The 72,089-nt window shown below is 43.1% G+C and overlaps 1 protein-coding gene and 3 pseudogenes across 2 annotated transcripts; 1 reads left to right on the top strand and 3 right to left on the bottom strand.

The window, feature by feature from the left end:
* Nucleotides 1-6,377: 6,377 nt before the first annotated feature.
* On the bottom strand, nucleotides 6,378-7,265 carry LOC101426270 (homeobox protein NANOG pseudogene; annotated as a pseudogene).
* Nucleotides 7,266-29,070: 21,805 nt separating this feature from the next.
* On the bottom strand, nucleotides 29,071-57,642 carry LOC101424930 (cancer/testis antigen 55-like). Of its 2 annotated transcripts, none has more exons than XM_071213000.1 (5): nucleotides 57,421-57,642; nucleotides 46,208-46,392; nucleotides 36,042-36,186; nucleotides 30,241-30,353; nucleotides 29,071-29,463 (listed from the first exon to the last, which is right to left on the bottom strand). In XM_071213000.1, exons 1-5 carry the CDS (start codon nucleotides 57,482-57,484, stop codon nucleotides 29,269-29,271), a joined length of 702 nt encoding a protein of 233 aa, XP_071069101.1. In that variant the 5' UTR covers nucleotides 57,485-57,642; the 3' UTR covers nucleotides 29,071-29,268. The 2 variants fall into 2 exon arrangements, with proteins under 2 accessions (XP_071069101.1, XP_012375417.1); XM_012519963.4 differs by lacking the exon at nucleotides 57,421-57,642 and adding an exon at nucleotides 49,056-49,200.
* Nucleotides 49,424-51,363, top strand: LOC105744786 (E3 ubiquitin-protein ligase makorin-2-like; annotated as a pseudogene).
* A 5,247-nt stretch (nucleotides 57,643-62,889) lies between the features above and the next one.
* On the bottom strand, nucleotides 62,890-66,598 carry LOC101425833 (transmembrane protein 47 pseudogene; annotated as a pseudogene).
* Between the last annotated feature and the right edge of the window lie 5,491 nt (nucleotides 66,599-72,089).

Here is a 72,089-nt window from a genome sequence, read left to right as displayed (position 1 = left end):
ACAAACCCTTAGTTAGAGCAACAAAGATAAAAAGAGAGAAGATGCAAATATATAAATTAAGAGATGAGGGGGAAACGGACTTGGCCCAGTGGTTAGGGCGTCCGTCTACCACATGGGAGGTCCGCGGTTCAAACCCCGGGCCTCCTTGACTGGTGTGGAGCTGGCCCATGCTCAGTGCTGATGCGCGCAAGGAGTGCTGCCCCATGCAAGGGTGTTCCCCGCGTAGGGGAGCCCCACGTGCAAGGAGTGGACCCATAAGGAGAGCCGCCCAGCGCGAAAGAAAGTGCAGCCTGCCCAGGAATGGTGCCGCCCATGGTGCCGCCCACACTTCCCATGTCGCTGACGACAACAGAAGTGGACAAAGAAACAAGACGCAGCAAATAGACACAGAGAACAGACAACCGGGGGGGGGGGGGATTAAATTAAATAAAATAAATCTTAAAAAAAAAAGAGAGATGAGGAAGGGGATATCACTACTGACCCCACAGAAATAAATAGTATCATAAGAGGATACTTTGAAAAATTGTATGCCAACAAGATGGATAATTTAGAGGAAATGGACAAATTCCTAGAAACACAAAGCAGCCTAATTTAATGAAAGAAGAAATTGATGAACTCAACAGACCAATCACAAATAAGTTTGAATTAGTAATCAATAACCTCCCACCTAGGAAGAACTCAGGACCAGATGGCTTCACAGGTGAATTCTACCAAACATTCTGGAAAGAACTAACACCAATCCTGCTTAAAGTCATCCAAAAAATAGAAGTGGAGGGAACATTGCCTAACTCATTCTATGATGCCAACATCATCCTAATACCAAAGCCAAACAGATGCCACAAGAAAGGAAAACTATAGACCAATCTCTTTAATGAACCTGGATACATTGGCTTTTGTGTGCATTGGGCAAGAACTCACTTAAATGGTATCATGAGTGTTTTGAGTTAGTACAGGTCCTAATTCAGCACCCCGAGGATCATCAAGAATCATGGGGCAGAGAGAAAAACACAAAAAGGATATTTTGAAATGGAATAAATAACATCAGGAGAAAGCTAGAATAGTGAGGTGTAATAAAAACCAACAGAGGTTCATTTAAATAGGATAAGAGAGGGGAAGATTGTTTGCTAAAAGTAAAAACTAAACCAAACTAAAGCTGCCAAAAGCAATATACCATAAATGGGTTGGCTTTTATAATGGGGATTTATTAGCTTACAAGCTTACAGTTCTGAGGCTGTGAAAATGTCAAATCAAGGCATCATCAGGTAATACTTTCTCCCTGAAAACTGGCTATCAGAGATCCTGGACTCCTCTATTACATGGGGAGGCATATGGTGGTGTCTCCTAGTCTCTCCCTTCTCTCCCAGGTTTCATTGCTTTCAGCTTCTTACTTATGTGGCTTTCCCTCTCTCCTCATCTGAATTTCATTCTCTTATAAAGGATTAAGGCCCACCCTGGGTTATGCCTCAGCTGAAGTAACCTCATCAAAAGGTACTACTTATAATAGGTTTACACCAGAAGATACCCTAAGTATCAATAATTTGTGAGAGCTAGGAGATAGCACCTTGGTCCAGGGTACAGCACTTGAGATCTTTAATAGTGAAGGTAAGTCAAGCACCCATCAGGAGACAGCTGCAAGGAGTCTGGGGCAGAAGACTTGTTCCTGAGTACATCTGAAACATCCTTTAGGGATAGGAGAGAGAAGGGGAGGGGGAATGAGTTCCTACATTAACAATGGGAACAAAAAGACATGTTGAAAAATAGTTTTAAAATTTTGGATAAACAAAATTGGGGCCTATGATGTGGGGGGACAGGGAATTTTATGCATCATGGATAAACTTTTCTTGAAGAGAACCTGAGAATATGTAATGTAATTTTGAATTAGTATATAAGCAGTTCCATTTATGGAAATCTATTCCAAGGAAATATTCAAGGAAAAGTAAAATGCTATATGCTTAAGTATGTACTTAATAATTAGAAGAAGAAAAAAGAAAGGATGTAGACACTGAGGAAGAAATGGAAGAAACTGCCTTGCCACTGTACATACAGGGCAACACTTATAGCAGTGATGAAAGGCAAAATGGCAAAAACAAAGCTTTTCCATTGTTTCATTTTTTGATACCCCAATTTATTTTTCCTTTATTTAATTTTTCTTAATTACTATGTATTCTATATCTAACCTTTAAACCCATCACTATATTCCATTTTACTATTAATGCATTTTGGTACCTATTAATGAAATGGTTGAACTTCAGGCTCTGGAAACAGACCCTTCTGAATTTGATTCCCAACTTTGCCATCTCAATCTCCTTGGGCAATCCCTCAACCTATCCAAACTTCATTTTCATTATCTATAAAATGGGTGCACTTATAATGACTACTAAGAACATTGTGAGGGGTAACTGGGCATGTAAAACATGTACAACCCTGGGCACAACATCTGGAGCCAGAACATGGCAAGTGCTCAGTAAATTTTAACCAAGAAAACAAGGAAGGAGGGCAAGAAAGAGAAGGGGATAGACAAATGGAGGGAGGGAGAGAGAGACACAAGTGGAAAGGGGAGGGGAGGGGAGGGGAGGGGAGGGGAGGGGAAAGGAGGGAGGAAAAAGAAAGATCATCCATAGCAGACTGACAAAATAAAGTGTAGTGGAGCCATAAAACATATACTCACTGACAAGAAAAAAATGTGGGAGATAGGTTTCTCAATTTTGAAAAGCAGATAATGAAACTAGATACATAATATACCATTGTGCTTGAAAGTTGAATATTGTTAATTTTTATAAAATAATATATAGAATAAGTTGGCAGCTATATTTACTTTATAGGTGTATGATTATTATTTTATTATTACATTATTTATTCCTTATGAATATTTTACAGTAAGGAGGTAATACTTGAATAATCAGCAAGCACAAGTTACATTTTTCTTTTTTGAAAAAGGTAAGAACCACAAGTGCACAAGGAATATAATACATATGTCTAGAAGAGCTATTAACTCACTCATAATTACTTCACTAAAAGAGGGGCCCAATTTTGTTGAAAGGCTATACGTTCAAAAATATGAATAAAGAGTTTGTAGTGCGTATTTTTTTTATTACTGAAATAATGAAAATGCTTTAATGATTGAAGTGATGAATGCACAACTGTGTGATTATACCAAATTCCATTGATTGTACACTTTGGATGATTTATATGCCTTACGAATATATATCAATAAAATTGATTTGTTAAATACTACAAAAAAAGGTTATTTTATTTTTTACTGTATCTTATTTTTAATATTTTAGTTCACATGGCTTTAAATTAAAAATAAAGTGAATGACAAAGTTACACTGATTTAAGAACTAAAAAAGCTTTAATCTTTCCCATTTAACTCCCCAAATTTCACTCTTCATATCAGAAATGTTTTGATAGAGAACTTTCAGGAAGAAACTATCTCAACTTGGCTAATACATTTGAGAAAAATAAGTTTAATGTAATTGTTTTACTGAATTTAAGATTCTTTCAATTAGATATATTCTGAGGTTGAAGATGTGTGAAAAGCGAGTATATGGTATATTCCTGTTACACTATTTGTATGCACAGATTCACATACAAAACTACCCATAGTATGTAGGAGTATATATTAAACTTTTATCTCTACATGGATGTAGTTATTATATTTCTGTATTATTTACATTTGTTTTTAAAAGCAACTTTCCTTTAGTTTTGTTATCTGGAAAAGGCTTTTACAAATAAAGATAAATCAAACCTTTTTTTGGTTCCTTAACGCCTGTGGATTTTACTAGTCTCTGCCTTAGATTGTCACTGTTCACTTTATTTACATCCTATTGAATGTAAGAATGTAGAATCGGTTCCACAGTAAACTATAGATGAATGGTATTTCCATTAAATGGTTGTTAATTTCCCAAATAAAAGAAAACCAAAAATCAACCCATATTTCTCTTTTCTTCTTTTATTTCAATTATTGTACCCTTCTCTTACTTGCTTTCTTTTTCCTCTTTTCTGCTTATCTAGTATATTATGAAGTGTTCAATATAGCTTTATCTAACAAAACCAAACTATTGACCTATTCTGTCATATTGCTTGATAATCAGTTTCTCTGACATCCTTTGGGTTCAAGACACATTACCTTAAAAAAAGGGAACATAGATTAAAAGAACAAAGCTTCCAAAATCCTATAAATGGGTGAAGCAAATAGGAATCTGATTAACACATTGTAGAGCAGCAGAAACAGTGACTTGCTTTTGTTTTTATTTTTGTTTTTTTTTAATATTTTGTTTGTTTCTTATGTGTTTTATTTTATTTTATTTTTTTTTAAGATTTTATTTATTTCTCTCCCCTTTACCCTGCCCCCGCCCCAGTTGTCTGTTCTCTGTGTTCATTTGCTGTGTGTTCTTCTTTTTTGTCCGCTTCTGTTGTTGTCAGTGGCACAGGAATCTGTGTTTCTTTCTGTTGCATCATCTTGCTATGTCAACTCTCCATGTGTGTGGCGCCATTCCTGGGTGGGCTGCACTTTTTTTGCACAGGTAAGCTCTCTTTGAGGGGTGCACTCCTTGCATGTGGGGCTCCCCTATGCGGGGGACACCCTTGCGTGGCACGGCACTCCCTGTGCACATCAGCACTGTGCGTGGACCAGCTCCACACGAGTCAAGGAGGCCCAGGGTTTGAACCGCAGACCTCCCATGTGGTAGATGGACGCCCTATCCACTGGGCCAAGTCCGCTTCCCGTCTTGCTTTTGAATGTCTAAAAAAGTATTTAAAACTAGCTAGAATCTCTGATCTCTGATCAAATACTTTTAAATATTAACATTGATTCATAACATTTAAACATATTAATGTACTTTGTTAGTCTGAAAATTTAACTACAAACTTAGCACCTCTTTTCTTTAAAGAAGCATAGCATAATTTTTTAAAAAAGATTTATTTATTTATTTATTTATCTCCCCTTCCCCCCCAACCCCGGTTGTCTGTTCTCTGTGTCTATTTGCTGCGTCTTTCTTCCTTGTCCGCTTCTGTTGTTGTCAGCGGCTCGGGAATCTGTGTTTCTTTTTGTTGCATCATCTTGTTGTGTCAGCTCTCCATGTGCGTGGCACCATTCCTGGGCAGGCTGCATTTTCTTTGGCGCTGGGAGGCTCTCCTTACGGGGTGCACTCCTTGCACGTGGGGCTCCCCTACGCGGGCACAGCACTCCTCGCGCGCATCAGCACTGCGCATGGGCCAGCTCCACATGGGTCAAGGAGGCCGGGGGTTTGAACTGCGGACCTCCTGTGTGGTAGATGGTCGCCCTAACCACTGCGCCAAGTCTGCCGCCCATAATATAATTTATTAATAGCATTTACTATAGTTTTACAATAGGCTTATTTCATCATAGATGTTCTTTCTGGCAGGGTATAAATTGTGCAGAAATGCAGTTACAGAACCTTTTATATCAAATGTGAAGAGTTATAATTTGAGGGCCCTTTGCCCCCTTTCTTTAACTCTCTCTTCCTTCCATTATTTTCCTTTCCCCTTGGTTCCTGTTCATTTTGCCTCTTAGCTATGGGCTCTGTTCTTTGATTTTGTGCTCCAAATCTACAAATAACCACAAATTTTATTGTTTCAATAAAATTACATACACAAGGCAGAGGGAATAAGTTTGCTCAAGTGTAATCAGCCACTTAGCAATGAGTATTTTTTCTAAGATAGCAATCTCCTAAATGGCTAGAGGATTTCATTTACATTCTTTTTTGCCCCCACATAAAAAAAAAGTTCTGGAGATCCATGATTTAATCAAATTTTTACTCATTGAATTACTGGGTGAAGTCAGGACATAGAGAGCCAAAGGTAAAACATATTTTTTATTTATCTATAAATTTATAAACCAGCCAGTTAAACTACTATAATATGACCATGATGCAGCAAAAACAAAACATCTACAAATATTAATGTAATTAACAAATTAGAGGCAATAAAACACAGAGCAGAAGGTTAGGGAAAATTAATGAAGCAGGTCATCATGATAGCTTAACCCTTCATCTCAACAATTCAGGTTTTTAGTTAAGTGAAGCCTCCCAGTCCTATGAAATTAATACTCTATCACATTTCTTTATACTTTTACTTCCTACACTTGAGGCTAGATCCTAAAATATGCAAGTATTATATCAAGTTCTCTATAGTCATAGACATCTTATATTTACCTTGGCTGCTTTGGACAACATAAATCTGGCCTGTTTTGAATTTTTGTAACCTCTGATTAGACTCAAAACGCACCCCACTCCCACCCCCCAGTTACACAGTGAAAACCAGGATAATTTAGATACACAGCACTCAAGAAAATTCTGCAAGGAAGGATGTAATGCAGGCTCTGCCCAGATCGAGACTGGATTATATACCCATCTTTACCCACACTGTTGCACATCTCCAGGCTGTTCATTCATGCAGTAATAACTTGGGAATAAATCCATGGTTTGTGCGGTACTAAAATACTTAACAGCTTGTTGTATTACATTATGGCTTTCCCCAGCACTTCCCAAGATGGCCTCCAAATCACTGGCACAATTTTGCTGGAATTGGATCTGGGGCTGCAGGGATTCCTCTCCACTGTTCTGGAACTGGTTGTTCCAGGCTTGGGTGTACCAGGTCTGGGTGTTCCAGGAATGGCTGCTCCAAGTCGGGTTGTTCCAGGCCTGGTTGCTCCACATTGGAAGGTTAGCAGAAGCGTTCACCAAGCACCCCTGGGGATAGGGAGAGTAGAGTCCCAGGTATTCTGTAGGTAATGAGCCCTTCTGTGTCACACTGTTGCTACTCTTTGACCAGTTGACATTTTTCTGCCACCTCTTACATTTCATTCTCTGGTTCTGGAACCAGGTCTTAACCTGTTTGTAGCTAAGGTTCAGAATGTGGGAAAGTTCTTGCATCTGCTGGAGACTGAGGTATTTCTGTCTTTGAAATCAGTCATTGAGTATACACAGCTGGGCCTGAGAGAACACGGTCCCGGTCTTTTGTTTCTTGGCTGGGACCTCATCTTCCTTCCTTGCTGTCCTCTTCCCTCCAGCAGCAGGTAGATTCATTTTGGGACTGGTGGAAAAATCAGGGTTATCCTGAATAAGCAGGTCCATGGGAGAAGGAAGAGGAGAGACTGTCTCTGACTGGGGAAACTCAGCAGATGGTATTTGCAAGGATGCATAATTTTCTTCAGCCTTATAAATCTCAGGCATTGGTGAAGACTCCCTAGAATCAGATTTGGGGCAAGACAGACTTTGGGGAGAAGCTAGATCCACACTCATGTTTACTGAGTAGAAGGAGGGGGGAAAAAACCCAAAGACCTAGACCACAAGAATGGCCAACGCAGGCTAAAAGACGATCTGGGTGGAAGATCTTAGAAAAGCAGGAAGACCTACAGGTTAAACAGCAACGATAGCCAACCAGCCCAATGCAGCCTGTAGTGCATATTTTGATTTAGTATAAATAGCTACAAATGGCAGTTTTAATGTCTCTTCTTTAAAAAGGTTATGAAAATGAAAAAAAAATTCTGAGATATAGTTTTCTGTTCCATCACATATTTCATATTCTATTGGATTATAAGAGAATAAAAATGAAAAGGGATAATGATGTCTTGAAGATTGCAATTCTATATCAATTGCATTGGATGGTTTTAGAACACATCTATTAGGTTTCTGCCATCAAATCAATGTGCTACTTTCATATATGTACTAGATAGAAAGCATCCACTAGAAAGGGCTTATTTTCATATTTATCCTGTTTAATTTTTTTAACATTTTTTAATTTTTATTTTTTTATTTCTCCCACCTGCCCTTTTTGTTGTTTGCCCTCACTGTCTGGTCTATGTGTTAATTTGCTGTGTGTTCTTTCTGTGCTGCTTGTCTTTTCTTCTCGTCTTTCTCTTTAGAAGACACTGGGAACCGATCTAGGGACCTCCAGTGAGGCACTCAATTGCTTGAGTCACTTCCTCTGCTACATCTCTCACTGCCTTTCCTCTGTGGCTCCCTTTGTTGCATCATCTTGCTGTACTAGCTCTCCGCAGCATGGGCCGTCAGTTTCTCCACAGCACAGGCCAGCTTTTGCCTTCACCAGGAGGTCCCAGGAATTGAGCCCAGAGCCTCCCATATAGTAAACAGGAGCCCAATCACTTGAGCTACATCTGCTACCCTTCAGTTAATTTATAGGTGACAAACGTCAGTTCCCTAACTTTACACATGAAGGGACCAATGCAATGATCATAGGCAACCATAGGTGGTTTCCTCTGCTGTTGTGCTTTTATAAAACCAGCAGAATTTAAAAATACATTGCTGCAGTCAGTCACGGTATTTAACTATTATTGTATATGTCATAAGCTTGAGTGACATATATTCTTGTTTGCAAAATAACATTTTGCTTTTGTTTGCAAAAACACGTTCTAGATGTCTAAAGCAAGAAAGTAAGTTAATTTGTTGCCAAGGGAAGCAGATGTGGCTCAAGCGATTGAGCTCCTGCCTACCACATGGGAGGTTTGTGGTTCAGTTCCCAGTGCCTCCTAAAGAAGACAGCGAGCTGGTGCAACGGGCAGGCATGGCAAGCTGACACAACAGGATGACACAACAAGAGACACAAGAAGAAAAACATAATGACAGACACAACAAAGCAGGGAGCAGAGGCTCCCAGTGCCTCCTAAAGAAGACAGCGAGCTGATGCAATGGGCAGGCGAGCTGACACGACAAGATGATGCAACAAGAGACATGGGGAGGAAAAACATAATGAGAGACACAACAAAACAGGGAATGGAGGTGACTCAAGCTATTAGGTGCCTCCCTCTCATATCAGAGGTCCCAGGGTCAGCTCCCAGTGCTTCCTAAAGAAACAAGGAAAACAAATAGACACAGGAAGTGCAAAACATCGAGGGGATGGGGAGAAATAAATAAAGTAAATCTTTTAAAAAATTTGTTGCCAAATGTATTAAAGTATTGGTATCTGTGTCCTATATCTGGCATGGTATATACCTATCAACCTTTCAAATTCTATTATCTAGATTGCTCTTTCAGTCTCTTATTGATCCAGCTATTAATGAAACTTTCCTGCTATGGGGAACAGCCTGAAGTTGGCTTCTGGACTAAGTGATTTGCTTCTACTTCATGCACTGAATATTTAAGCACCAAAATCAAGGCATTGCTTCCAATCAGTGGCTTACTTTGTGTTCTTGATATCTGGAGTGGGCCATTTTGTAACATTCCCTCCTCTATAAAAATTATTTCAAATAATATTCATGAACTTAAATGAGCAATAATAATGGCCAGAAAAGAAAAGCAGATAGTGAAAATATCTTTTATTGAACTTTTTATATATATTCAGGCCAGGAAAAACAAATAGTTTTTAGTTACACTAATACATTCTTTTGGGGAAAAATAATAAAAAATATATAAGTACTTTTTTTTGTCTCTCATAGTAATGAGTAAATATAATTACAGTTTAATAATAAAAGTTACATAAAGAGAAGTTAATAGAAGAATTTTCTATTTTAAAGATATTTTTCAAAATAAAAAATTTATTATATGCCTATGCTAAACTTTGTACACTAAACGAAAATATCCCATCTTATGGCTTGAACTTTATTTCAATTTTTAAAATTTGAAACACAAAATTCCAAATGCTCACATCCTTATACAAAGATTGCTTTTCAGTGAGTCTTTTTTTTTTTTTTAAAGATTTATTTATTTATTTAAATTCCCCCCCTCCCCTGGTTGTCTGTCCTTGGTGTCTATTTGCTGCGTCTTGTTTCTTTGTCCGCTTCTGTTGTCGTCAGCGGCACGGGAAGTGTGGGCGGCGCCATTCCTGGGCAGGCTGCTCTTCTTTTCACGCTGGGCGGCTCTCCTCACGGGCGCACTCCTTGCGCGTGGGGCTCCCCCACGCGGGGGACACCCTTGCGTGGCACGGCACTCCTTGCGCGCATCAGCACTGCGCATGGGCCAGCTCCACACGGGTCAAGGAGGCCCGGGGTTTGAACCACGGACCTCCCATATGGTAGACGGACGCCCTAACCACTGGGCCAAAGTCCGTTTCCCTTCAGTGAGTCTTTTTACACATATTTTCCACATGACTTTTGTTAAGCAGATAATCTAAACTTTGTTTCTCTTTGTTTTCTCCTGACAGTGGCTTTCTAATAGGATTGCCCATTGTTATATGTGAAAGGGAGATCATCCCTAAAACCAGGGGGGTATGTCTCACACTAGAGACTTATATAAGGTTAATAGACTCAAGGCATCTATTAATTATTAATGAAAGGACTGATGGAAAGTTACTGCAAACACCGACTTCATAGTGTTACTAAGCAAGTGACTCATTGCCTGATGCACACAGAAGTCAATACCATGACACCAGGATTTCAAGAAAAGAAAGAGTTTTATTGCAAGGCAGCCAAGCAAGAGGATAGGAGTCAGCTCAGATCTGTCTCCCTAAGCTGAGGAAACTTAAGATTTTTTTATGATTTGGTGGGGGTTGGACTAGGGAGGTGGGATGAGATGACATACAAGATGAGGATTTAGTTTGGACTGGGATTTAGTCGAGCATATGTGGTGGGAGATCATGCTAGTTCATATATCACATGTTCAAAGATGGTGGCCTTAACGTGACATAGGGAGTGGTTTTTAGTATTATAATTAGGTAAAAGTAACTTTAGGTCAAAATTGTATTGCTTTGCACATGTGCAGGTAGGGATAGCTAGAAATTTTTCACTTCGTCTTGTTTGAGCTGGCTGATAAGGTAGAAGTAAAAGATTGGAACTGGGCTTTTAGTGAAGTAAGTCACTTATTAATAAACATGAAAGAGTGGAGTAAAAGAAAAACAGGAACTAAACTTGCACAAGTACGCAAGGGCAGGGAAGAGTTTGTAGAAATGGGCTTGCTAGGGGCCAGTTTTAATAGCCTTGCCTCTAAAGATATCTGGAAGACTAAAATTTTAATTTTTATTGTTAAGCAAGAAAATTAACAAAAATAACTTTTCTATGGTAAAATAATATACCTTGGTAAACTTAAAAAGGCAAAATTGCCTATAAAATGGTTTTTGATCTGGGAAAGGTAATTTCTTTGGGTAAAGATCCTTTTTTAGATATCTAAGTTTGTAATATCAGATCTGACATTTGATCAAGCTTTATGAAAAAGTCGCCTCTTAAAATTTAGTACTATATTTCTTAAGTACATTTAATTAAACATTTTCACTTTTATTACTTAAAAAACAACAAAACTAAAACCTTTACTTACCATAATAAAGTTCACTGTCTTCCAGGCGCATTCCATTTTAATCATGATTCCTTTTCTTAATCTCATCTACCTTGCTTAAGGTGCCTGGACACTTTTCAGTAGTCTCCAAGATAGTGAAGTGGAGGTTCTTTAGTGCTCAGTTCACTGGTACCTGGTAAATAGTTAACCTGAATCTCTGAACAAAGAAATAAACAAAGCCCTGATTTATAATATTTGCCAATTTCCATGGTGTAAATATTCCCACCATGTTTAATTTCAAGCTACTAACTTCATGTCACTAAACATAGAGCTAGCTCTTGGCAACTTTAAAGAGGTAAACTCCCAGGAGCCAGTGCTGGCTCATTCTAGAACACCACTTCCTGCTACCTCACTGTTGTGGTTTGCTAAAGGCTGCTGGGAGCAATGTACCAGAAATGTGTTAGCTTTTTTTTTTCTTAAAGACATGTTCTTTCTCCTTTTTTTTTTTTGTATTTATCCCCACCCCTGTTGTTTATGCACTCGCTGTCTGCTCTGTGTCCATTTGTGTCCCTTGATTGTGTCAACTTGCTGCGGTAACTCTCTGTGGTGCAGGCCATCATATCTCCCCTTGCCTCCACCAGGAGGCCCTGGGTTCGATTCCAGGGCCTCCTGTATGGTAGATGGGAGCTCAATAGCTTAAGCTACCTCTGTTTCCCATGTTGGCTTTTATAATGGGAATTTATTTGGTTAAAAGCTTACAGTTCTGAGGCCATGAAACTGTCCAAATCAAGGTATCATCAAGAAATGCTGTCTCGCCAAGTTGCCACTGTACATAATCAGGCACCTGGTGATCTCATATAAAGATGTTTTTTCCTCCGAGCTTGGCTGTGGGTGATCAAGAGCATGGCAAGGCACAAGGCCGGTCCATTTATCTTTCTCCTCTCCTCCAGGACTGTGGCTTTTCTCTCTCATGGGCTTATCAACTCCTAGATGTCTCTCTCCATCTCTGATGCTTTTTATGTGTCTGCAGCTTTTTTTAAAAAGCACAATTTATCGAAGTATATCATTCATACACGAATATACATAAATGATAAGTGTACAGTAAAAGCTGTGAACTTACAAAACAAACATGCATAACATTGTACAGAGCTCCTATACATCACCCTACCACCAGCACCCTGCATTGTTGTGAACATTTGTTACAAATTATGAAAGACCATGGTCAAAGTATTACTACTAACTATAGCCTGTAGCTTACATTTGGTATATTTTCCCCCAACCAACCCTATTGTTTTTGTTCATAAACCATATGATTTATCTAAAGTGTATAATCAATAGCATTTGGTATAATCAGTGAGCTGCACATTCATCATTTCACTCAATATTAGGGCATTTTCATTACTCAAAAAAACAAACAATAAAAAACAAGCCACTATCATACCCATATGTTAGCGCTACTAATTACATATCCCATGATGTGCTTTCACCATTTCTATTCATTTCCACACATTTACAAAGAACTTTTTACCAATTCCGCACAGATTAAACCACAGCTTTCAATTCTCTAACTACATTCTTTTCTCTGGTGACTTATATTCTACCTATTATTGGTCTGTAATTTTCTTTTCTTGTAGTATCTTCATCTGGCTTTGGTTAGGGTGATGTTGGTATCATAAAATGTGTTGGGGGAAGTGATTGAGGCTCAGTGGTAGAACACCTGCTTCCCACGCACAAGGTCTCAAGTAAATCCCTGGTAATTACTTTAGAAAAAAAAGATAAAATAAAAAAAAATGTGTTGGGTAATTTTCCCAGCTTTTCAATATTTTAGAAGAGTTTATACAGGATTGGTATTAATTCTTCTCAAAATGTTTGGTAGAATTCACCTGTGAAGCCATCTGGTCCTGGAATTTTCTTTGCTGAAAGATTTTTTTTTAAAGACTTATTTTTTAATTTCTCTCCCCCCCCCCCCCCATTGTCTACTATCTCTATTTGCTGTGTGTTCTTCTGTGTCCGCTTGTATTCTCATCAGGCAGCACTGGGGATCTGTGTCTCTTTTTGTTGTGTCATCTTGCTGTGTCAGCTCTCCATGTGTGTGGCGCCACTCCTGGGTGGGCTGTGGTTTCACACGGGGTGGCTGTCCTTGCACAGGGGCCACTCCTTGCATGGAGGTCACCCTTATGCGGGGGCATTCCTACGTGGGCCAGCACTCCTTGTGTGCAGCAGCACTGCACGTAGGCCAGCTCACCACTTGAGCCAGGAGGCCCTGGGTACCAAACCCCTGGACCTCCGATATGGTACGCGGATGCTCTGTCTGTTGAGACACATCACCTTCCCTATTGGAAAATGTTTGATGACTGATTCAATCTCTTTGCTTGTGATTGGTTTGTTGAGTTCCTATATTTCTTGTAGTCAATGTAGGTTGTTTGTCCATTTATAGGAATGTGTCCATTTCATCTAGGTTGTCTAATTAGTTGGCATAGTTTCTCATAATTTCCTCCTATGATCCTTTTTATTTCTGCGGGGTGAGTCATGATGTCCCCCCCCTTTCATTCCTGATTTTATTTATTTGCATCTTCTGTTTTTCTTTGTTACTCTTGCTAAGGGTTTGTCAATTTTATTGATTTTCTCAAAGAACCAGCTTTTGGTTTTGCTGATTTTTCTATTGGTTTTTGTTCTCAATTTCATTTATTTCATTTATTTCATTCATTTATCTCTAATCTTTGTTATTTCTTTCTGCTTGCTTTGGCATTGGATTGTGATTCTTTTTCTAGTTTCTCCAGTTGTTCAGTTAGATGTTTTAGTTCTTTCTTCTTTTTTAATATAGGCATTTAGAGCTAAAAATTTCTCTCCCAGCACTGCCTTCACTGTATCCCTTAAATTTTGATTATATTGTGTTCTTGTTTTCATTCATCTTGAATGTCTACTAATTTCTCTTGCAATTTCTTCTTTGACCTACTGATTGTTTCTGAGTGTGTTGTGTAGCCTCCATATATATGCAAAATTCCCCTTTTCCCACCTATTACTGATTTCCAGATTCACTCCAATATGATCAGAGAAGGTGCTTTGTATAATGTCAATCTTTTTAAATTTATTGAGAGTTGTGTTGTGGCCCAATATGTGGTCTATCCTGGAGAAAGATCTTAGAGAACTTGAGAAGAATGTTTAACTGCTCATTTGGAGAGCAATATTCTGTGTATGTCTGTCAGGACCAGTTTGTTTATCATATTGATCAAGTTCTCTGTTTCCTTTTTGATCTTCTGTCTAGTTGTTCTATCTATTGATATGAGAGGTGTGTTGACATCTCCAACTATTATTGTAGAGATGTCTATTTCTACTTTCAGTTTTGTCAGATTTAGGTACATATATATTTATGACTATTACTTCTTCCTGGTGGATTGTCCCTCTTATTATATAATGGCCTTCTGAATCTGTTATCACTGTTTTTCATTTAAAGTCTGTTTTGCCCAACACCAGTATAATTACCCCTGCTCTTTGGTTATGATTTGCATGAAATATCTTTTCCTAATCTTTCAGTTTCAGTCTATTTGTATCCTTGGGTTTAAGATGAGTTTACTGCAGACAGCATATGGATGGTTCATGTTTTCTTATCTACTCTGTCAACCTATGTCTTTTGATTGGAAGTTTAATCCATTAACATGCAGTATTATTATTGTAAAGGTATTACTTACTTCAGCCATTTTATCCTTTGGCTTTACTATGTCATATCTTATTTTTGTCCATCTTTTTACCTTTTTGGTTACCCTTTCTGACAGCCTTATCTTCTACACTCTTCTCCAAGCCTCTCTCTCTCTTTTCTTTTCTGGCTGAAGAACTCCCTTTAGTGTTCCTACTGAGCTGGATTCTTGTTTATAAATTCTTTTAGTTTCTGTTTATCTTTAAATATGTTAAGCTTACTGTCGTGTTTGAAGGACAGTTTTCCCAGATAAAGAATTCTTGGCTGGCAGTTTTTCTCTTTCAGTACCTTAATTATATCACACCACTGCCTTCTTGCCTCCATGGTTTCTGAAGGGAAATCTGCACTAGGTCTTATTAGACATCCCTTGTGTTTGATGCTTCACTTCTCCCTTGCTGCTTTCAGTATTTTCTATCTTTAGCATTTGGCATTCTGAATATTATGTGTCTTAGGGTAGGTCTATTAAGATTTATTGTAATTGGAGTATGGTGTGTTTCCTGTCTTTCATGAGAGTTGGGAACTTTTCGGCCATTATTTCCTCACATATTCTTTCTGTCCCCTTTCCCCTCTTGTCTCCTTCCAGAACTTCCACAACACGTATATTGGTGAGCTTTGTGTTATCACTCAACTCCCTGAGCCCCTGTTCAATTTTTTCCATTCTTTTTTCTGTTCTTTCTCTTCAATTTCAGGTGCTCTTTCCTCTGTGTCACTTATTCTTTCTTCCATGATTTCAATTCTGCTGTTATGTTCCTCTATTGTCTTTTTAATCTCACTTAATGTGTCTTTCATTTCCATAAACTGTTATTTTTCCATCCAAGATTTCAAATTTTAATTTATGCTCACTCAGTGTCTTCTTAATGTATTTTCTTTCTTTATTCATGCTGCCCTTCAGCTCCATGCTTTGTTTAGAAAATTTGTATGAACTTCATTGATTAGCTGTTTTAAGACCTGTGTCTCATCCGTAGCTTGATTTGTTCCTTTCCCTGAGTAACATCTTCCTTTTTCTTTGTATGGCTTATAATTTTTTGCTGAAGTCTGGGCATATCATCATGAGGCTGAGTTTACTCTGATATTCAGTTTCTTTCTCTGGCCTAGGCATTTACTCTTAAATAGCTGTGTGCTACCACTGTTCTTTGACTCTTAGTTCAACTCATTCTAGATATTTAGGATTGCCCCCATTTAACTGCTCATACCAGGGTTAAAGACCTACTAATGGGGTGCAGTCTAGTTTCCAAGAGCCTTGGAGACCGGGGCAGTAAATTCACCGGATTGCCTCTTTCATTATTGTTCCTTTTTCATGCACTTTTCTGTTCTGGCCAGCAGATGGCGCTTTCGACAAACCTCTCAGTTCAGACGCCAGGTGCTAGAGGGGAATGCATTCGTTTTAACAGTGGGTGGAGCAGAAGCAGTGTCCTCAAGGCTGGCCAAGTCTCACAAACTTTCTCAGAAGCTGTTTTCCACTCTTGGCCAGCCACTTCCTCCCTCCCTCTGCCTCCTCATCCACCAGCTCTGGGGCAATAGGGAGGGTGTTTGAGAAGGCTAATTACTGTTAGCTCCCTGCTGGCTATCAGGGCAAATAATGTCATGGCCTTACCAGGCCTGGAATTGTGTGACCCCTCCAGTGCAGCAGACCAAGTTCACTGGCCAAAATCTGAATTTGCAGTAGGCTGTGTCCCTCCCTATCCCCTCTTCTGGGGAAGAAGACCCCTGCAACCTTTCCAATTCTTAGCTACTACAGTCCACAGCGGATGCAGTCCTTGGACTGTTATTTGTGGTGGGGGGGGGGGGGAATGGGTGCCTGCTACTGCCTCTGCAGCTCTATTCATAGGATTTTTCAGTCAGCTGAGACTCCCTTCCTTCACCTCTTTCCCTTTTGGGTGGTGTCTCTCCTTACCCTGGTGTCCTAAGCCCCAAAAGTAGCCCTCTAGACTATATCTGCCTGTCCTGTAGCTATTTTTTTTCTGGCAGAGATGTGATCTCTCCATCTCTCTAATCCTCCACCTTCTCAGAAGTCAGTGCTGTGTTCTCTGCCTCTTTTTAGTCCTCCATTTTTAAAGGACCCCAATAAGAGGATTCAGACCCACCCTGGGCCCTGCCATCTAATCAAAGGCCCTTAACTGAAGTGATCTAATCAAGATAATCTACTCAAAAGCCCCCTTAACTGAATCTAATAAAAAGATCCCATCTGCAATGGGTTTACAGGAACAACAATGGGTTCACTTTAAAAACAGGATTTTCTGGGTTCCACAAAAGACAAACCAGAACACTCACTTTTCAGAGTAATTCTGAAGATGCTTGCAAAAATATTGACTTGTGGAAGAGAATCCAGATACAGGATAGTCATAATCATGATGATCATAATACATAACAGGTGGGTATATTATTGTTGTTAGTAAGGGATCTGTGTTTATGATAACAAATTCTAAACTAATGCTGATTTATGGGACAAAGAACTGAAAAGAGTTTTCTTCTTTTGTGCACTCAAGGATTGTTCATCTTGCACAGAATGACCTCTGCAGATGGAATGGGAAAAATATTTTTTTCCAAAAGCCTAAGTTGTATACTGAATCTTCAGGCTTTTGATTGAGTATATTTATATGTTGTTGTTTGTTTCTTTTTGATTATCAGTTTTTGGGTGCCAGATAATCACAAAATTCTCTAAAAGGTAAAATTCACTGTGCCAATGGATGGGGTGTTTATCCCATTCCAAATACAGAGAATATCTTGGTTTATAGTGTGTTGGGTTGTAGAAGATTTTGTTGATCAATGCAGAAATGATCTTTTAAATAACTAACATACAGTTCTTTTGAGTGAGGAAAGAAATTTGTTTCGATTCAGCTTCAACTAACATTTAAGAGACTGACATGTGAGGGATTGTGCTTGATGCTTCCATGCACCTTATCTCAGGGCATGGACTTTGTGTTTTATTATGGCCAACCTGCTCTTCAGAATAGGAATATATGCAGAGAAAGGAGGGTCCCTATGTTAGGAAAGGCTTCTGTTCATTAGCAGGGAATAATTCAGCAAATAATGAAACTATATTATAGAATAAATTAGGAAAGCTTGATTTTTATAGACCCTGGCTCCCCTTTTACAGTTAAACAATATAAAGTAAAAAATATCACCTCCTATATCTAGCTCTCAGGTCTCATGACATACATGGGATGGAGGAACACATTAGCTGTACTACAAGGAAATAATTAGCCAAATGCAGAATGTGGGTGATGCTTCAAGAAAAATAATATTCTTAAAGCAAATGATAAAAGGGGGGAAGCATCAGGAGGAGACTATTGAATAAAAGAGACTTTTAAAATATAAAAATACAATTAAATATGTGGATTTTATTTGGATCCTGACTTGAACAAGCCAACAATAAAGAAATACCTTTTAGACAATAAAAGAAAGTTGAACGCCAAGGTCTTTCAATTCTTTAAGAAACACCAAGCTCTTTTCCACCTCATGGCCTTTGCACACACTTTTACCTCTACTCTCACGGCCTTTGCACACACTTTTACCTCTACACTACCCATAATCTTTTGCTCAGTAAATGTCTACTTATCCTTCCTGTCTCAGCTGAATTGCTTCTTCCTCCAAGTGATCTTCCCTGGCAGAGCACAATGGCTGTGCCTGCTGTCTCTCCTTTCCCTGCCAGGTCCTATTGCTTTCAGCTTCTGGCTTCCTCCGGCTTTCCCTCTGCTCCTGTGGCTTTCTCTCTCCAGGGTTCCTTGATTTCAGCTTCTTGATCTCATGACTTTCTCTCTCAGCTTCTATGGATTTTTCTCTGTCTCTGCAGTTCTCTTTCCACAGTCATCCCATTTATAATGGACTCCAGTAAGAGGATTAAGACCTGGGATGAGTCATACCATACTGAAGTAACCTAATCAAAAGGAAGGTGGCACCTACAATAGACTCATACCTACAAGAATGGATTAGTTTTCAGGACATGATCTTTTATAAGGTTCATTAAAAGCCTCAAACTACCACATCTGGCCACCTAATCTAACAGTCCCCACCACCACCACCGTTGTCCACACTCATGTCAAGCTGTTCCTTCCTTCACAGCCCATCATAATTTGTCTGTTTCTCTACTAGTACGAAGCCATTTGAGTTATCATCACTTCAGAGAACATTTTGATGAAAGTCAAGTCTTCCTTTTATGTATGTTTTTAAAACTGAGTTGGCTATTTTTCTGCAAGTATTCTTCCAGATAAATCTGGAATCAACTTTTCCTGTAAAAAAGCCAAACTTCTTTTAACAAGTCTTATCACTTTTATTTATTTATTAAGATTTATTTTTTATTTATTTCTCTCCCCTTCCCCCCAGTTGTCTGTTCTCTGTGTCCATTCACTGTGTGTTCTGCTGTGAACACTTCTATCCTTATCAGTGGCACTGGGAATCTGTGTTTCTTTTGGTTGCGTCATCTTGCTGTGTCAGCTCTCCGTGTGTGCGGCACCATTCCTGGGCAGGCTGCACTTCTTTCGCCCTGGGCAGCTCTCCTTACGGGGCGCACCCCTTGCGCGTGGGGCTCCCCTATGCGGGGGACATTCCTGTGTGGCAGGACACTCCTTGCGAGTAGTTTTTATTGCTGTTATATTGAAATTATTTGATATTTTGCTGAAAAGTGGCATTTAAAAAATAATACACCTTCCTATCCAGAAGGATCATAATCTTTATTCCAATTTTACAGAATATTTTGTTTAATTGTGCTCCTTCAATAGAGTTTTAAAATGTTATTTATAGTTTCTTGCACCCTTTTGGTTAAGCTTATTCCTAGATGTTTTGTTTTATACTATTTGATGTTACAATGAATGTCTTTTTGTGTAGTTTTTCCAATAATGCCATGTATTTGTTTTTGCCGGCCAAGAGAAAAGCTGTTGTGTTTTGTGTATTCATCATGTAACCTGTCACTATACTAAATTTTTCTTTTTATTTCTTAAAGTTTTTCAGTTGATTCTTTTGAATTTCCTAATGTCTCATAAAATTGAGTGCAAATAGTGGGGGCTTTGCTTTTTCCATATTCACGGCTGTTTTACTAAGTTTTGGATAGGACCTCCAGGACAGGGCTGAATACTCTTGGTAAGGGAAAGATTGCTGATTTTATGAACAAGCCTCTACTATACATTGCACTCTTTATTTTGCAAATTGCTCACTGTAGTTTGCTACTACTTTAACTGGAACCTTGGTTTTTCTATTGAGAAGAAAGATGGGTTTTATTTTTTCTGGTTTTTATGAGATCATGCTTGCTTCATGTTATACATTTTTTTATGTTCTGAAATAAAGTACCACGAGTTATAAATTCCTTAAAGGCTGTCTGCCACCCTTTTAGGGGTTAAATCTTTGAAAGCCTTTTTCTTTTCTCCTTATGTAACTGAGGGATTTTTTTCAACCTCTTCTTTGGTATATTTTGGTGAATTTATGCTTTCTTGACAAATGTTTTATTTTTACTTAAGTTTTCAAACTTACTGGTAAAAAAAATTGCATAGAATATACGTACTAGTCAAAGTTCTCCCGAGAAACAGATATATAGATTTAACATATATAATTAACATATATAATTAAGAGATTTACTATAAGGAATTGGCTTACAGAACTATGGGGTTGGCAAGTCGGAATTCCACAGGACAGGCTGCAGGCTGGAAACTCCTATGAAGGTGATGCTGAAAACCTTAGTCTGAATTCCTCAGGGCAAGCTGTCTGGCTTGCTGGGAATTCCAGCAAAAGCCAAAGCTGAAGTTGAGGCAGAAATTCTCCTTCCGACCTCTGAAACCCTCAGTTGTAGCTTTCAAGACTTACAGCTGATTGGATGAGGAAATTACCCACATTGTTGAGGGCAACCTCCTCTGTTGATTGTAGATGTAATCTACTAGTTATAGATGCAAATCTAACCTACAAAATACCCACACATTAGCAAGCAGGCCAGTGCTTGACCAAACAACTGACCTAGCCAAGCTGACATATAAGATTAGCCATCACAGTATGTGATATAATTTTTTAACTTTCACCAAGCCAGTGGTTTCATTTTATTCCTATTATGTATTCTCTTTTTTTTTTAAAGATTTATTTATTTTTTAATTTAATTCCCCCCCCCTTCCCTGGTTGTCTGTTCTCTGTGTCTATTTGCGGCGTCTTGTTTCTTTGTCCGCTTCTGTTGTCGTCAGCAGCACGGGAAGTGTGGGCAGTGCCATTCCTGGGCAGGCTGCACTTTCTTCGCGCTGGGTGGCTCTCCTTACGGGCGCACTCCTTGCGCATAGGGCTCCCCTACGCGGGGGACACCCCTGCGTGGCACAGCACTCCTTGTGCGCATCAGCACTGCGCATGGGCCAGCTCCACACGGGTCAAGGAGGCCCGGGGTTTGAACCGCAGACCTCCCATGTGGTAGACGGACGCCCTAACCACTGGGCCAAGTCCCTTTCCCATAATACGTATTCTTTTTTTTTTTTTTTTTTAAAGATTTATTTATTTATTTAATTCCCCCCCCTCCCCTGGTTGTCTGTTCTTGGTGTCTATTTGCTGCGTCTTGTTTCTTTGTCTGCTTCTGTTGTCGTCAGCGGCACGGGAAGTGTGGGTGGCGCCATTTCTGGGCAGGCTGCACTTTCTTTTCACGCTGGGCGGCTTTCCTCACGGGCGCACTCCTTGCGCGTGGGGCTCCCCCACGCGGGGGACACCCCTGCGTGGCACTGCACTCCTTGCGCGCATCAGCACTGTGCATGGCCAGCTCCACACGGGTCAAGGAGGCCCGGGGTTTGAACCACGGACCTCCCATGTGGTAGACGGACGCCCTAACCACTGGGCCAAAGTCCGTTTCCCCATAATACGTATTCTTGTTCTCTCTTTTCCTTGGCAAAGATGTGCCCTTTATATGAAGCCACAAAAGGGGGAGATCATGATCCCCTGCTCTGGGAAAGCCCACAGATAAATGCTTTCACTGCTCTCAAACAAGCTCTAATGGGAGCACCAAGCCTCAGGCTTCCAGATCTCAACCTGTTCTACTTCTACATGTGTAACTGCCAAAGAATCGCAGTAGGAGTACTCACTCAATACCTAGGTTCCTGGCAAAGACCCACAGACTACCTATCCAAGCAATTGTACACTGTAGCCCAGGGATGGCCCTCATGTCTGCAAGCTGTAGTAGCTGCAGCCATGCTTACACTAGAAGCTATAAAATTAATTCTTGGGCAGCCTATAATTGTCAGGGTTCTGCATACAGTAAACACAATCTTAGAAGCCAAAGGAACATACTGGCTTACTAACAGCCGCCTGGTTAAATATCAAACCCTATTATGTGAAAATCCATCTGTCTAACTGGAACTTGTAAAAACCTTAAATCCCGCCACCCTGCTACCCTTGGAGCCATGGGTTCCAGCCCATAACTGCCTGGAAACGTTGCAGGAAGTATATTCCAGCTGGCCAGACCTCCAAGACCAGTCACTGGCAAATCCTGACATGGAGTTCTTTACAGATAGGAGTAGCTTTATGCTGGGCAGCAATCAGCAAGCCGGATATGCTGTAGTAACATCTGAGACCACAGTGGAGGCCTGGCACCTTCCAGATAACACATCAGCATTGCCCTCACCCAAGGCCTACAACTTGCGGCTGGAGCCAAAATTAACATCTACACAGACTCCAAATATGCCTTCCTTACCCTGCATGTACATGGAACCTTATACAAACAAAAAAGACTCATTAATTCAGGAGGAAAGAGCATTAAATATGACACACAGATTCTGGAACTATTGGAAGCAGTTTGGGAGCCTATCAAAGTGGCTGTGATGCACTGCAAGGGACACCAGAAAGCCACAGCCCCATTGCCCAAGGAAATCAGAGGGCAGACACTGAAGCAAAAGAGTGGCACGGGAAGGATCCCTATCTGAAAACCTGGCTGCTGTTCTCATTCCTCAACCTCTTAATTATCAGAAACTCCAGTATACACTGCCTGCTCTCATCCCACAGCCTCTAAATCACCAGGAACCGCAATATACTCAAGCTGAGAGAGAGTGGATACTCTATGAGAATAAGACACAAGGAACAAACGGGTGGTGGACATTGCCCAATCACAGAAGAGTTGTGCCACAAATATTAGCCACACCTGTAGTTCAAGACTGTCATGAGAACATGCACTTGAGAAAAACCCATCTTAAAGAAATATTATTCTACATCCCAAGTCTAGCCACCATCACCCATGCCGTGTGCCAGTGGTGCATGACATGTGCAAAAAATAACCATCACCAGGGGCCCACAGGAGCCCCAGGAGTCCAAAGAATTGGCAGTATGCTTCTCGAAGATCTAGTAGTTGATTTTACAGAAATGCCATGATCCAGAAGCTATAAATATCTTCTAGTCCTCGTCTGCACCTTTTCTGGCTGAGTGGAAGCCTTTCCCACTCAAACAGAAAAAGCTGAAGAAGTAGTCAAAGTTCTCCTCAGGGAAATCATTCCTCAATATGGGCTATCCCTCTCAACTGGCTCTGACAACGGACCTGCCTTCATCTCCGAAATCACTCAAAATATTGCAAAAGCACTGTGCATCTGATGGAAACTGCACACCGCTTACCATCCTCAAAGCTCAAGAAAAGTAGAGTGAATGAATTGTACAATAAAACCTTACATTGCCAAGATATGCCAAGAAACTGGGCTAACATGGGTGGAAGTACTTCTGAGTGCCCTCCTCCAAGTTCGGGCCAGCCCAAGCTGAAAGCTAAGCCTAACCCATTATGACATCCTCTTTGGGAGACCAACCCCCTTAATCCAAAATATAGAAGGGGATCTCAGAGAAAGAGGAAACTTATCAGTAGCTCAGCAAATGATCAGCTTAGGAAAAACCCTACAAAACCTGCATCACTGGGTTCAAGAAAGGGCCCCCATTAGCTTAAGCAGCTCCATACACCCGTACGAGCCAGGAGATGCAGTCTGGGTCAAAGACTGGAAATCAGCTCCACCAACCCTTTGATGGCAAGGACTCTATCTTGTCATTTTATCCACCCTCAGTGCAGTTAAAGTAGCTGAAATCACCCCATGGATAACCATAGCCGGGTCAAGCGAGCTGCTCCAGAGTCCTGGACCTGTATTCCAGATACCCACAACTCGACCAAACTCATCCTGTGAAAGAACAAAACACCAAGCCCTGCTCCAGTCACACCCCGGAAGCTGACTGGTTCACACACAGCCAAAGAATAGGAATCTGGTTTTATCCCAGTTACAATGCCCCTTCGGCAATTTTTTCCTACTTCTAACCCTGACCCTCCCCTGGTCCCAGGTCGACACCAGAGTGTAAGCCATGTATTCAAAGGTGCGAACAGGGGCCCATGTCAATACCACATTAATATATCATGGCCATTACACCTTCAAGAGCCAGATAACCACCTGCCAGTTTCAGGGAATCTCCTATAGTGTCTGTAACGCATCTGGCCAAATAACCTGCTATGATGCCAAGCTCCCAACAGTCTCCCGCAGACGGGAAAAAAAGAGTGCTTGATCAAAATGGGGAGCTACTTTCCTCTACCCAGGTCACTAGCTGGAAGAACCAGTGTCCCTCCTATTTGATGCATGTCAAATTATAGACTCTGGGATAACCATGGAACACTGATTGTGGAGGGCTCAGCTCGGAGCAGAAATATACTCCTAACAATAAGTATAAGTGCGCTCCAGAAATGAAAAGTACAGTCCAAGGGGGGGGGGGCGGCTTCTGGTGCAAATACATAGGTGCATACTACTGCCTCTACTGGTCCTGTGTCACCTGGGCCACCTGGAACACAAACACAACTAAACAAACTGCCATCCTCACCAAGGATATGGCCCCGGCTAACTGTCCACATGGTCACTGTAACCCCGTAAATCTCACCATCCTTAACCCTGAATCCTGGCAGACTCAGGGAGTCTGAATGGGCCTCTGCATTGATGGTAGAGGAATAGACCCAGGAGCCTACATCTGGGTTGGTATCGGGAACACCCACTCACAAGCAGAACCTATTCTGTGTTCCACCCCTTCTATGAAGAAATGGAAAAGCCCTTTTCCATTTCACAAGCAGCAAGAAACCTCTTCATAAACCTAGCTGAAGTAGTAGGGGAAGCCTTAAATGTCTCCTCATGCTATGCATGTGGAGGTACTAATATGGGAGACCAATGGCCCTGGGAAATACAATGGCCCTGAGAATACAATTACAGCCAACCATATAATGAAACTGGCCTCCCAGCTGTCCCCTGAGATAGTATGTGGCCCTTGAAAACTTCTGTCATAGGAAAATATTGTGTTTCAAGGGCCTGCATGAACTCCTCTATATCTGTTGGAAACCTAACATGTACAGGAAGAAAATTCCAAAATTATACCACCAATACAACAGAGTCATGGGGAACATGGAATGAATCTGACCTCGTTCTCATAAATCATACTTCCCCAAATTAACCACAGTGTGGAACTCCACTGCAAAGGGCCCCTTTACTGCCCCAAATGGTCTGTACTGGATTTGTGGAAAGGTTGCATTCTGAGAACTTCCCCAAAACTGGTGTGGTACTTGTATGCTTAGTACAATAAAACCCTCCTTTTTCCTCATTCCCTTAACAGAAGGGAAAGCGCTAAGCCAGCCAGTATATCAAAGCATAAGAGAAAAAAGGGCTGTCATTACCTGGGGAGGTGAAGAATGGCCCCCTGAGTATAATCCAATACTATGGGCCAGTGACTTGGTCAGAGGATGGCATGTGGGTTATTGAACCCCTATCTATATGCTAAATCAAATCATTCACCTACAAGCCATGGTAGAAATAATAACTAATGAAACTTTCCATGCTCTAAACTTACTAGACCAACAACAAACTAAATTCAGGAACACTATCTATCAAAACCATCTCGCCCCAAACTATCTCCTGACACCTGAAGGAGAAGTTTGTGGAAAATTCAATCTCTCTAAATGCTGCCTTGAGCTAGACAGCACCGGAAAGGTTATTGATGAAATTACAAGCAAAATGGTAAAAATTGCTCATGTTCCAGTGCAGACCTGGAATGGTTGGAATTTAAGTAATCCCTTTGGAAGCTGACAGTCAATAGCAAGCAATTTCAAGCTTCTACTGGGAATAATTCCCTTCCTCATAGGAAGATGCATACTTCCTTGCCTCCTCCCTTTCATCATAAACAGAATGCACACCCAAATAAATGGTATAGTAAAAATGCAAACAGCTGCCCATCTTATGACTCTATATACAAACCAGTCAGTCCAAAGAGACTCTGACAATAGTAATGCCGAAGCTTAATAACTTAAGCTTGGTCTCAAAGGGGGGATATAATATAGCCTGTGCATGAATTCAAAATTATCGAATTCTGTATCCAAGTGTGCCTAGTCTCTAGAAATCCAGTTAAGTGACAGAGACCCTGTAAGATATGGATGTTCAGAAAGGATGTAAGATTGAATGTGTATTCAAAGTTGCATCCAGATGGAATGTGGGCAAGATGTTAATTCAAGCTTACCTGGAATATGGGGGATATGTTAATTCAAGACCTATCTGGTACTCGGACAAACAACTAACAAGAAAAGTCATTTTCTTTCATAAAAGCAACATGACTCCCCACCTTTATATCACCTATATAAAAAAGACCCAAAACTCTATTTGGGGCTCAGTTTTTATCAGGACAGGAGTCCACCGAGTCCAGCCAGTCGAAATAAATCATCTTCCTTCTCAGATTTCTCGTGTCCTGGCCTTCAATACTGCATACACCCAACTTCCCTGCTACTACAAAATCACTGTTTCACATTTATGTTTACCATTAGCCTGAAATAGATGGGATTTAGACAGGTAATGACAGACTTATAAAGAACATAGAGGTGAAATTCTAGAAGAGTGATGAGCATCTAAAAGGATGAAGCAGTAGGGAAGTATGAAGCATGTGGGACAAGCAGTTAATATCCCCTCTGGATGTAGAATTTGGTGGTACTAGACACTAAGACATGGAATACAGCGAGTCCACATTGGTACCACAGAGAGCAGGGTTTCTTAACAATGGGTCCATGAGGTTGGATTGAAATTCAATAAAAACATGCTTGTGGGGACGTGCTGGTGTATGTGTGATATATTAAATAATACATAGTATAGTGTGGACTTAGTAAGGGGTCCGTGGTTTTCACCTGACTGCCAAAGGGGTCCGTGGAACAATAAAAGGTAAGAACCCCTGCCAAAGTGGGAAGGTGAAAAATTTTTGGAAGACAGGTGAGCTTTCTTTCAAGAGATTGTAGTGGGCAATGGGTCACGTTTAGGGAGCTTAGTCAGCACTCCTGGGTGGGAATGGAGATTTGACATTCATCACACCACAAGTGTCTTCTGAAATGAAATATGTGTGAACAATTGAATGCAGTGGTCTCAATGCTTAGAGATGTCAGACCCACTTTAAAAGGCAGGAGAGGAATGAATGTGTTTGTTTTTCTATAAGAAAGGTAAAATGTGGAATTTGATTTTTATCCCTATTATAAGGATCTTTTTAAAGGGACAAAAATGTTCTAAAATTAAAATTGTGGTGATGCCTGCACAACCTTGTAAATGTACTTTAAAAATACCAAATTGTTTTCATACACCTCCTCTTCACCCCTTGGTGAGGAAGGGATTCTCATCCTAGGGCTTGCACTGGGTCCCAGAGCAAAGAAGCATGGGCTGCCATAGGCAGGTTTTGTAGTGACAAGAGGGCAGGGTGCTCACTGATTCCCACAGGAAGATGTTACTGTTTGAATAATTCTGAGGAATGGATGGAAACTGAAGACCACTAATTAGGGATGAGCAGCCACTTTGCCTGGTCCCAATGCCCTGGTTGTTAGGCTAGGAGTCCTTATCCCAGGGAGCAGAGTGGGCAGGGGAACAAGTGGTTAGTCTATTCAAGGCCCCCCTGGTTTGCTCCAGATGGCAAGGCAGCACATAAACAGTAATTTCAGTTCTCACACCACAGTTGACCATTTAACACCTTAAATGTCATATGATTTATCTCCCAATAAAGCTGGTTTTTAAAAACAAACAAACATACATGGCAGGCCAGATTTGGCCCAAGAGGTATAGTTTGCCAGCTTCTGCTCAAGATCATTGTCTTAATCCCTTTCCTTAATTAATTGCATTTATCCATAAATGAGCTGATGGGAATCTGTATCTCAGCGAATGTAGAACTCACAGCACACCAGTTGGGAAGCAACACCATACAACCCTGGAGCCCCAGAAACTCATGGCTGTAGGTTCACGTGTATTTGCTTGCAATATTTCCCACCTTCAGAAAAACTTGTTTCTAACTTGCTTGCTACTTCCTGCAACCCCAGTCCCAGCACCATGGTGTCATCCACTTAGGAAAACTAGGGCAATTCCCTAATGAAGATGCTCAAGGACTCTGCATTCTAAAATATGGCAAAGAGTCTCAGAGTTGACAAATCCCTGAGGCGTACTGCTGCTGGGTTGGTCCTGTGAAATCCAACTCATTCTGGAGTTTTCCATTTAAAAGGATGAAAGAAAAATATTCACCAGTACAACAGGTGCATAGCAGATACTGAAGTGATTCACTCAGTCCAGGGAGGCTATATGTGAAAGAGCAGCTGTGATTGAAATCCCCATCTGACTACGTTTATGCTAATCTACTGGTATTCTCAAAGAACACTCTTCCATCACAACCAAACTGGAGAATTAAATGGAGAGGTGGCAGAATCCATGGCCCATACATCTTTCAAGTCTATTGGCGGACAACTCCATAAGTCCCACAAGAATGAGGTGCTGCTTTTGAATGAGTACTTTCCCAGGGACCTGGAGTTCCACCACTTTCCATCTTACTAGCTGCTACTACACAGATCAGACAGCCAAGGCGGGGATCAACAGAATGCAAGTTCCATTATGACAGGGATTTCTGTCTTTTTTCTTCAAGGCTTTATATGCCCAGTGCCAAGAACAGCGCCTGGCACATAAAAGGCAAGTATTGTGGAGTGAATACCTAAACTCTATAGGATATTCGCTCCTACTGGATACCCAAAACGTGGGGAACTAACCACAAGAGGTTTGAGAGGTCCCACTGAACCTGTAAAGCAAACTCAGAATATTTTTTAAAAAACTGAAGTGCAATGTGTTCTAAAAATAAAAAGTAAAAGGATGAAGGGAAAAACAAAGAATGCAGATTAATTTTAAAAAACACAACAGATCTACTACAAGGAAAAACACAAGAATATAAGATTATTACAAAGGATTGTGATGAAATTCTCTTTAATCAACCATGAAAACTGCTGAACACTCTCCAGAAGATACATCCATTTAGCCAGCCTACTCTGGATTTTAAAATTTGTATTTGAAATAAAATGCTGAGGTTTACTAAGCTATTTTTTTTCTAAACATATTTAAACCAGGCCCTTTCCTGCCAAGATAAGAAATGCTGCATAACAATGTTGTTTTCTTATTGCCACCTTTTCACTAGGGTCATAGAAATCGCTCTCCAAAGATAGCAGAACTGTGTGTTCTCCACCGCAACTGCATTTACGGTATCCGATCCTCGAGGTATGTATCCATCAGGAAGTTTCAGAGAATCCAAGGTAAAAAAGATACTATCATCTATCACCCCATTTCTTCCACAGAGACTAGTGATGCTGACCTGGAAATATAAGAAATGAAAAAGGCCATTTAAAAGCATACACTGTAACAGCATCTGCACCTCCTCATTCACTCCAAACTAGATCACACCACATCAGTGATTCCCAGCCTCACTGGCACATTTGAAAGAGCGGGGCGCTTTGTAAAATACCCATTCCAACACCCTATCTTAGACCCATTAAATCAGAACCTCTGGGGATGGTGCCTGGGTCTCAGATGAGAAAAATAGCTCTGAATATTACATAAAATATACACTGACCCCTAGAGTTAAGGTTGCGAGAATGAAAATGGCTAAGAAAGCAATGTGGTGCTAGCTGGCTATCATTTTCCCCCTACTTCCTCTGTCACATTCCAAGCTCATTCTCTCATCCATATCTTTGTGCAACCTGAATTTCCAACTCACTTTCCACTCAGCTGCCCACTACCCAAATAATACCCAGCTTGTACTACTAGCTCAAGTCCCACTCCAATCTTCTCCAACAATTCTCTGGCACACAAATTTTATCTATTCTTCTTCTCAGAACATTCTAACACTTCTTAAATAAGCTATATAATTTAGAACTTAATAATTCATAAGTTCTACATTGTTCTCTAATTATTTCCTTTCAGAAGTAGGGCCTTTTCAGTAAGAAAATTGACACCTCTTGAGAAAAGAATGCATTTTCTATTATTTTTTTAGATTTCCCAGAACACTCAGTAGAATCCCAAGAAGCAGAAATGATCACTAAGGGAAGGGTTAGCAGAAACAAATGACAACATCATCATGCAAACAAACTACCTCGTGCACATGCTTGTATCTCAGAGGCTTCACTGAGAGTGCCTTTCTGTTGTAGGTGGATGGATGGATGGAAACCTTAGCTTCTACCCAGTCACCTTGATAAGGTTCAAAACCTAAAATCGCCACAGAGAAAAATCAGGCTGTAGTTATTGCTTATTTCTGGCAATGGTAAATTGATTCTTCTCTACTGACTCCACAGAGTCAAGTGGAGAAAAGCCTCAATTGTGCATTCAGAGGCTAATCTTTTGGGGAGCAGCACAGGGTTTATAAAACATTCACAACTCCTTCGGGAGAGGCAGTAAAGCACACAGATAAGAGTGCAAGTTTGAATTTGGCTGCTCGCAGGCAAATCTTGATAGGGCCAAGTAGTTTGCAACCTTGGTCAAGGCACTTAATTCTTCTGTGTCTCAGTTTCTTCATCTAAAAATGAGGAGCGTAATAATGGTACTTACCAAAAAGAGTTGCAGAGACAATTAATCAAGATATGTACAACTCATAGGACAGGAACAGCAACAAATAAACACTGACAGTAGAAAATACTGCTACAATGAGAATGAAGCAATTTTCCCAGGTTTTTTAGGCAGGTGGTGAACTCTAGTATAAATATATGTGTGTGTATAAATATATAATATTTTATAGTTATAAACAAATAGTTTCAGATTTTCATCATAAGTTAAAAGTAAGTTACAGGATATAAAGGTACCAGGGAAGATATGGAGCAATTGCAACTCTAAAACACTGCTATTGGGAGTATGAATTGTTACATCTATTGCAGAAAACTGGCATTATCTACTAAAGTTAAACATTCATTTACCCTCTGATCCAGCATTTCCTAGTTCCTTCACAGGCCGAATTTTTATTACAACTATATTTTAGAATGACCCAAGGCCTTGGACCTCTTCTCTCTCTCTTTTTACCTATACACTTTTCTTCGCTGTGGCTTTACATAAGATCCATAGGCTGATAATTCCAAAATGTATATACCTCCAGCCCTAAAAAACCTCAGATTCACATATCCAATTGCCTACTCAAATTTAACATTTCTAAAGATGAGCTCTTGCTATTGTTGTCATGCACCCAATTTTGTTCTTCTCATCTCAAAAATGGCAATCATAATAAACATAAGGTTCTTAATAATTAAGAAACTGATGGAGTAGAAATGTACTTGGAACTATGATGTAGACATAATTCATCACCACATTCAAACATGGTATGATGTATGACCAATTGAAACCACACTGTAGGACTCAAAATGTAAAAGCCATAGGTACCTATTTTTTTATTCAAAATAACTGAACTACAAAATTTCTGGGACAAAGAGATGATACTGAATATATAAAATAATACTGAGCCAGCATGGCCACATCAGTTTTCTCTTTTTGGTGCCCCATCAATCAGACTTTAGGTATGCATGAATCTTTAAAAACTGCCATGTAAATCAACCCAACTGTTCTACCATGGCTGTGATTTTTATTTTTGAAATTAAACCTCTAAATTTTGTTTACAATGATAGGAGTCTTCAATCAGAAAATTCAACATACTGCCAAAACACTTCAGGTTTTGAAGCTTTTGGAGGATTGCCATTAATGATAGGAAGTTTGTGAAGAGGATGATTTTGAAATTTATCCTTACAAGCAATGGAGGCAGCAAACAAAACATCAGAGAGCAAATGGTAAAAAATAAATACTTTTGAAATAAGATGGCTGGACTTGGGAACTTCTCAGCTTGTGGTAAGACTAGTAATGTAGGTCTTATTTTAAATTGGGTACATTTGTATTCTATAACAGAATGGAAGGAAATTGAGGAACTCTATGAATTTGCAGCTGGATCCCAATTTAATGAAACATTCAGAAGTCTTAAAAATCCCCATTAATACATACACATGCGATTGTTATACTTTCATCTTTGAAAACTTTGTGAATAATGCTATTTTAACCCAATCTGTTAAATAAATATTTCAAAAACTGATTCAATTTTCATTGTCACACCGTTGTTTAGTCTCACAAATATCCCAGGTTGGACACTAGCGCATACCCCAGGTAGAGCTGATGCAGCCCTACAGGATTTTGGTCCTTGGTCCCCCCTCATGTCTCCTACTTGTCTTCTCACTGGCTAAATCCAGCCAAAAGAATATCAGCTGCCAAAAAGCAGGTCCCTTTTGTGAATTCATCGGTCATTAAAGAGGCACAATATTATATATCTTCCCATAACCTACAGAATTGTGTGTGAGAGAGTATAAACTACAATGTAAACTATAATCCAGGCTCAGTGGCAATGCCCCAAAATACGTTTATCAATTGCAATGAATGTATCACACTAATGAATGATGTTGTTTATGCAGGGAGGTATGGGGAGCGGGTCATATGGTAATCCCTGTATTTTTAAGGTAACATTTATTTAATCTAAATATCTTCTAAAAAATAAAAACATATTTTTAAAAATTTAAAAATAAATGAAGTATTGGTGGGGAAAAAAATAAAAAGAGATAATGAAAGTAAAGAGGCTGCCACCTCTGAACTGAGAAAGAGGCTGGACTGTTGGCCAATTCAAGGCCTAAGGGGAGTCTCAAAAGGGATACGAAGGCTACATGGACTTCCTTTTAATCTTGCAAGTGAGTACTCAAGCCAATTCATTCTAAAAAAAAATAATAACCTTACTTAAATTTCTAACTTATGTCACACGGTTTACTAAGGAAATATAGGATGTTACAGAGCTGTACTAGTGTTATCGCCTGAAGAATAAAAAGGAAATAAATAGCCACATCGTGCACTGAGTGCAGATCCCCCACACTTTAGGTGGAATGCCCAATTCCATCTTCGCATCCTTCACCAAAATGGTTAAAAATGATGACGTAACTAGAAAAAGACCTTGAATAAAAGGGTCAACTCAGACCAGCAGAATATCTCAGCCTTCATGTAATATCAGGTGTTAAAAACTGCTTTTTGACTTTGACTAAAAGAGAGAAATGGAAAGGACAAATGAGTTCATATGGCTATGAGTCTCAAAAAGAGTCAGGAGGTCATCAGTGGGGTCCCGCTTACACATGCCTCAGCAGGGTCCCAGAGACAGCCAAAGTAGATAAAACCCCAGGTAGTGGTGCTCCTGAGGGCTACAGAGACCCATAGGTTCTATGGTCATGGCAGATGGCTCTGGTGTTCAGTGCCATGTCAGTTGGCCCTACTTTGCAGTTTGTGTTCCTGAGTGTGATGGAGTTGGACTGAGATGTAAGCTTTCTACACATGCCTCTTCTGTCACTTTTACTGGACCTATGGTTGGAGCTGGGGTTGGTATATGCTCAGGAGACCTGAATGTCTGGACTGTCCATGTGACAGCCAGGCTCTGAGCCTCAGCAGACTTGCAACTCCTCTGGTTTATTGGACTTACCCCGGCCAGCTAATGGCGAGGTGAAGAAGGTCAACCACCACACCAGGGAACCAAGAGTGCCTACAACTGCAAGCAGGAGAATTGCATCCATCAACCATGTGGAATCTAAGCCCCCTCTCGATATAGAGGTAGAGTGGACATAACCATCCCAGTGTCCACAGGATGGAGGAATAGAGTATGGACTAGAGTGGACTTATTGGTATTCTACTATGGAACTATTGTGATTAGTAATGGAAGAAAGTGTATCATTGATGTGGAGAAAGTGGCCACAGTAGCTGCTGAGGGTAGGAAGAGGGAAGAAGAGATATGATGTCGGGCATTTTCAGGACTTGGAGTTGTCCTGGGGGGGGGGTACTGCAGGGACAGGTGCTGGACATTGTATGTCCTGTCATGGCCCACTGGGTGGACAGGGGGAAAGCGTAAACTACACTGTAGACCATCATCTATGCGGTGCAGCAATGCTCCAAAATGTATTCACCAAATGATATGAATGTTTCATGATGATGAAAGAGGGTGTTGATGTGGGAAGAGTAGGGTGAGGGGGGTGGGGGATATATGGGGACCCCTTATATTTTTTGAATGTAACATTAAAAAAAAGATAAAATAAAGAGAGAGAAGTATTGTTTTGTCACATAAAAGAACAATCCGAGACGCACCCATCACCGATGTTAACATTTCTCATGAGTTATGTTGATGGAAGACAAATGTTGTCTGTGAAATGGGACTGATGATCACCACCATGGCCCAATTGGGCCCCGAAGCACCAATCAGCCCCCCTCCCACTGATAAGTGAACATACTGGTGCTGTGCAGACATGAACACCACACACGCACTCAACCCCTCCATCTCTCAGACTCCTCTCACACAGGCATAATCACCTTTTACACAGTCCTCAATCTCCGACAACTGTTTTTTCCATCTCTACCACACAACTGAAAATGACCCCACCAAGGTTACCTCAGGAGGTTCTGAGGCTGGAATAAGTTGGATGGTAGAAATAATGCACGTAAGACAGGGCCAGGCTCTACACCACCTGGAACCTACTGACCTTGACAATCTGGGCTGCTGCCATCCCATATGCAAGTCATATCACTCACTCACCACACTCCCACCAGCCTGTCCTCCTTTCAGTTCCTAGAACATGCCAAGATTTTTCCACCTTGGGACTTTCAATGCTGGCTCTTCTACTCTGGCTTGGAACACCTTCCCTGGCTGCCTCCTTCTCATCCTTCAGGGTCAGCAGTAAGGATGTTCTCACGTTATTATATGTGCCCACGTCTGTCTATCCCCAGACATGTGACTACATTATATGACTATTTGAAAAGGGCCAATAATAAAACCATCTGTCAGCTCACTCTAGGCAGGGCTTGATAAAGTCTTATTCATCTTTGTCTCTCCAAAATCTAGCACTCAATCGTGAGCATAAGAGGTACTCGATAAATAGTGGCTGAATTAAATGCAAATAGCATAAGCAAATTTAAAACCCATTGCTTTTGGGATAAAAAAGAAACCAAAATGTTCAACAATGTACACACACACACATATAAAGGTAAAATGCTGTCTTCAAACCTCACTTTAAAAGTAAATAGCATCCTTGTTCACTGGTAATACTTTTTAGTTATATTAGAAATCCAATGGCGCCACACACACGGAGAGCTGACACAACAAGATGACACAACAAAAAGAAACACAGATTCCCATGCCGCTGACAACAACAGAAACGGACAAAGAAGAAGACGCATTAAAGAGACACAGAGAACAGACAACTGGGGCACGGGGAGGTGGCAGTGAGGGGAGAGAAATAAATAAATAAATCTTAAAAAAAAAAAAGAAATCCAATACAACATGAATGGAAAATTACACCGATATTAATGACTGTATTTGCTAAAGGAACATGCAAAAATGATGGCATGTGTGTTTAAAAACATTACATATCTGACCCTATGCTTTACACCAACTTTAACTCCGAAGGTCCAGCTCAAACATTAAAGAGCCACTGACTGGAAACAAGTACACTGGAGAAATATTTCTAGTACTAAAATCCTCTCAACAAATTAAGGATGTTCTAAATTTAACTCTCAAAATGATTCCTGTCACCATCTCTAAATCCAAACTATACAATTTTAAAAACAGTAAAAGTGACAGAAGAGGCATGTAAACTACAATATAAACTATAATTCATGCTATGTAGCAATTCTCCAAAATGTACTCTTCAAATGCAATAAATGTACCACACTAATGAAAAAGTTGTTGATGTGGGAGGAGTGGGAGGTGTGGGGAGTGGGGTATATGGGAACCTCTTATATTTTTTAATGTAACATTTTGTGTGGTCTATGTATCTTTTAAAAAAAGATTAAAAAATGAAAAAAATTAAAAACAGGAAAAACCTACTATTAAATAAAAAGTATAAATCATACCTTGACATACAACATCTAGAGAAAAGTAAATTGTGTGATTAATGTAGCCAGCATCTTCCATTACAGAGGTAACACGCCCAATTAAAATTCTGATATTGGAGTGTGACAGTCCATCGTCATGGGAATTATCACAGGAAGAATACACCTGTACAATAAAGGAACAGTTCAAACATAAGAAAAGATGAAAAATTTGAAACATATGCTTAAATCATCATTGTTCAAGAAATGGTTTAACCAACTATTATAAACAGTGCTGACTATATTTCAGCTAATATGTGATAGACATGAGATGATGGTAAAAATAATACCTTATCTTCATATATTTTATAGTGCATCTAAACCCATCATTTGAATACCCACCAAGATGAATTCATTAATGTTTTGATGGTATTAGATTCAAAGATAAAAGATATGCTGTTCCTGCTTTCCAGGAATTCATGATCAAATGGGAGTAAAAGACAAAAATAAAAGATTCAAAGCAATTTATGGCAAATAATATAAAACAAGTTCAAAAATTGAATTCTGGGAATTCCCCAGAGGGGGAGAATTTCAGACTGAGAGAATAAAGGGCAGTTTCTTAAAGAAACTTGTATTTGGCCTCGGCTGTAAAAGAAGAGAGTTAACCTACCATGTGGGAGAGAAGCAGTTTGGGAACAGGGCTAGGAAACAGTAAAGTAGCAGAAAAACACAAATCAAGTTAGGGAATAGGGAAGAAAGTTGTAAGATTCAAGACTGGGACACCTGTGAGGACACAGGATGCAATAAATTCAGAAAAATAACCTGAAAGTGGGAAAGGCTCTACAAAGGTCAAGTCAAATCAGGGCTTTAATCTATTTACAATAGGGAGGCATCCAAAACTTTTTGTTTATTTGAAGTGAAATGGTCTTATATTTTGATTTTTAAAATTCATATCATGATATAAAAAGGAACAAGTGCAGATGTGCAAAAAGCATGAAACAATCACTCAAAATCCATATTTCTACTACTATCTAGAGATAACCACTGACCACATTCTGGTACTTATTCTGCACCAAATGTTTTTACTATGTATAAATATATATACACCATTATGAAGGAAAATTTATTATAAATTTTATTAAAGTATCACCGAAGATTACAGAAATGGCAACAGATTGTTTTTTTTTAAAGCTTTATTTATTTATTTATTTATTTCTCTCCCCTTTCTACCCCCACCCCGGTTGTCTGTTCTCTGTGTCTATTTGCTGCGTCTTCTTTGTCCGCTTCTGTTGTTGTCAGCGGCACGGGACTCTGTGTTTCTTCTTGTTGCGTCATCTTGCTGTGTCAGCTCTCCGTGTGTACGGCGCCATTCTTGGGCAGGCTGCACTTTCTTGCGTGCTGGGCGGCTCTCCTTACAGGGCGCACTCCTTGCGCATGGGGCTTCCCTACGCAGGGGACACCCCTGCGTGGCAGGGCATTCCTTGAGCGTATTAGCACTGTGCATGGGCCAGCTGCACAGGGGTCGAGGAGGCCCAGGGTTTGAACCACGGACCTCCCATGAGGTAGACGGACACCCTAACCACTGGGCCAAGTCCGCCGCCCCAGATTGTTGAAACATTATTTTAATGGATAATATGGCCTCCCACTGAATGGATGCACCACAATTAATTGTTGCAATTCCACATTGTTGTACATTTAGCATGTACGTTGACCCACTGTCTATGTGCCTGATTTATTTCTGCAAGATAAACTCCTAGGAGTGGAATTTCTTGTTCAGAGGTTCCTGAAGGCAACTTGGTCCACTGAAGCTAAAATTCTTTTTTTATGTTTCTTTTTGAATAGCCTAGATCATGAATAGCCTAGTATTTTAATAGCCTAATTCATTACATTCCCATTTCTTTCTTGATGTCTTTCCAGCTTTCTTCCCCAATCTGTCATTTCATTTTCACTGAGGGCTTCAGTCCCAGGCTCCCCTCACTCTACCACCACTTCAACATTATACAGGTGGATGATCCATAAGACACTGTGACCTTTCTGTTCCCTGACTCCACCTGCACTCACAAGCACATGCGAAAAGGAACCTTTTCCAAGTTCCATATGGTATCCCCCACTCTTCCACATCCAATAATTCTTCCCCATCTGGTCAACCAAGATGGCAGCATAAGATGCTCCAGGGTAACGCCCCACCACAGAATCTTTGAACAACTAGCAAAAATTGGCCAAGCCATCTTCCTTAAAACTCTGGCAAATCGTCAAAAGTGTGCAGTAACTGGACAAGTGTCCAATCAAGAAAAAGCAGCTTGAAAAACATTAGGTGAAGGTCATAGGGCCCTTGCTAGTCCCTTCCCCACCCCTTCATTGACACAGGGTGGAATTAGACTGTGCTCCCATTGTGGGTCCCTGGCCCTGGTCCAGAGGGAGCAGAGTAACCCCTGTGTACATACAGGGGTGCCTGCATGTTAGTGCCAATTTATCAGGTGGAAATTGGTCTCAGGCACCCCCTCTGAGAATTTGTCCTGGGGGCAAAGTAGCACCCTGCAGAAACTAAAGCAGTGAAAGAAATAATTAAGTTGAAGTGAACTATGGCAAAGAACTACCTGAATTAAGTCATACAGCAGTGCACCCAAGAAGGGTTGAATGCCTATTTCAAAGGCAGAAGAATACACATCGAATTCCTTTACACTGGGAACTCCTAATGGCACAAGCAAGTACCCCAGGAGAAAAAGTGGGGCCCATTTGAACTCTAAGTTAGAGAGACTTCCTTGGGATGATCTGCTTGATACTGGAGAGCTAAGCTCTGAAAGAGACCACTAGCTAAAGCGGAGCCAATTTGCAAAGGCCATAAAAGGGGCTTTTTTTTACTTTGGTTTGTTTGTCTTTCTTTGTACCTGGCACTGAAGGAAATCTGTAATATCACTAGCTAGAAACAAAAGTTAAGCAACAGATAGCTGAGGGACTAAATCCCAGAGTTAACACTTTACAATATTAAAATGTACACTGTGCAACAAAAGATTATGAGACAAATAAAGAACTAGGAAAGGAATGCCCATCCAAAGGAACAAGATAAAAATCCAGAAACCATCAACAAAAAGGACCAGACTTTGGATATACCAGACAAAGTCTGAAAAATTGATCCTCACTATGCTCCATGAGACAAAGGAATACATGGAGAGGACTAAAGGATATGAGGAAAACAATTAATGACCAATATGAAAATCTCAATAAAAAATTATTTTTTTTTAAAAAAAGTAACTACTGGAGTTGAAGAGCACAATAACTGAAATGAAAAATTCCCTAGAGGGTTTCAACAGCAGATTGGAGATTGCAGAAGAAAGACTCAGTGATTTCAAACACAAGACAATTGAAATGATTCAGGCAGAAAATAAAAAGAATAAGAATACTGATATTCTATTCATGAACTATTGTGGTTCGTAATCGAGAAAATGTGGCATTGGTGTGGAAAAAGTGGCCATGGTGGTTGCTGGGTGCGGGGAATGGGAGGAAGAGATGAGATGTGGAGGTATTTTCGGGACTTGGAGTTGTCCTGGGTGGTGCTGCAGGGACAATTACCGGACATTGTAGATCCTCCCATGGCCCACTGGATGGAACGTGGGAGAGTGTGGGCTATGATGTGGACCATTGACCATGAAGTGCAGGGATGCCCAGAGATGTATTCACCAAATGCAGTGAATGTGTCATGATGATTGGGGACAGTGTTGCTGTGGGGGGAGTGTTGGGGTGGGAGCAGTGGGGGGTGAATGGGGACCTCATATTTTTTGAATGTAATATTTTTAAAAAATGAATTAAAAAAATAAAATTATAAAAAAAGAGTAAGAAAAAGCAAACAGGATGTTGTGCTGAAAATAAAATAAACAGACTTAAAAAGGGGGAATAGACCAAGTTTACTGGGTTAAAGTTGCACTAATGCAGGAGCAGTACCAAAAGAAGTTTCTGCTCACAGGGCTGAGCTGGGGAAAGCAGCTTACATGGCTGCTTGAAACAAAGAGAAGATGTGCGGGAATGGGGAGGGATGAGGGAGACATGAATGATGGTGAGTACATGAACTGAACTGCGTGAGCTACGAGGATGCTGTGAACTACATGGACTATGGGGGTGCACTGTCTGGGCAGGGTGTCCTTGAGGCCCAGTTTGTTAATTAGCAGCCAGGGTGTTGGAGTAAGATTGTGGCCATCTGGTGAAGATCAGCACTTTGCTGGTGTCAGCCTGATTTCTTTGTTACAATTCTTCCTTCCTGGCAGGGGCTGTCTTTAACAGCACCACAAAGGATCACTGGTATGTCAGCCTGCTTCAGTTTTCCTCCACTTCTTCTTTGTATCCCCTGAATAAAATGGAAGCTCAAGCAAATCAAAACGGTTAGTAAAATCATTTACCATTCCAATTTCACAAGGATCTAAGACCTGTGAAACATCATCAAGCATACCAAAATAAGTGTTCTGGTAGTTTCAGAAGGAGAAGAAACAGAAAAAGGGGCAGAAGGAATCTTCAAAGAAATAATGGTAGAAAAATTTCCAAATTTAATGAAAGACAAGAATATGCACATTTAACTCTTGAACTTCACCTGCTTTGTCATTCTCAGCTAGCAAAAGCCAAGCCCAGGAAAGCCTAACTAGCCAGCTATTCGCCTCCTTTGCCCAAGCAATTGAACTCTCCAGAAAAAAAAAAAACAAACAAACCAGTTCAGGTGTTTAGACCAATTTTACAGTGATGGACACAATTCTCACATGAGCACTCAATGCTGCCCAATAATCTTACTCTATTTCCCTAGCAGATGTGCCTTTCCACAAACCTCAGACTATCCATACATTCTTCAAGAATTAATCACCACTATTTTGGTTTTTTAAATTAGAGATATTTTATGTTCATTAATGAAAGAGTAACACACAGATAAGCAGGACTTGCCTGTTACTTCTCTGAGAAAATAATGGTTGTTGGACAGGAGTTCCTGTATCATCCTCCTGGCACCTGTCCTGGCATCCTCTGTCTTCCTTCCTAACAGTGGGCAACATCCAAGCCCTTCCTCCGGGCTGACCCCTGCTATGCACACAGTACCATTCTCTCTCCCCTCCTGGAGGCCTTCACTCCTATAGTTACTGCTTCTCTTCCTTCTACATCAATTTTCTCTCTAATGGCTCAACATGCTCTAGAATTTCCTAGTGTAAAAAAAGACAAATTTCCCTTGGCTTCATTTCTTTGCTCCCTGCCAGCCAAATATACTGAATCAATCATCTAGACTCACTTCCTCACTTCCCATTCCCTCCTCACCCACTGTTATACAAATGAGCTAAAGATGGCCTCAGTGTATTGGTCCTGTGTGTGCTCTACTTCACAACAGCCTGGGCCTGTTAGCCTCCCCCACTTCTAGAAAAGGGCCACCAGGGCCAAACTCAAATTCTTACACATCTGATTGTTCCTAGTAAGAGTTCTCCTCTGGCATTTTTCCTTACCCTGCTTTCCCTTATGGGTCCCCTGCACCACTGTCTTTGAAGGTGTCCTGCTGTGAGGGATTTCCCTTCTCATATAACCTGTCAAAGCACAGCCCCAGTAAAGAGCTTGTGTATTACTCCCATCTAGTGGTCATATCTTATTCCTTAACCAGCTCTGAAATCTTCCAACACGAACTCTGTACCCACTCCAATCAGGCTTTCATCCCAACATGCTCTTAAGATCACCAGTAACCCTTCAGGTTGCCAAATCCAATGGCCATTCTTTATGCTTTCATCACTCAACCTCTTAGGATTTAACCCGGTTGGTCACGCCTTACTTCCTGAAATACTTTGCCTGGCTTCTGTGTCACCACCCTCTCCTGGAGAGAATGCATCTCAGCATCCTTTCCTAGATCCTTCTCCTGTCCCTGGACCTCTTCTTTACACACCAGTCTCTTGGGTCTAAATGCCCATGAATGATTTTCACGTATATACTGAGTTAAGACATGGGTGTCCCATAGGCATCTTAAGCTTATCATGTCCAAAATTTAACATGTCTTGACCATCCCACATACTATAAGCTAATCTCTCCCTATTTTCTCCATCTCAGGAAGTTTTTTACTCAGTTCATCTAATGGGCCAACACAAAACCCCTGGCATAGCCCTCAATCTTCTCCCTTTCTTTCACACTCCCATCCAATCCATCAGCAAATCCTATCGATAGCTTTAAAACATATCTTGGAGTCCAACCACTTCTTGTCACCTTTATTCCAACTATCTAGTCCAAGCCAATATCACAGTACTGCAAACTTTCTCCCTTTACCCACCTGCTTCCCTCTTTGCTCACTATCACCAATTATCCACACAGCAACCCATGGCCATTTTTACAGGTACTTGAAATTTATTTTTTCTTTGGTTAAAATCTTCTAATGGATTTTCAACTAAACTTCAGGTAAAATTTACAATCTACAAGGCTACAAGGCCCTATGCGATCTCTTCCTCTCTCCTCAACTTCTGCCACTCTCCTTCTACCTCACCAAGCTGCAGAATCTTGGACCATCTTTCTGTCCCTCAAATATGCATCTTAAAATATGTTGCAATATCACATACTCAGATTAAGGGTTTTGATTGACATAGACACAGGAAAACAAGCCTTCTGAGTGGACTGAGCAGCAGTAAGAGGGCTCTTCTGTGTAGAGAGCTGTAGTGGGATGAAAATAGGCAAAGCAGGAAACTAGACTTCCCATTCCCAGACAAATTTCTGCATACGTGGGCAAGGGTATTTTGAGATTCATGGTAGATAGGTAGATGGGGAAATCAGACATCGGTGTGATGACATGTGGCTGGAACCAAAGGAAAAAAATTCATTGTGCCTGCCTATGAAAGAAAGGGGAAAGATAAAAGAAAAAAGCAGTATTGAGGGCCAGACTTTTTTCTGAGCTAAGAGCTATGTATGTTTAAATGGTGATGGATACTGGTCTTTAAAGAGGGAAAGTCTAAAAAGCCAAGAGCAGAAACACTAAACAGTATAAGTAAGGATTCTGAGAGGACAAAGGGAAAGGGATATAAACCACAGATGTGGAGACTGGACTTTGTTGCAGGAACACTTTTTCCATTCTAATAGGATGGGAGGAGGGAGGATAGATGAGTGTAGGTAGATTTGCAGGTTTTGTTATTAAACAAACAACAAGAAAAGACCAACGAAGGATGTCCGAATATGCAGTCTACCATTGTCTGCTCTACCAACTGAGCTATTGGAAGGTGCAACTGCAAGCAAGATAGTGCCATCCATCCGCCCCATGGGATCTAAGGTCCCCCTCAATTAGAAACAGAGTGGGCATCACCATCCCAAAATCCTCAAGAATGTGGAATGAACAATGGACTAAAGCCGACTTATTATATTCTATTATGGACTTATTATAATTCTAGCAATGGAAGAACTGTTATCATTGATGTAAAGGCAGTGGCCACCAGAGGTTCTGAAGGGAGGAAGAAGGAAAAATAGGTGTAACATGGGGGCATTTTCAAGACATTGGAATTGTCCTGCATGACACTGCAATGATGGATACAGGCCATTATATATTTTGGCATAACCTATAAAATTGTGTGGGGATGAGTGTAAACTATAGATCATGGTTAGCAGCAGTGTTTCAATATGTGTTCATAAATTGTAACAAATGTACCACACTAATGAAAGATGTTGTTAATGGGGGAAAGTGTGGGAGAGGAGGGGGGCATATGGGAATCCTCTATATTTTTTATGTAACATTTATGTAATCTAAAGCTTCTTTAAAACTTAAAAAATAAAAAAAATAAAAAGACCAAAAAGTTACTAGCTTTGGAAGAAAATGAAAAGCTACCTCAATTTGATATGTGTCTTCTTTTTAATCTCATAGAATATATAATCCTGATTTAAATAGTACAGAAATATAAAGAAGGAATGTTATGTCCAATTTTTTAATAAACCCAGTATCATACTGATTACATAAACTGAGAAAACTAGCATAAAGAGAAACAGTTATTGATGAATTTCATTTATGGAGGTGCAAAAATATTCAACATAAAGTAAGCGACAAATCTAGCAGTACATTTTAAGAATTTTACATCATAAACAAATGGGGATCATTCCCATAATGTTAGGGTAGCTCAATATTAGAAAAAATTATTCATATTTTTCTCCATATTAAAAGCTAGAAGGAAAAAAACTATAAGAAGACAAAAGAACCCACCACAATAAAGATGGTACAGTCAAAATGCTTCAGGACTCTGTCTCACCACAGAGTCTTTGAACAAACAAGAACTCGCAGAAACAACTTTCTCAAAGCTCCAGAAAACAAAAAAGAACTACAGATGCGATCTTAATAATTCTAATAAAGTATATCTCAAGCATATAAGAAAAGCAACCAGAAGAATGCAGGAACTTTACCATCTACCAAATTATATAACATAACAAAAGTCAATACTTGCCCATATAGGAAGAAAAATTCAGTTTGAAAATATAATACGGAGATACATTAATAATGATTTGAACATTTTAATTAAAAATTTATTTTTTAAAGTTAAACAATTTAAATAAAAATATATATTGAAAAGGAACAAAATATTTAAAATCTTGGAAAAAATCTTAGCAGGAAATATACACCATCTATTCAATGAAAACCATAAAACAGTTTAGATATATATAAGAGGAAAGAAATGCTTTGTGTGAAAAAAACTACCAATACGTCAATTTTCCCTGAATTAAATCTATACATTCAATGTCATCCTAATTAAAAAATCTCAGTAAGTTTTATTATTGTTGTTGGGAGTTGGTGGGCTACACAGAATGATTTTAAAATTTGTACAGAAAAACCAACAGATGGGAATGTCCAGGGAAATTTTCTTTTAAGTTTTGAGCGGGAAACTAGGCTACCAAATATTGGAATGCATTATAATGCTTTTGGCAATTCAAACAATTTGATTATACGACCAGGCTAAGACAACACAATCAAATGAATGCAATGGCACGTGTCAAGAGTTTCAAACACCTATGGGAATACAGTGTATGATACAAGTGGTATTTCACTTCAGTAGTGCAATTATTTATTTAGTTATTTAAATTTAAACATTTGATCATTCAATTAAAGGTAAAGGGACAACAGAGTAGCCATTAGCAAAACAAGATCTGGATCCTATTCTCAAGTCTCTATGCCTAAATCAATGCTAGATAAGACTGAATGTTTAGATGTAATAAAGAAACTTTCAGAGGAGAACCTATGAGAATACTTGTGTGAATTGTGAAGTGAAATAAGCCTCTGTGAGGACTTTTCCTGAAACCAAAAGCCACCTGGACAAGATGGACACATTTACTGTATATGAAAATTCAACTCCATAAAACAAAGTTAAAAGAAAGTCTTAGAGGAAATAGTTGTACAACTTTCATATGATAATTTTCCTAACAAAGTTTTCTGTAGGAGATACCAGCTATTGAACCTAGGACCTTGTACATGGGAAGCAGGTACTCAACCACTGAGCTACATCTGCTCCCCAACAAAGTTTTGATTTCCCTAATATACAAACAGTTCTAATGCCCCTAATACAGAAATAGCTCTGGGAAAAGTTGCTCTACTCTCACTTATACTTAAGAAATGCAAAATAAAATTATGAGGCTGTTTTTCACATCTCTGATGAGCAAAGATTTCAAAGACTGATAACACATCCATCCTTGCCAATACTGACAAAATGTTACACTGCTGCTGACAGTGTAAATGAGCACAAAAGAGCTGAAGGATAATTTGATGATTCTCATTAAAATGGTAAATAACTGGATTGAAGTTATGTTGCACGATTCTGTCATTTTTTAAAAAATTCATTGAATTGTACTCTTAAAAGGGATGAAATTTGTAATATGAAAATACCTAAATAAAGCTGTGCAAAAAATGCATATCCTTTGACCTAGCAATTTTACTTTTATGAATGCATATTACAGAAAACGGCTTCTTACCTGATAAAAGGAACTTGTAGGATGGTATAGAGTCCAATAATTACCATTATTCATCATATTTTAAATGTTAGAAGAATATACAATTTATACTTTTATAAACAGAAACCACTACAAAGATAACACCAAAAGTCCCACACAATCCACTGAGGGGGAGGGGACTTCAAATTACAGAAATTAATACATCTACTACACCAGGTCAAACTCAGACAGGCTGAATAACAAGAAGAAAGTTTGGAAGATACCAGAAATAGACACTGTCTCCAAATTCATGCAAATCTTACTTTGACTGCTTTCAATCCATGAGGCATTGTAACTTCTTCCACGAGTGCAGTCACTTTTTGTCCAACTTTCAGGTGCACGTTTCCTGTCACGGCATCACTACTAAAGTAGATCAACTCATTAATCAATCCATAATCACTACAGAATCTTGTGACAACCCCATGCACAGTTTTCAAATCGCTGCCACCTATGAGATGGGTAAACAGAATGTTACTTTAATCAATCTCAAAAGCAAGCATGCATTACAGATGAACCCTACCAGAGGAAGGTTTGATGGACAATGATCCAAATCTAGAAATACAATGGGAGATTTGATATATATATGACAGTGCCAGTAGAGAGCATTGTGCAGGATTCTGGAAGGAGAACCAGGTTCAAATCCTGGTCCCACAGTTTCTCTGTATAGCACAGTGGCTCCAGGCTCCAGGCAGTGGAGTGCAGGGGTTAAGAGCACTGAACCTGGAACCAGATTGCCTGGTTTTCAGTCACAGCTCTTCCACTTACCAAATGCGTAAGCTCGCCACATTTCTTAACCTCTCTGACCCTGTTTTCATTTGTAAAACCAGGACAAAAATAATGTGTGTCTAAGGGTTGTTATGAGAAGTAACTGACACATACATGTAACTGCTTAGAACAAGTACTTAGCACAGGTTTGAGAGGAAATGATAGTTGTTAACATATCTACACCCAGAGAGTCTTCAAGCATCCATTATTATTACATAACTTCATCGCTGTCATCAAGCGCAAAAGCAGCAGCAACTGGAAATTCTAAAACATCTCACCAGACTAAAAAAGATTTTGGGCCTTAAGTCTAGTTCCAAAGTGTATTCAGATCACCTGGAGGAGGTGTGAGGATTTTGTTTTTTTCCTGAACTAGCACAGTTAGTACGCAATAGATTGGACTCTGAAAGCAGGAGTCTGTCTGCAAAGCCCACACTCTGAACCTCAACATCGCAGCCACATATGCCAAAACAGGTGAATTGACCGGACGGCTGGGAGAAATCTTGTTTTATTAGATTACAGAATCATAATGCAAGAAAATCCAAACAAATTGAAAAAACTGGGTCAAATTTGTTAGTTTGAGTTATATAAGATAGTGGAAGTGACATGGAAGACAACTGCCACTCAAGGGCATGAAAATCTGTCAAAGACTCTACCATGTGGCCCTGTTGGTAAAAATAATACTGATTAGTGGGCGCTACAATGAGAGATTTCAGCTAAAACTTAAGAAATACCCTTTAAGGCAAAGGTGTGCTAAGACTCAGCCACCTCTGGGCGGATTTGAAGCTGGCAGATAAGCTGCAGGGAGAGTCAAGCAGGAGGGCAGATGCCCCTTCTAAGAGAACAATGTTGACTGCAGAGTTGCCTCTTGCAAAGTAACATCCTAAAGATGCTGTGACTCTCCTGGGAGTGATAGTTGGAAAATGTGGTTTCCAAAATTTCTTCACTTAAGCAGTTCTGAAAATTCTAACATATTAATTGACCTGGTTTTCTATTCATCTAATTTTAGAAGTTTACTCTTTGTACTTAGTTCCCTGAACGATATTAACCAGACCCTCTCAGTTTTGCTTACAGGAATAAGATAGCATCTCAAGCAAAACCAGACAGAATGGTATAAATCTTTAAATTTTCTCAAAGACATACAGCTTGATAACCTTGAGTGGATGGCTGAGAAAGGAGCCACAAAGGCCTTGCACCTGCACAACAATATCTAAACTGTGGTTTGTTAGCTGCTGAAACCAAAGACAAGTCTGATGTGCTTGCGACAACACAGAACTGACAAACTGCACATACACTCCTCACAAGACCCCTGGCATCGCTTATTTTTCTTTTCCCCTCCCCCTTTCCTTTGCCCATAAAAACCCGAACTCCCATCCTCACTTGGAACTCATCTGGGGAAGATTGCCTCAGTTCCTTGCTAGTGCACTCGCAATAAATCACCTTCTCACTGAGAGACCTGTTGTTCCTGGTGGCGCCGGATTAGGTGGGCCCTTCTATCGGAAACGTGCCATTCCTATGGTCACAGGAGGACTTGCCTCCAGAGGCTAGGGAAGCAGAGAGGTTAAGAACGTGGATGCTGCACCCGACGGCCTGGGCGTGAATTCCGCTCAGTCACATTCCAGTATGAGGTGGTAGGAGCCACATACTGCCCTCGTTTCCCATCTCTGTCTCCCTTGTTCTACTGTAAAATGAACTTAACCGTACTACTCCATCCCTCCTTGGCTTTTGTGGTGAGGATTAAATGTCACCAATAACCTTAAGGCCCTTAGCATATCCAAGTACTCAATACACAGAAGACGTAAGTGCTCGTCACAGCAGGGATCCGACCATTCTGAGAAAACCACGTCAGCATTTGAAGGACTCCCGCCAACTAAATGCGGACCTTCAAAGGCAGCCACTGAGCATGTGCTCTGTGCCAGACGCTAGGGTGGGATTCAGACACAAAAGTGAAGTTAACGCAGAGCCCCAGCCTTCTTACAGGTGACCAGCCACTTGGGATAACTCAACCGCTTGGCTTCAAAAGACCTGCCCATTTCGCAACAAAACCAAACCCACCCTCACCTCAGGGAAAGTCACCACTACTTGAAACATAAAAAGGAAGGCTTCGCACAAAGCGCGACGGTAGCTGGGGTAGTGCAGGAGTGGGGCAGAGGCCCCAGGGACCTTCTCTGTGACACCAACAGCGCAGGAGAGTTGGAGGCGTGGGCCCATAGCCCAGTTCTTGGGGACTCGGGGACTGGCGGCGGCCCCCACAGTACCACAAAATGGCGCCGCTCTGGGCGACAAAGACCTTCCGAGCCTCAGAGGCCTGGGACAGGTGATGGAGGGGAACGCCCTAGGGGTGGGTACCTTCCAAGAGCCCCAGTTCCAGCTCCGAATCCTCTTCTCTGCGACCTGCCCTCCTCCAGAAGGTCAGCGCCCGGACAATGCATCGAAACATGGTACAACGGTCAGCGCCTGCCTAGGCAACGCGCGACCCAGGCACTAGAACTTTCTCTGCTAAGGCGTCCGCTTTCCCTTCACGCTCCAATCACAGCGGCCGCTCAGGGGCCACGCCCCCTTCTCTAGGCGGGCCAACCGCTAGTCGGCGGCCCTCAAATTCCCGCCCCCTAAGTGTGTCCCGCCCTTGTGCCCGCCTCCTGACATACCACCCAATGGGAGTGCAGCAACCTCAGGACAGCGGCCACTGAGGTGCGGGGGCTGGTGCGCTGGAAGTCATGGCTCCTCCCACCACAGACGAGGGAGGAAACGCGGTGGCTGTCCGGAATCGTTAGTATTTGACTCCTGAGTTCCTGTTAGAGTGTAGGGTGTCTTGTCTGCGGGGCTTCAGGGAGCGCCTGGAGTCCTACCTAGAAGGTGGAGCAGCATCCTGCCTTGAGACAGGAGACTGTTCCCGGTTCCGGCTCCCAGTTGTGTAGCCCACATTCCCCCCTGCATCTGAGTCCTTTTCTCTCCTTTGTCTCGTGACGCCCTCCTCCCCTGCACACAGGGTTCAGTGGTCAGCCCTAAGCAAAGGGTTTCTGTATAGTGTCAGATGCTACCATAGGCTGTGGAAAGGCCCAGCTTTCACATCTACCTGGCCCAACACGGGCTGATTGTTCTTAGTAAAAACACGTGGAAATATGTTTAAGTTGTAAAGGAGCATGATGTATGCAACCTACTCATAAATGTTTAGAAGATAAATAGAATGATGTAACAAAGTGGCAAAATGTTTAAAGGTGTTAAATCTGGGTAGAGGGTATATTGGAGTTCTCTGTACTACTTTTGCAACTTTCTTGTAAGTTTGGCATTATTTAAAAATCAAAAGTTAAAAAAACACACACCCATTGTGGGATGGGCAGGGCCAAGACAGAGTGATGGTGGTGGCAAGAACAAGAGGTGGCAGCATGACCAAGGCCCCCCAGCCCAACCACTGTGAGCACCGAGCAGGCCACTTGCAGGTATTTTATGCTCAGTGTGTCAGGAAGGAAACCAGTGCCTCTTTCACATGACTTAGCAAACAACAGGCCATCCACCATCTGCAAATAATATCAGAAGGGTTATTGGGCCAATGAACCCATTGTAGATAAGATCATATGAGGCCCTCTGCTGCAGGGCATGCCGTGGGCACCAAGCCCCACAGTGTGCCCTCCTCGGGTTTCCACAGCCCTCACCCTCCTTCCGACCTCATTGCATCTATTATGCAAACAAACTTACACGAACCTGGGAAAATGTGAAAAGAGAACATTGGTACCTAGAGACGTAAATCTCTGTGGCATGGCTGAAGAAAAGACTCGCCCCTGCATGGTAAGTAACCAAGGAGGCTACAGTGACTTCCAGAATAACCCTGAGATGAAGCCACATTCTTACCGAGAAGCAATCAGGAGTGGCCTTGATGATTTAGAAGCCAGTAGCTTCTACAACACAGAGCAGCAGTTCTGCCCCTATGCAGCTGCTAGGGACAGTCATTTTGGAGATGCTTGTTTCTACCTGCAGGGTGAAATGTGTGAAATCTGTAGATTACAGGTCCTGCATCCCTTCAATTCAGAGCAAAGGAAAGCATATGCAGAGATCTGCATGTTGGCATTTGAAAACGAGATGGGAAAGACCTTTGCCTTCCAGGCAAGTCAGGACAAAGTGTGCAGTGTTTGCAAGGAAGTGATCCTCCAGGAGGCATCTGCTTCGGAGAGATTTGGGATTCTCTCCAATGGCAATCACACTTACTGCTTGTCTTGCATTCAACATTGGAGGCGTGCCAAGCAGCTTAAGAACCCAATCCTTAAGTCTTGTCCAGAATGCCATGTGATATCAGAGTTTGTAATTCCAAGTGTGTACTCAGCAGAGGATCAGAACAAAAAGAATGAGTTGTTTGAAGCTTTCGAACAGGAAATGTGAGGGGGGGGAACTTGTAAATATTTTGAGCAGGGCAAGGGGACCTGCTCTTTTGGAAGCAAATGCCTCTACTGCCATGCTAACCCTGATGAGCAGGTAGCACAGCTTGAAAAACCACAGAAACATCTCAGTTCTGAAGGCACTGTGAGGTTCTTTAATTCAGGGCGGCTCTGGAACTTCATCAAGAATCGAGAAAGCCAGAACATGCCGCACTGACGATGTTCACGTGACAGAGCTTGGGAACCTCTTCACGTACCTTTCCGCAGTGGAGTCGGCAGAGCCCTAAAGAGCCCAGTCGATGATGACCCGCCGCGTCTTGGGCTCTGCCGGCCGAGTCCTTACCGAGCTAGGGTGTGCAGAGCTTCCTAGTACCACAGCACTAGATGGCGTGTCACTCGGACTTGATTGGGGTTGCACTTCACCTTGGTCTGATCCACTCTCCGTTATTACAGCCATGGGAACAGTGAAGGACCTAAAAAAACCTAACAAGTACATGGAATTGCCGTTTTTACAGTCGGTAACTTAGCTGCACTTCCAACTAACCATTCAGGCTAAGTTCTGATGGATGGTTTTTAAACAAGTCTGGTGCCTGTGCGTCTTGATTTTTCTCTCCCCAGAAACAGTCAACTTTCAGCTGTCCCTACAGCAGCAGATTAATTTCTCTTATCAAAGGATTTTTTAACCCTAGGAAAGGATTCCTCTGTAGTGCATTACCTTGTGTATTTAAATATCTTGTGGTAAACACACACACACACACACACACACACACAGGCTGGGTCCAGCTCTGTTTGGAAGCTGTGGCTTGATAGCAAAGCACGTTATGGACCTCAGTGCTGTTTTTAAGTATGATTCATCAAATTGATCTGGAGATGAGGATGGCTAGGTGGGTGGATTCAGGTGATGCAGCACCATGCAGGGAGTATGGGTTACATCATTTCTCTTTCTTTGGTGTCTTCAACCTTCCATATACATACATTATCACATTAAAAATATTCCATGAAGATGTAGGCTGGCTTTAACGTGTCACTCACTGAAAATCTGTTTCTAAAACATTTATTCAGCTTTATGAATCCCCATGTCCACGTCACACTCGAGGCCATTTGCGCGACAATGCCTGAAGGAGGACCCAAGTAACTCCAACGTGCCCCCAAGCCCGTGGAATGCTGTTAGAAGCAGGGCACCTGCTTTGTCAACACCCCAAAACAGGTCATTCAGTGAGTGTTACCCTTTCAAAGCGACCTTGGCCTCTCAAGGGCTCTCCGTGTTCTGGGGACAGACACCCGAATCAGCCTTCTGCCCCTTGTTCTCAACAGCAGCCACCTACATCCAGGCGGCTGCCTGGCTCCAAGGCTTCCCTCCCACGTCTCCATCCCCGGCTCCCAGCACCCGGCCTTGCTCTCATTCGCACCCCCTTGGACACACGCTAGGCTCTTTCTTCAGGAAACCCTGGACAGAGAAGTCTCTGATCCCTGGGAGGTTTCCTGTGGTCAGGGTGGGGGGAGCAGGAGGGGAAAGTGCTCACCCACCTGTGATCCCCTCTCTGAAGCCCTGGCCCTGATGCCACTCCTTGGCGACAGATGCCTTCCCAACCTCGGCAGGCCCCAACTCGTTAGTTCTCTGGTTTCCAGAGTCCCCCGCCGATAATGCCAACAGTTAGAGATCACTTACCTCCTTCCAAGCAGATCACTTGACATAGCCCCCTACCAGCATGTCCCTCTGGTTACTGAGGATTTGGGGGGAGGGGCACTTCCCTTGTAGGCATCTTTGTTTCTGTGCTCTGAAGTCTGTACTATCCACCCTCCAAGAATTTCCTAAATCCTTTGGGTCCTTCCACCACTACCCCTCACCCTTACCATCCCCTTTTACATATTTTCCCCATATTTCTGTCTGTATAAACTGGAAAATTCACACAGTTCTTTTGGAGTGCAATGACTGTCTTAGTTTGCCAGGGCTTCTTTAGAAAAGTACTACAGACCAGTTATCTTAAGGTACAGGAATTTATTGTCTCACAGCAGGCCTTGCACCGCAACATTTGTGGAGAGTGCTACCACCCCATTGCTTGGAGATGATGGTGGCGTCTGTGTCCCGATATTCACAGAGAGCCTGGCCACCAGCCGAGTTCTCAGAGAGTTTGCAACCTCCATCCGAGCATTTGGGGCTATATAAGCACTTGGAAAGGGTGAGGCTGCCACTCCAGCAGGCCAGGAGGTCAAATTATCGATGACTCTCAGACCTTGAAATCTAGTGGAGTTTTCCCTGCTGGGTTTAGAGCTTATTTGGGATCACTGACTCGGGTTTTCCTTTCAGTTTCTTCCCTGTAGAATGGGAAATTCTATCCCATGCCCGGCCCACCATTGTGTATTGGAGGCAGATACCTTGTTTTCTAAGTTTCACAGGACCTTCACTCAGAGAGGAATTTTGCCCCAAGATGGACCACACCCTTAAATGATTTTAATTAGACCTTGAATTTAGCGTTGCTACTGAAATGACTTTGGGCCTATGTTTTCCACAGAAATGAGCAAGCCACTCACAAGGCAAATAAATTAAAATAGAAAGTCAGTATTTGAAAAAAATTTCTTAAATATTTAAGTTTTTCTAAGAAACACCTCCAAACATATCAAACTACCAAAAATAATAAAACACAGTGTTTGTAAGACTGTAAGGAAACAGGTACAGCTATGTGCTGCCGATGGCATTGTAAATTAGCACACTTTTTCCAGAGAACAACTTGGTATTGTATTGTGCAATCATATTCCTTGGCCCAGCCTCTCACTTCTGGTGATATATCAACAGTTAAAAATAAAAAATTCCGGAGGAAAAAAATAAGTTATTTGTACAAAGCAGCTTGTAATAGCAAAAACTTACAAACAACTCAATGCCCAACAATCAGAGGATGGTGAAATTAACCACAATGTGTCAATCAGTAAGGATATTATTTAGTTGGTACAAATAATATATGTGAGAGGGAAGTGGACTTGGCCCAGCAGTTAGGGCGTCCGTCTACCACATGGGAGGTCCATAGTTCAAACCCCGGGCCTCCTTGACCCCTGTGGAGCTGGCCCATGCGCAGTGCTGATGCATGCAAGGAGTGCCCTGCCATGCAGGGGTATCCCCCGCGTAGGGGAGCCCCATGCACAAGGAGAGCCACCCAGTGCAAAAGAAAGTGCAGCGTGCCTAAGAATGGCGCTGCCCACACAGAGAGCTGACACAACAAGATGATGCAACAAAAAGAAAAACACAGATTCCTGGTGCTGCTGACAACAACAGAAGTGGACAAAAAGAAGACGCAGCAAATAGACACAGAAAACAGACAACTGGGTTGGGGGGGTTTAGTGAGGGGAAAAGGGAGAGAAATAAATAAATAAATAAATAAATCTTTAAAAAAAAAAAAACCAAAACATCAAATAGTACCTTCACATTAAATCTAACTATATAGGAATTATATGTAGTTTTGTTAAAAGCCAGAAAAGAACAGACAAGGAAGGAGACTTGCTCTTTGTAGGCAAGGGGGCCTTATGTTGATTTTTCTGCATTAATTAATGTATAAATAAATATTGATCAAAGTCGTTAAGTGATCATAGTTCTCTTTAGCTCCCAGATTTTTTCATAGTGTTTAAGTGTTGGAGGAAAATTTTCACAACACAATGTTGGGGGAAATGGTGTCTGATAATTACTTCCATTTGCCTTTTTTGAATACTATGAATACCGAGCCTTTTTCATGTTTATTGTACATTTGTCCTTCATCTTCATGGAATCATCTGTTGAAATCAGTTTCCTTTTTCTACTGTTGTCTCAGTGTTTTCTTGTAAATGTGTATATGCACTCTGTTTAGGAAATACTGAAACACTGTTAGATATATGACAAATACATTTCCAAGTCATTTTGCAATTTATTTGTCTACATGGAGAGCATGACTGAATTTTAATGTACTTTCATCAATTGATGTGTTCCTTTATTGTTGGTCTTGCAGTAAGCCCATAGAGCTATTTCCCTCCTGAGAGGATGGGTAAGCAGTCACATGATATCAATTGCATGCTCTTATCATTTAATTCTTTAGATTTGAATATAATTCATCAGTAGTTTCTTGCTGCTTACAGTATGAGATTAGACTGGGTGCGTATTTTCTTCGAACCAGCAAGCATATCCTCTCAGGAGATCATTGATTGAATATGCCATCCCTTCACTATTGATTTCTGACACATGAATTATCCCGTTTCTCCTTCTGTGCTCCAGGATCAGTTCTGGGCTTTCTTGGCTCAGCTCACGCACACAATCCATCCTGCTGACACATGCAGACAAACGTTGGAGCATGAACCAACTGAGAAGTTTTTGCATTCCTCTCCATGCCTTTGTTCCTCACATGCCCTTGGCTCCATAGACCTCAGGTGTTTTGGGTCTTAACTCAGAGTTTCACTCGGATTTTGACCAATTTGCATTTTTGCTCCTTTCAGACTTCTACTCCTGGAGTTACAAGACTATGCCTCTCAGGTACGCAACCACCCCCTTTGCCAGAGAAGGAATATGGAGAAGTAGAGAGGAGCCCGAGAGCAGTCTGTGGCGGTAAAGTTCTACTGGTGGCCAAGAGTAGTCAGCACACAGCCTCCTTGATGGGCCCTGTGGGGCGGGTGACCACAAGCAGAGGAGAGGGAACTAGGCCCCAGAGAGCAGATGGGGTTGGCGATGACCCTGTGGTGCCGGGAGCACAACTCACCACGTGAGCAGTCTGAAGAGGAATGAGTAGCCTTTCAGAGGTCAGAATACCAGCCATCCCAGCAGTGGCCATAGCTGCAAGGAAGCCATCAGGCCGCATCCTGAGAGGTCCCCTCTAATAGAGAACCACTTTCAATTTGACCCTTGTGGGGCAGCCTGCTCTAGAGCAGCCATCAAGAGCCGAATGTGGCCCTAGACAGTGTGTGCTGAAACAAGGCTGACACAAGCTAACTCTTCCCACGTAAGATCTGATTAGGAGAACCTCTAATGCTCCCAAAGGGGTCATTCCCTCCTCCTGGCGCCTTTACTTGGCCTCCTGCCTGCCAGAGACAAGCTCCTGAACTGACCACTAAGGTACAAACTCAGGCCCCTGGCCCTGTGCTTGCCTCTTACTGTCCCTGGATGCAGCTTCCTGATGTGCTTCTTGCTGCTTCTGTGGACAAAATGCAGAATCTCCATTCTGGTTCTGTCACCTTCTGTCCACCAAGTACAAATATGAAAGGAGATCAAACTGAGTGTTGGACCCAGTGAATGGACTATGGACAATTGCACAGGATGAGTCATGTTCAAAGTTGTTCATTGGACCTGGGTGATAAGGGTGGATGGATTTTCCAGGGGGAGGAAGGGAGAGAGAGTTTAGTCACAGAGCTTTTGCAGCAAAATCTGAAAGACTGTTTTGTTCAAGTGGGGCCAATCCACAGTCAAATTACTATGCAGACCATGAGACAGAAGGGTCTTCTGTTTCCCGTGGAATGCATCAGCCAGTTCTTGAGGGCATTCCTAGTGGTTGAAGGCGACTGTGGAGATAGCGGACTACCGTCACTAAACCCCATTTTAAGAACTGTTTAGAATCACGTCACTTTCCTTACAGCACTATGTGAGTATTTCTGTGTGCGCTTGTGTGTGTGTATGTGTGCATTTGCATGGGCATTTACTCCCTTTCTGTTTTTGTATGTTTTGGGCTTCCTGAGGCCTGTTGGATTTCTCAGTCTTTCTCCAAGAGGGAAGGCTGAGTCTTCAAAGAAGTAGGCTTGCCAGGGTGACCTCTCTGCCAGATGTAGATGCGTCACTTAACAGATGGGCAAAGGTCATGATCATACAATCCACAAAAGAAAAATTACACATGACTGATTATCGAGAGACTTTATGCTCACCCTCTATGTAGTCGAATATAAGGAGATGAAAGAAAAGGAAAGATGCTTTTTCACTATAAAATGTCTACTGAATTTTGAAACATATAATACCAGTAAAGATATAGAAAAACAGGCACTGCCTAAGGGGAATATAACATGATGAAAGCTTTTTGGAGATTAATTTTAAAATACCCATTACAATGAGAAATGTGAACGACCTATGATTTTAAATCACACAGTTGGGCAAAAATGTGTCGACATGTAAAATCTCTCATCCACACTAGTAATCAAAAAATACATATTATAGCACCCACGAGATGAATTTTTCATCTAATTACATTGTTAAACATTACAGAGAATGAAAGTACCTCATATCAGTGAGGAAATGGCAGTTTCTTAGGCTGTAAACAGGAGTGTAAATTGGTTCAAGCTTTCTGAAGGTCAATCAAGTCAAATTTCTTCAAAGCGTCAAATGCCACCTACCTAGAAATTATACTTACAGGAATTTATACTGCAAGTGAAAAGCATCGCAGGCCCCTGTATTCCATCTGCTGATGATCCCATTCTGCCCTTTTCTCTGCCCTATTGAAAGTTTGGGGCTTTTCAAGCATGCCTCTTCTCTCTCAAGGGTAAGTAATAGAATTCCAGTAACTGACAGTGGAAGTATCCTCAGAGAAGAGACCCTCAAAAAAGACTCTGGCACAGTTTCATGCCTATTTGAAGACTCTGGCACTGTGTTGCATGCCTATCTGAGGACTCTGGACCTGCGTTGCCTACCTCTTTGAGCAGGAGGCAAAGTGGGGCATGGTTAATTAGTGGTGTGGGTTCCATCATGACTACTGAAGCTATCATCTGCTGTGGCCTGAGAAGCAGTCCAGTTGAAGGATGGGACATTGGGAGACTAAGTGTTTGTGGCATTAAGTCCTTCCGGTGACTGGGTGATGACAAAGTTGACAGTGGGGGAAGGTAGCCTCAGACCATCCTAGAGAACACGGACAAAGGAAAGATTTGAATGGTCAACTCAGGCCTGGGTTGGGAATTTTAAAAGCTTTCCTGGCAGCTTTGAAGGAAGCTCATATTTCTTGTTGCTCAGAGAGGAGCATCAAGACCAGAAGATTGATGGTTGCTGACACCCTGCATTAGTTAAAACTTCAACACTGCCAGGTCTCTCCCCTTGGAGAAAGCGCCCTGTTGGGAAAGGAGGGAGTCTTGGAGAGATCGGATCGGGACTTTGGGCAGCCAGAGCCGAGGCTGCGTCCTTACTATCTGAAGCATCTCCTCCTGTTGCACAACCTGCACCCCCATCATAGGGAAACAGCTTTCTCCCGTATCAGGTCTTTTTTCTCTAATCACTTCTCCTGGAGCAGTTCACTCACAAAGGGATGCTCTCTCTCCTCAGGACCAGGTCCCACCACTCTCAACCCCAGACCTATAACAAGAACTGGATCCTGGCACAGCCTGGCGGGAGATTTACAATGCCTGATTTGAGGGGAAATGATCTATGCGCTTCCCAAGACACAGGGCCCTGCCAGCTGGGATGAGCAGGAGCCTGGGAACGAATGTGGAATGGATTCTAATGGGGTATAGAGCAAGGATGACCAGATATAAGAGCATGTCAGGTGAAACTCAATATGTGGGTGAACTCACCCAGGATTTGGGATGCCATGTGCTCTCTCGAGTACCTTGGAGTACTGTTGATCATCTGTTGGGTTGGTTAATTGCATCCCAGTCATGATGGGGTCCTACAACCAGTGAAGCTGAAATGCCTGTCCTTCCCAGGAATATAGTAGAAGAAGGCTGTGATATTCATTAGGATTGTGTTGAATCTGCACATTAATTTGGGGAGAAATGACATCTTATGAATATTGAGTCTTCTGATCCTTGAACATGGTAAATCTCTCCATTTATTTGGAATTTCTTAAATTTCTTTCAACAGTGCTTTGTGTTTTTCATTTTACAATTCTTGCACATATTTTGTCAGATATATACCTATGTATTTCATGTTTCTTATGCTATTGAAAAATGGCATTTTAAACTTTCAATTTCCATTTTACTCGTCCTAGTAGCAGCTAGAAATTGATCATTGACTAGAAATACTGTTAAAATAATTTCTCCATGATGGGGTTGTTAAACTACATGGCCTGAAAGATCTTTTCCACTTCCAGGTTCCTGTGCTTAAACGTTCAATTTTTTTTTGAACAGTGTGAAGTATATTTTATTTTTTAAAGACAGATGAAATTTCTAGGCACAACTTTAGGCATTAAAGAGGACACAGAGGCATAGGTTAGTGTGTGTTGCTCTGTACAAAAATACAGTCTGAATAAATGATATTGCTAGCCATACGATTAGATGTCACTTACCAGTCAGTTCATTGCATATTTTATTTCAGGTATATGCTAATTCATATATATCAGTTATATTTCAAACACATAGATCTTTATATATTTATGCCCTTAAAATTCACATGTTGGGAAGCGGACTATGCCCAATGGATAGGGTGTCCACCTACCACATGGGAGGTCCGCGGTTCAAACCCCAGACCTCCTTGACCCATGTGGAGCTGGCCCATGCACAGTGCTGATGCATGCAAAGAGTGCCCTGCCATGCAGGGGTGTCCCCCGCATAGGGGAGCCCCATGCACAAGGAGTGCACCCCATAAGGAGAGCAGCCCAGTGTGAAAGAAAGTGCAGCCTGCCCAGGAATGGTGCCCAAAAAACGGAGAGCTGACACAGCAAGATGATGCAACAAAAAGAAACACAGATTCCTGGTGCCGCTGATAAGGATAGAAGCAGTCACAGAAGAACACACAGCGAATGGACACAGAGAAGACAACTGGGGGTGGGGGAGGGGAGAAATAAATTACAAAAATAAATCTTTAAAAAAAATTCACATGTTGAACTTACAAAAGGCTAAGTAGTTGTGCTAGAAATCCAAATAACTGCCTTGCTATGTACTTTTACACTATATATGTGTGTGCATATACATCTCTCTAAGATAAATGAGTTTGTAGTTAACAAATTTCCTTGTACGAAAACATCTAACAAAACTAAAGCTGCAAAGACATAATATTAATTTAGGTGAACAATTAATTCACTTATGTTTATTCCAACAGACAAAGTAGTATTTTGGATGAACAACACTTTTCATGTTGTACTGAGCCTGTTGGTATGAAAACATTCCAAATATTAGTATGGTGGAAATATAGCATAGGGCAGGGGAAAAATCATATAAGAAATCTTTTCAGTAAACTGCAAACATGTATGCTTTAAACAATAAAATTCTGTAATTTCCCAGCTTGTCACATTGACGGAGAATGAAAACTTGACAAGACTCAAGATGAAAAGTGCCCCACTTATATCAGTATCAAAGTACTACTTTTCCATTATTCAGGAATAAAGAGGATCTTCTCACAATAGAGGGTGTTTAGTAGCTGAAACCCCAATCCAAATATCATATTTCTCATGCTCCTCTCACAATATGCAATTAACAGCAAGACAGTGTGCCCCAGATTTTACTGTTTCTCAAGAAAATCATTTCAAAAAATTCTATAATACTAATAGCTTTCTGGGAAACTTCTACTCATAGTTTCTAATGATTTTTAAAATAAAATCATATACTTTTATGTAGATTTCTCTCTAGGATGCATTAAATCACTTTGTCTATCATGGCTAAAATGAGAATAAGCCTGGTACTTCATATTTGCTGCGTGATTCTATAAAAAATTCACAAGATAAGAGGATTTTTTTTAGCATTTTAGTAATAAAACAGTTTTTTGTTGTTTTGTTTTGGTTTGCTGTTGCTTTGGCAACAGGGCTTAAGACTAGCTGAAAGCAGAGTTTTCAGCATCATTGATGTGGTTCTGCTCTTAACAGACTTTGCATTACAATAGCACACAAGTGCATTTAAAATTACTTTTCCAAAGCTTCTTTCTGCAAGAAGGTAAAAATCAGGAATACTGTTTTAGTGTCTTTGTTAACAAAAATAATTATAATTTTCATATTAGAACTGTATATTTGATATAAAATATGTTTATAATTAAACTATCAAAATTTGACTATTAAACAGAATTAACACAAGTTTGTGGTGAGACTAATTGCAAACTTATCTCCTATTATTCTGACATTTCCTTCCATTTGAACAATCAAAAATATTCCTTTAACATACACATGTCATAATTGTGGGCACAAATCAGTCAGCCCATCAAGTTAACTTCAGAGGACCAGGTGATAATCAGATGCATTCTATTCCTCTACTGAGACATTTAGACATTTATATAAATCTATTGTTATTTTTTTAAATGAAGACATTTAAAGTACTTGAAAGAAATAGTGACCTATTTTAATGTTTTTTTTTTTTTTAGGGGAAATGATCATTCCAACATCCTAATTGCCACTCTTTTTTTAATGGTAATTTTTAAAATTTTTATTTATTTTATTTTATTTTTTCTTCTTCTTTATTTTCTTTTAAATTTTACATTTAAAAAATATGAGGTCCCCTTATATGCCCCACCCCACCCACGCCACCTCTCCCACATCAACAAACTCTTCCATCATTGTGGCACATCCACTGCACCCAGCGAATACATTCTGGAGAACCGCTGCAGCACATGGACAGTGGTTCCACGTTGTAGTCCACACTCTCCCCCAGTCCATCCAGTGGGCCACGACAGGACACACAACGTCCAGCATCTGTCCCTGCAGCACCACCCAGGACAACTCCAAATCCTGAAAACGCCCCCATACCACATCTCTTCTTCCCTCTCCCGACCATCAGCAGCCACCGTGGCCACCCTCTCCACATCACTACTACATTTTCTTCCCTTACTAATCACACTAATTGCTACTCTTTTGAACTGTAATGTTTACAGAAAAAATCATTCATTTTCAGATTAACACAATTTCAAGTTTTCTTCTCATGCAATTCTATTAAGTTTCCAGTTTAACAGTAGAGGAGACAGAGCAAAATCTTTAAAGTGTATGTACTTTCATATGGTAAATAAGTGTGAATATCAGTCTAATCCTCTTAATGATGTGTGCAAGGTTAGTGTTCAAACCACGTCACTAAAGCAAATATTAATTTTATGTGTAACAGGGTGGATATATGTGTAGGTCCAGAGAACAACTTACCACAATTTATACTAATGGTTCACTTTCTATAAAAATAGTTATGCTTGTTATATATGCACAGTTGTTTGCTGCAGTGTTTGGTGAATGATTTAATGGGTACTTAGGACAAAAGCAACTCATGCATGTTTCTTTCTAGTTGCCCCTGGGAAAGCCAAGACTCTCAGTTTTTCCCCATTCTAGACCTGCCTGAGGCACTATTTCTAACCACATAACGAAAAGCACATTTCTCTTCCAGTCTTGACTCCCTACCCAGGGAGATGCGGATGACCAAAGCATAAACTCCCGTTAAAAAGAGTAGTTTTGAAGGCAGAATGCGTACATTAACCAATTACATTTACAACGGCTGTTAGATGCTGGAGGGCAGTTCACTTCTCAAAGCTCACTCAAGCAAATAACCAATGGCCAATGCAGTCATTGGGTGCCATAAGCAGGCGATGAGGATTCCAACAGTGGCTTCCTTGTCAGTGCAAAGGAGCTTCTAAATGGTGCTTATGCTCGCCTGCAGGCAATAGGAGATTCAGGCGTTTCTCATTCCAACTGTTTTCTCACAAGAGTTGCTGTAATATAGACCCTTCACTTGTCAAGGAAAATGACATGAACATATTGGAAATTTGCAGCATTTGCTTATGTCTAACCAACTCTCAATTTGTGCAGATCCCTAAATTGGATGTAAAAGCTCTTTATGATGTTGATAGCTCAAAGGCAAAGGATATTAACTCAACTGCGCAAACTGCTCAAGTATTTTAGAAACTAGTGAATGAGTTAGAAAAGACGCAGACGTGATCCTTTTGTGGGATGATTGGTTGTTTTTTGTTTTTTGTTTTTAATTTAAGACCACTGGTTCTAGTAGTAGTCTTAATAGTTCTTCGGAGTCAGGCAATAAAGGATGGCACCCCACACGAAAATATAGTTGCACCCCAGGCCAAGCTGTAACCCCAACAGTTTCAATGAACTTCATTGGGTAAAGGACCAGGCGACATATCTGTAAAACAACTGCTGCAAAAATCATGACAACAACAGGTCGGTAGAAGGGCCTTCGAGACCCCACGCAGATGGAAATCAAACCCACCAGGAAGGCAATGAGAATGATGGCAGCACCGCCCAAGAATAAAGCCAGCATAGCAATCTTCCAATCGCTGCTGAGCGTGGACTGGCAGGGCCAGATGTCCAAGCTGGCGGGTTTCCGGCAGGACTCCCCCAGGGACAGGTAATACTGGTGGACGGTCGTGACGCAGGTGGGCTCAGCATGGTCTCCAGGTCCAAGCACAGAGCCGGGAAGACGCAAACCAACCCGACCAGCTTCAGCGGGGTCAGCACCAACGCGCGCACCTCCTCCACGCCACTGCCGGCGGGCGGGGCTAGAGGTTAGGACGCCAGAGGGGTCGGGAGCGCGGAACGCCAAACCTCGGATGGAGGGAGCAACTGAGCAGCCGAAACTCGCTCCTTTTGGGCTCCTAGCGCTTCCTGCCGCGCAGGGCCGTGCAGGTGGGTCTGCGGGGGCTGCGGGGTGGGCGAGTGTGGTCCTCTGCAGCCGCGGCAATGCCGATCCCGCCGCGGACCTTCGCCACCGGCCCCAGGACGCGCTCTCTCAATTTTTTAACATTTATTTTCATTGTAAAATATTAACTATGGTCCTTGGTGGGAAAAACTGTTTATAAGAAGCATACGATCATGTTAAAGAACAAAGACGTGTTTTAAATCATAGAAGAACTGGAGTTTCTTGCAAACAGGATATAGTTAATCATGGTTTTGTTGTTGTTTAACTCATCCTACCAATCTCTGTCTTTTAATTGGCATATTTAGACCATCTACATTTAAAATAATTATTGCTATGTTAGGGCTTAAGTATGCCATTTTATTATATATTTCTGTTGATTTTATTTTTTGTTTTTCTGTTTTCCTTTTCTTGCCTATGGTGGACGACTTGAGCATTTTTTAGAATTCCGTATTGATTTATCTATACTGTTTTAAATATATATCTTTGTATAAGTTTTGTTTTTTTCTTAGTGATTACTCTAGGTGCTACAATATATGCCAGCCACTCTCTACTGGCATTGACATTTTTTTAAAAAGATTTATTTATTTATTTATCTCCCCTTCCCCGCCCCCCCCCCCCAGTTGTGTCCTCTCTGTGTCCATTCGCTGTGTGTTCTTCTGTGTCTGCTTCTATTCTTGTCATGGCATTGACATTTTAAACGACTTCTAGTGAAGTACAGAAACAGTACTTCCATTTAAGTCCTTTTATCCTCCTTACTTATAAATGAATATCTTAAGTATTTTCTCTACATACATTGAGCACCACATCAGATGACCTTATAATTTTTGCTTTGACTATCAAACATGATTTAAATAAACTCATAAGGAGGATAGTGTATTACATTTGCCCCTATTTTTAGCTATTCCAGTTGTTCTTTTTCCTTCCTTAAGTGCCATCCTCCTTCTAACGATCATTTCCCTCCTGGTTAGGGAACTTCCTTTGGCCATTCTTAAAGGGTAGGCCTACATGAGACAAATTCAGACTTCCTTCATCTAAGAATATCTTAATTTCACCTTCATTCCAGAGAGATACATTTACTGACTATAGAAGTTGTGTTTGGCAGTGAGTGGGAAAGTGGAGGACTAGTTAGTCTTGTAGCGGGATTCCTCCTGCCCCACACCACCTCCTTTAGTTTCCTTGCTGCAGTTTTGCCTTTTTCATAGACTGTGAAGGTCAGCTTCAGCATAAATGAATCTGCTGGTTTCCTTAAACAGTTGCATGGGGTGCCAAATAAGTGTTCAAATGTGACACTGAACAGGCACTTTGAGAGGGCCCAAATACCCAGGTCAACTCCCCAGCAATGCGTGGGGTTGTGGTGAATGTGCCTTTTTTGCAGAGTTCTTTTTAAAGGCCATGACCTTAATGAAATATGAGCATTTTCCCGCTTCTTTAAATAGTTTTTTTTTTGAAAACATGGTGGGATTTGTGTTGGGTTGTTTCACTGACACAGAATGAAGAGTATATGAAACTCTTACCAAAAAAACTGATTCTTTTTCTGCCTGATGCACTTCAAAGATCAATACCTGGAGTTTCAAAGAAGAAGTTTGTTTGTACATAGCGAAGGAGGTCAGTGGCCTAAGGGCCCAAAATCTGCCTCCTCCCCCCCCCGCTGTTGAGGTTGCCCCAGCCAGACTGGTCTGGGGTAGGGGGCTGGACAGTGCCAAAGAAGCATGTACTTGGGGGAGGGCTTGTGTTGGCGGCGGACCGGTGGGGGCGGGGCATTGTCTGGGGACGTGACCGTGGGGGCGGGGCTGTGCCTACAGGGCGGTTTCAGTGAAGGTGGGCAGGGCTGGTGCTCCTCGGAGCTGATTCGTGGGGCCGGAGCTGTGCCTGAGAGGCTGGGCCCTTGGCAGCGAGGTTGTGCACGAGGGTTGGGATTGTGTCTGAGGGGCGGTTCCTGTGAGGGCGGGGCTGTTTGTAAGGTGGGTCCCACAGGGGTGGGAATGGTTGAGGGGCAGGCGCAAGATGTCATGGGTATGTCAGAAAGGCAGGTATGTGGGGGCCTGCCTGTGTAGGTAGGGCGGGTCCCGGGAGGGAGGCAGGGCAGTGCCTGCTGGGGCGGGACCCGAGGCCGCAGGACTGTGCCTGCCTGACGATTCACTTGAGAGTCGGGTCACGTGGTGGGCGGAGCTCGCGGGCAGCCTTGAGAGGCTGAGGTACATCAGCACCCACGAGACAGTGAGGATCTGCCGGCAGGGAGGGTTCTGCGAAGGGGCGGGGCAGATTTTGGAAAAGGTCCATATGGAGCGGGGCTGTGCCGGCGGGGCGTGTTCTGTGTCTGTGTGCGGGGCCAAGTCTGTGACGTGGTCTCAGGAAGGGGGCGGGTTTGTGCCTGTGTGTCGGGCCCTGGGGCGGAGTTGTTTCTGGAGGTCGCGTCACGTGATGTGGGCGGGCCTATGTCTGTGGGGCAAGTCATTGGTGGGTGGTGCTGTGAAAGCAGAGCGCCTTCTGCGGAGGTGGAGGGGGCCTTGGGGGCGGAGTTCTGTTTGACGGTCACAAGTGAAGTGCGCGGGGTTGTGCCTGAGGGACGTGTCCTTTGAGGGCAGGGCTGTGCTACTAGATGGGTCTTAGGAAGGGAGGCAGAGCTGTTTCTGCTAGGCGGGTCTTGTGGCGGGCCTGTGCCTGCAGGGCGTGTCCTTTGGGGGCGGGGTTGTGCCGGCAGGTAGGGTCCCTCGGTCCCGGATCCGCGGGGGCGGGGCTGGTTCTGCGACGGCCTCTGAGAGGCTCCAGGCAGGGGCAGGGCTTCTGGAACTCTCTGAGGCGCCCTGGGGGCGGGGCTCCGCCTACAGGTCGCGTCAAGTGAGGGGCGGGGCTCGGGGCGGCTCTCTGAGGCGTCCTGGGGGCGGGGCTCCGCCTGGGGTTGCGTCAGTGAGGAGCGGGGCTCGGGGCTGCGGCGGGCTGACAGGTCCGGGGCTGCGGAGCCCGGGGACCAGGGGGAGGAGCAAGGGCCGAGGGCGGGGAGGGACCGAGGGACGGAGGGCGGGGCGCCCGGCAGGCCGCTGTCGCGCTAGGCATGTGGCGTGGGTTCAGGTTGCGGTTGGCCCTTCCGGGCCCATGGCGGCGGCTGCGGCCCTGTCGGGCCTGGTGGTGCGACTGTCGCGCTCGGCGGCGGTGCGCGGCTCCTATGGCACCTTCTGCAAGGGGCTCACGCGCACGCTGCTCACCTTCTTCGACCTGGCCTGGCGGCTGCACTTAAACTTACCCTCCTTCTACCTTGAGCTCTGACATACGTTTCACTCCGCCCAGTATCATCCAATCAACCTCTTACACGGTCCTTCAATAAAGAGTATAAAATAGCCTCCCCCTTTACAATAAACGGACTTGTTTCCTCCCATTAAGCAGTCTTCAGAGTGTCATTCGCTGTGTGCTGTGTGGCTGAATGCGCTAAGTGCTAAATACCTCTGTCGCCTTACCCTCGCCTAAGAGCCCCCTTCCCCTGAGGTTGGAAGGCCTAGACCAGCATTTCCCACCACCCACCCCCCACCCGGCGGAGAAACCCTGACCCGAGAGCGTTGCTGCGGGCAGCGACGAGCAGCCGAACAGCGAACAGAGGCAACACACGTGGTGGCGTCGGTGATGCTGAACGTCCGCCTGCAGGTGCGGATCGAGTGAGGCGTCCGGCGGCGCGGCCCGGGCGCCGGCATGGAGGACGGCGGCGCCGCGGCGCCGGGAGCAGGCCGCGCGCTCGGGGCCTCTCGGCTGTAGTCTGCGCGCGAGGAAGGACAGAGGGACGGCCCCGGGCCCGGCCGTGACGGATCGCACCGGACCTCCCAAGGCGGGCGCTTTGCCGCGAGCTCGGGACGATTCTTTCAGGCCGCCCGACCTGTTGCCTCGCATCGGGAAGCAGAGCAAACCCGCCCCCTTTTGGAGAAATTCTGCAGCTGCAAGGTGTCCCGACTGGCCCCGTCCCAAAAGGTAGCAGCGGAGAGATTGGAGTTGGGGGGTGGAGGGAGGCGGTTGCTTGAAATCCAGACCGCAAGGCCCTTTGGTGGTTTGGGGGGCAATAGGGCAGGTCCCGGCTAAAGCGGCCCGAAGAGCAGCGGAGCCGAGGAAAGGCGGGGCAGACCCAGGTGCCCCCCACTTCCGGCCAGCGGCGCTACGATGGGGGTCACTGCGGCGCTAGCACCTGGGAGGGCCGCCCGTTTACCCACAGGGACCCCTCCCTCCCGCCCACGGCCCAGGCCCCCCGCCCTTCCCAGGAGGCCCTGACGGTGTCCCCTGCACTAGGTGGAGGCCCCAGGGGGTCCTGGAGGAGGAAAGGCGCCCCACCCTCCTCCTCCACAGCGCTCAGGGGCAGGCAGAGAGGAAGGAGGGTTCCGGTTTTGGCCAAACTCCAGGTCTGCCCCTTCTCAGCCCCCAGGCCCCTGGGGCGCTCTGCAGCTCCCCACGCTGCCTGCCCCAGCTGCCCCCTTGGCTCCCCCCTCCTGCCTCGCCTTCGCATCCCCCAAAGCTGTGTCCTTGGAGACAGAGAAGAGCTGGGAAGAGGCGTTCCTCCCTTTCCTTCTCCCCCAGTCTTGCTCTGTGCTGGACTCGCAACAGATGCTCCCCACAGCTGCTCCCAGTGCCACAGAGTCCCTTCTCCAGCGGTGGACGCCTTGAGATGTCCCTGTGCACCTGAAGACTCAGGGAAATGCGGCTGTCCCTGAGAAGGCAGCTGTCCTCAGGGTGGGGAGGGGGGAGCAGAGGAGAGGCAGGTGGAGGAAGGGGAAACACAGCTCCCTGAGTGAGAAGGCAGTCCTCAAGTCTCCAGCTTCTCTCTATTTCAGGACTTGGTGTTTGCAGGTGGTGACCCACCCCTTCTCTGGCCTTGTCAAGTGAGCCAGATCCCTGCCGAGGGGGCCCCAGAGCTGCGGGGAGGGCCTGGCAGGAGGAGAGGAAGGGCATCCAGGCTGAGGCACAGCGTGGGCAGAGGCCAGGGAGTGGGGTGGCCCAGGGATCTGGTTCTGGCATGGGAAGGGCAGGGCCTTGTCACCTGGGCATGCAAGTGACAAGGACACTGTGAGGGAGATGCATTCTCCCCACCTTAGGACTGAGGAACCTGGGGGGGGGAGGGCCAAGTCCCTGGTCACACAGCTGAGCAGTGGCAGTGCTGAGTCTGCCCCGGGCCCGCACTCCCCCACTGCCCCCGCCTCTTCAGGCTTCTCCAAGACCTGGCACTGGGAATGGAAGAGGGGGCACAGGGCTCCCAGGGGACCTGGGGAGGGGGTCCAGGGGGGTAGGGAATCTGGGGTGCTACGGATGGTCACAGAGAAGACTGGGAGGACAGTCTGAGCCAAGGTGGGGGACGAGAGATGAGTCCCAGAGCCCCTGGGAAGCCAAGGACCTCACCCATGGGCCTCGCCTTGCCACCCTGCACTTGACCGAGGGCTCCTCAGCAGTTGAGTGGCACACGCCTCCCAGCTCTGGTGGTGGAGTGGGCGTGGGGGCTGTGGTTCCTGGGGATGTAATGTAACCAGGAGAGTGGAGGGTTAAACTCTGGGATGCTTGGGAACTGGGACCCCAGGCTTACGCCTATCTCTCTGTCCCCAGGTTTGGCACCCACATCCCCAGGATCACACTGGAGACCCTCACCCAGGTGGGCTTGATCCCGCCCTGGAGGCGCTGGGTGTGCCGCTGACTGGGGAACCGAAGTGGCCAGGAGCGGTCCCGAGCGGGGCCAGGAGAGGCTCTGGGCCTCGCCACCCTCCACGCACCCACGTCTCCCCCGGGACTGAAAACGGCAGCATTTGGGCCCCCCCAGCGACAGAGCGGTCCAGTCTCATACCATCTTCCCTCAGCCGTCCAGCTGGAACCAGGGACCCAGGCTGGATGGTGGCTGCCGCAGGCCCCTGCAGTTTCCCACAGCCAGGGCCTGATGGCTTCCTATGTGCCAAGTCTACTGGGAGCCCCATCCTGGAGGCCCTTCTCATCCTCCCCAACACTCTCCGCCCAGGACCACTTCTGGGAGCTTGTCCCCCTGCTGACTCCATCCCCCGATCTCTGAGGGTAGCCTCTGTGAGAGAAAACTGACACGGGGCTGGGTGAGAGCAGAACAGAAGAACGCGCGGCCTCGCCTGATCTGACACAAGTTGCGCCCCTCTCAGACCCGGGTCTCACCCTCTGGGTGACTGGATGTCAGCTCCAGCCTCGTGCTGGGCCAGCCAAGAGGGGAGGTGGGTCCTGACAGTGGCACGTGGGAGGCTCTTCGCTGAAAGCTGTGTGTCGAGTGAATGTGGTGAGTGTATATGTGGTGCGACTGTGTGTGTGTCATGTGTGAGTGGGATATATGAGGAGTATGTATATGGTGTGTGTGAGTGTGAGGGGGTGTGAGTGTGTGGTATTTGTGAGTATATGATTTCAGTGTATGTGCTGTGAGTGAGTGTATGTGGTATGTACAAGTATATGTGAGTGTGTGGGGGTGAGTGTGAGTGTATGTGAAGTGAGGGTATATGGTATGAGCCTGTGGGAATAAATGTATGTGGCATGACAGCATGTGTGTGAATGTATGTGGTGTGAGTATGTGAGTATATGAGATGTGAGGGGTGTGTGTGCTTGTGTATGGTGTGAGTTTGAAGGTGGCTGAAGGTGATGTGTGTGAGTGTATGTGGCAAGAGTGGATGTGGTAAGTGAGTGTAGTGTAAGTGTGTGGTGTTTGTGAATGTATATGGTGTGTTTAAGAATGTGTGGGTTAGTGTATGTGTTGTGTGACTATGTGTGCTAGTGTATGTGAGAATATGAGTGAGTGGTGTATGAGTGTTAATGTGTGTGGTATGTGAGTGTGTTAGTGTATGTGGTGTTGTCTGTGAGTTAGAGTATGTGGTATGTGAGTGTGTGGTGTGAGTGTGAGTTAGAGCATGGAGTGGGTTAGTGTATGTGTGAGCTAGTATGCGGTGTGTGTGTTAGTGTAGTGTGTGTGCGTGTTGTACGAGCGTGCGTATTTGTGAGTGGGAGTGTGTGGGAGTGGCTGAGCTGAATGCGCTGTGCTGGGTGCCGGAGCCGTCCTGTGCCAGGGGCCTTGCTGGAGTGCCTGGGCTGGAGGCTCTCTGCCTTGCAGGTGGAATGTGTGCCAGAGCCTCCGGGGTCTGTGCCCTCAGCCCTCAGAGACCACCCCCCAGGGAAGCCCCGCCCCTGTGCCCAGGGCTCAGAGCCTGCTGTGCGTCCTGTGCTGTGCTGTGGCTGTCAACTAGGGCAGGGGACAGGGCCATGCCCATAGCACTGTTTCCTGCCCCTGCTTTTCTTACCATTTTGGACTTGCCTAGTTGTCGCACTTCTGCTTCCCTTTCTGCTTTCTCTCCCCCACGGCCCTTGCTGCGTGACAGGCTCTCGATGCACTTTATTTATTTGCGATCTGTTTCCTGGGTGGCAGATCTACAGTTTCAGAGACATCATGCTGAACAAGATGGCTTTTACTTTTCTGTGTGTGTTAACTCTGGACTGGTCAGAGAAATGTTCTCGTTTCTGGTGTTGTCAAATCTTGTTGTCTAAGTTAAAAAAAAGCCCTTGAGTTGAATAAAATGAAGCAAAAACTAGGCCTGGTGGGACACGATGGTGTTGAGGGAGAGAGGGGGGCAGCGGTGAGGGGCCTCTGATAGCCAGGAGGCGGGGAGGGGATCCCTCAGAGGGCTGTGCCCGGTGGGCAGGGGATCCCTGACAGGGAGCAGGAGAAGAGAGCAGCACAGGCCTGGCCTATGGTGGAAATTGGTCCCACTCACAACCTTTGTTCAAACAACATTTCAGAGCCTGGTGTTAAAAAGTGCTTAATTTGGTTCATGGCTGAGCTTGCGCTAGAGCAAAGTGAAGTGGAACAGATGGTGTGCAGATCATTTGCTGTAGCCCACAGACCCCTCAGCAGGAGCAGGTGGTGAAGAAACCATGGCCTTGGAGAGAAGACAAAACACCAGGACCTGGGAACTCGGTTTCCTTCCCTCCACCATAGACCCAAGCTCTGCCCGTCAGAACCCCATCAGTGGCAACCGAAAGCAGCCTGGCCAGGGACTCGGGTGTAGCTTCTCGGCAAGTGGGCAGAAGGCTGGGAGAGAGGGCAGGGGGCACTCTAGGGGAAGGCCCACAGGGCCCTAGGAGGTGGGGGCCCAGGAGGGAGGCTTCCTGAGGACACGGGTTATGGTCAATCTGAGAAGCCCAGCCTGGAGGGAGGGGCCCTGGGTACACCCATCACCTGCTACCAGGAGCCCCTGGGGGTCAGAGCACCTTGACAAGAAGGACCCCTCCAACAGCAATGGTGGCGAGGCCCTGTGGCATCGGCCTTCACAGGACGGATGGTTCTAGGCCCTGGTCAGCTTCCTCCCTTGTCCATGATGAGCCTGGTCAGCGCCTGATGGGGCACAGCCCCACACAGCCAAGACGGGAGAGGATCAGATCAGAGCCGCCGCCCAAGGCGTGGCGATGAAGGGAGCAGGCAGCAGGCACCTCCTGCTCTGCTCAAGAGCAGCGCCTGGGAGACCAGACCCGGACCCTGAGCCCAGCTCTTCCACTTACTCCTGGGGGGCCCCAGGCAAGCCTTGAGTTT

The sequence above is a fragment of the Dasypus novemcinctus genome, chromosome X, assembly GCF_030445035.2.
Source record: "Dasypus novemcinctus isolate mDasNov1 chromosome X, mDasNov1.1.hap2, whole genome shotgun sequence".
In the NCBI taxonomy this organism is placed as follows: domain Eukaryota; kingdom Metazoa; phylum Chordata; class Mammalia; order Cingulata; family Dasypodidae; genus Dasypus; species Dasypus novemcinctus.
The sequence above is the reverse complement of the archived record's forward strand: the minus strand, read 5'-3'. Positions and strand labels throughout refer to the sequence as shown.

Excerpts from the sequence above, each read along its gene's own strand:
- LOC101424930 (XM_012519963.4), bottom strand. The coding sequence starts at position 49,146 with ATGTTTCGATGCATTGTCCGGGCGCTGACCTTCTGGAGGAGGGCAGGT. Across the intron at positions 36,187-46,207 it reads ATGGATTGAAAGCAGTCAAA|GTGTATTCTTCCTGTGATAA; the intron begins GTAAGATTTGCA and ends TTTATTGTACAG. Across the intron at positions 29,464-30,240 it reads GATACAAGCATGTGCACGAG|GTCAGCATCACTAGTCTCTG; the intron begins GTAGTTTGTTTG and ends TTATATTTCCAG.